The following is a 72,089-nucleotide window of genomic DNA, read 5'->3' on the forward strand; positions in this document are numbered from 1 at the left end:
CTGGTTCAAATCCAGGCGGTATCACATCCGGCTGTGATTGGGAGTCCCATAGGGCAGTGCACAATTGGCCCAGCGTTGTCCGGGGTAGGCAGTCATTGTAAATAATAATTTGTTCTTAACTGACTTGCCTAGTTAAATAAGTTAAATAAGGTTAAATAAATAAACATTTTATGTTTCCATGTGGAATTTCTTACGCAATTTCAATGTACACATAGTTCTGATGATTATGTCGAAATGAGATTGATGTAACAACCTGTTAGTCAGGTTAAGTCAATATATATATATATATATTTACCTTTATTTAACTATGCAAGTCAGTTAAAAACAAATTCTTATTTACAATGACAGCCTACCCTGGCCAAACCCAGACGACGCTTGGCCGATTGTGCGCTGCCCAATCACGGCCGGATGTGATACAGCCTGGATTCGAACCAGGGACTGTGGTGACACCTCTTGCACTGAGATGCAGTGCCTTAGACCATGTTTACAATACTGGTTGAAATGAGATGAAAACAGTACTGGTTGATTACTTTTTTCAAATCAAATGTATTTCCCACGTTGATTCCATGTCACAATACGTTGACAAATTACGTTAAAAACAACATTGATTCAACCAGTGTATGCCCAATGGGATGTGTCAATGCCCATAAAAATCCTCCAGGCATATTTTTTCTCAGCTTTAAGGAATGGGCCCCAGAAATTGATTATTCAATATAAAAGCATATGGAATCTCAACTTTACAGGCTTTAAAACTATTATAGTCATTCTTTCGAGAGGCCATCATAAATGCATGAAAAATAGCCATCTCAGAGAAATATAAGTCAGATAAAAATGACAGCATTCAGTGCCTTGATTTACAATTTTACATCAGAAATAAGCAATCGGAAGGGAATACATACTCACCCATTTGTCCACATATCCACCTTCCTTATCCAACAAAACACAAACAAAGAGCTAGAAGCATGTAATATCTTAGCCTATCTTGTTCCTGTCATTTCAATCTAGTTGCTACAAGAGGCTGTCCTATCTGCTTCCAAACAATAATCCTCTTTCAAACACATTTGAATATCTGCAAGAAAAAAGAACGGAAAATGTTAATAGGTTCAAAATAGTGATTTTCAAAGACATGCAGAAAGAAAGACCTGCCGGGTATGAAGGAAGAGCAGATGTAGCAGATGACTCAGCCATATTTATTCTGACAAGTGTAAAATACTTAAAACATCAAAAAACATAAACATTTAACAAAATACAAAATCTATGGGCTCCGGAGTCTGTTGTCTTGTATCCAATAACATCTTATACCGTAGGTATGGTTTTTACACTGCTCTCCTTGTCCAATTACTGTAGGTACACATCCTCACCACAAGGCCGTACAGCCATCCAGGCAGCCTGAGACAGTACCAGTCAAAAGTTTGGACACACCTACTCATTCCAGGGTGTTTCTTGATTATTACTATTTTCTACAATGTAGAATAATAGTGAATACATCAAAACTATGAAATAACACATATGGAATCATGTAGTAACCAAAACATAAGTGTAATCAAAATATATTTTATATTTGAGATTCTTCAAAGTAGCCACCCTTTGCCTTGATGACAGCTTTGTACACTCTTGGCATTCTCTAAACCAGCATCATGAGGTAGTTACCTGGAATGCATTTCAATTAACAGGTGTGCCTTGTTAAAAGTTAATTTGTGGAATTTCTTTCTTTCTTAATGAGTTTGAGCCAATCAGTTGTGTTGTGACAAGGTAGGGGTGGTACAGTATACAGAAGATAGCTCTATTTGGTTAAAGACCAAGTCCATATTATGGCAAGAACAGCTCAAATTAGCAAAGAGAAACGACAGTCCATTGTTACTTTAAGATATGAAGGTCAGTCAATCCGGAAAATTTCAAGAACTTTGAAAGTTTTTTCAAGTTCAGTCACAAAAAACATCAAATGCTGTGATGAAACTGGCTCTCATGAAGACTGCCACAGGAAAGGAAGAAGCAGAGTTACCTCTGCTGAAGAGGATACGTTCATTAGAGTTAACTGCACCTCAGATTGCAACCCAAATAAATGCTTCACAGAGTTCAAGTAACAGACACATCTCAACATAAACTATTCCGAGGAGACTGCGTGAATCAGGCCTTCATGGTCGAATTGCTGCAAAGAAACCACTACTAAAGGACAGCAATATGAAGAAAAGACTTGCTTGGGCCAAGAAACATGAGCAATGGAGATTAGACCGGTGGAAATCTGTCCTTCGGTCTGATGAGTCAAAATGTGTGATTTTTGGTTCTAACCGCCATGTCTTTGTGAGACACAGAGTAGGTGAATGGATGATCTCCGCATGTGTGGTTCCCACCGTGAAGCATAGAGGAGGAGGTGTGATGGTGTGGGGGTGCTTTGCTGGTGACACAGTCTGTCATTTATTTAGAATTCAAGGCTCTCTTAACCAGCATGTGATACGCCATCCCATCTGGTTTGTGCTTAGTGGGACTATCATTTGTTTTTCAACAGGACAATGAACCAACACACCTCCAGGCTGTGTAAGGGCTATTTGACCAAGAAGGACATTGATGGAGTGCTGCATCAGATGACCTGGCCTTTACAATATCCCGGCCTTAACACAATTGAGATGGTTTGGGATGTGTTGGACCTCAGAGTGAAGGAAAATCAGCCAATAAGTGCTCAGCATATGTGGGAACTCCTTCAAGACTGTATGAATCGTGAATCCTGAATGAATCGTGAATAATGAGTGAGAAAAACTCTCAAAAGACGCCCAAATATCGTACCCCCACTCATCATTATTCACTACAAAAGTGCAGTAATGTCTAAACGGTTCACCCGATATGGAAGAAAATACCCTCAAATTAAAGCTGACAGTCTGCACTTTAACCTCATAGTCATTGTATCATTTCACATCCACAGTGCTGGAGCACAGAGCCAAATCAACAAAACATGTGTCACTGTCCCAATACTTTGGGAGCTCACTGTAGATTCAGACTTTTGACCTCTCCCCTCTCTTTGTCTCACCCTCTCTTTTCACACTGTATCCATGCCGACAACAGGATGAGTTGAACCAACAAACAAGGCATTCATAACAGTGCATCTCTGATAAGTGGCAGTCCATTTCCTTTCACATTAGGGCCAAAGGGAAAACATTTTCCGCCTCTCATCGCACACAAAAGCATGCCCATCTTTAATCTGGCCTAGCGACGAAATCAATTATGCATGCAAGCTGAGCCTGTCTTTCTGACTCAAGTACATTAGAGCATCATCGCTGGAGCGGTGACGCCTGCAGTTTGGATGTGATGGATGTATATCTTTATCTTGCATCTCCCTTGCGCCCATCAGTCTGCAATCTCAGGAACCACAGCTGGGTTCATTGGTGCTGAATCTGAACAAAAACAAACTTGAGCGCAATGAGCTGATGAGATCATGTTGCCTTTGCATGTCTCTCCATCTCTCTGTTTGCAAGGTGTCATGTTGCCATGGAGAGAGGCACTTTTTACTTATCCAACTGGTGATTTGGGTAGACAGCCGTACAGTAATTTGTGAGGATGTGCGGAAGAGGGTAATTAGATCAGTGAGATAGTAGATGTTCCCCTGCAGCTCTCAGTTTTCAAGCATTACCTCCAAATTATGTCACATATTCCCTTACGCAACAGTAATTTGTTGACCACTTATTAAAGTAGGTCTATTTTATGTGTTGTTGATATATTCAACATTATAGTGATTACTTTTTTATGTTCATTTGGAAGGACATACAAAGTTCAAGTGTATTCTGGTAAATAGGGCACTGTAATAGGGTACAGTTGCTGCCTTGTGGTTGTGAGGCCAATGTAACAATGCCAAGACTATGCTACGATGTTCATTAGCGGGGAAGTCCTCTAAGGTTCTAAGAAATCTGCTTGAGCTGGCAAATATGAAAATGAACAGACCAAGACCAAGTAAAGAGTAATTTATTTTCTCTTTACATACAAGGAAGTGTTTACTGTAGGTGCGCTCAGTTAGCTTGAACGTTTGCTATGTTGTGGTACGGTTTACTGAACGACACGTTTCCCCCAAAATGTTCTTAAACGGACTTTGAGGTACGTTTGGTCCCCTTTGGTGGGTGTGGCTTGAAGTAATAAGTGACGTATTTAAAGGGAAGTGGCTGACAGCGTGCTGACAGCATTCCACAACCCAACCCCTCCCCGTTTTCAACTGGTCGTTCAGTACAGCACTATTTCTGTTCAATTTAACTTTCCAGAATGTAAAAATGTAATGAACGCAGCCCTGGTGTCCACTCCATGGAGCTCCTTCCTCTGGGCGACCACACCCAAATCCTTATCAGCAAATGAGAGGAGCCCAGTAATTAGACAGCCTTCAATTGGTTGCAAATAGCGTGCAATGGAAAGCAGTGCAGACAGGCTTTGTCACATGTGTGGTCTTAACACTCTGGCAGGAGATGTTCCCTCTGATGCTTTGAAAGTTTGAATGCTCAGTGCACCACAACATCAGGTTCTGGTTATACCTATTTCCTTTACAGGAAGAAGTGCTGTAAAGCGGTTTGTTGGATTACTGCCACGGCAAGATGGAATTCCTTTTGTGCCGTCAACACTATTTATATTTGACATCTGAGTGATTGTCTGGCAGACAGAAGGGGTCTTCTTTCTCCTTACTCTAAAGCTAATGCACTTTCAATTCATTACTGTCCAACTTTTATGAAGTTACTCTTCAGTGAAGTGCCCTCACAGTAAATCAAAGATATATATTGCTAAAAGACAAATGAACAATGAACTACCCTATTGGAAAAGAACAGAGATTTGCTCAAGAGGAATGAAGTCAGAGGTGGCCATTCTCTGCTCATCTCTTTCTCCTCTTTAATCAGCAGAGATCCTCTCATGTTGAGGTTGTCAGGCTGCTGTCAGCCACAGTTTTCAGCTGGCTGTATAAATAGTATTTAAACATATACATTTTTGTTAGTAATCCTGTTTTACTTACTACTGCTTGAGGCAGAAGATCTATTAAATTAACGGAATACTTAAAGCTGAAATCGGCATAAAGGAAACAGTGCCACTGTTCGCCCGAGCACTTTTTGTTTTTGTTTTGTTAATGGAACCGAGGAGCATCCAGCATCGTGGTAAATGTGTGCAATGAAGTCAGAAGGGAAAAAAACATTGTTCGTTGTTTGAAGTAACTTCTCTGTCGTTGCAATATCGCAAACGGACATGGCAGTTTCACCATTAGGGATTCCTGCTTTAAAATAACCTAATTAAATCATTTTAATTAGAATCCATTCTAATTAAATTCACACTTTCATAGGATGAAATGCGACGCAATCATGCTAATTGTCAAGACTAGATATGTGTTCCTCTGCAGCTATGCATTTAATCTCAGCAGGTTTTTTTAATATACTTATGAAAGTAGCACGTTTTCAGTCAACTTTTTGTCTTAAGTCTGTAAACTCAACAAAACATTTTTTTTTTTCTGCTTTAAAAAAAAATATCTACCAAATGCCTATGGATTTATTGTATCATGCAACAGTCTGCAACTGTAATGACGAAGAGTTTCTTTCACTCTCATCATCCAGACACAAAAATAAATACGAAAAATGCTTCAACACTATGGATGGTTTGTAGAATAATCATGACAAATTTCCAGATGAAGCATTACTGTACACAGTTTGATAATCTGTTATTGTAAGCTGCTAATTGCATTTCTTCAGATGGTTCATTGCTAGTCAAGTTAATGCTTCCTTTCTGACAGTGTACATTTTAGAGAGGAAGCATTAACTTGATTTACATTGTACAAACACAACCCCCCATCCTCTCTCTCTCTCGCTCTCTCGCTCTCTCTCTCGTAGAGATGTGGCAGATACTCTCCCCGATGCCCCATTTCTGAAAACCGTAGGTTTCATTGGTTCTAAGGGCTATGCGATGTACACACAGCTGGTCATTTATATTTTTGTCATTTAGCAGACACTCCTGTCCAGAGTGACTTACAGTAGTGGGTGCATACTTTTTTTTTGCACTAGTCCCCTGTGGGAATTGTATCAAACCCACAACCCTGGCGTTGCATGCACCATGCTCTACCAACTGAGCCACACGGGACCCAAGAGTCATGACCCAAAAGACTGTGTAAATAGAAAAATAAGTAATTGATTGCCTCAACAAAACATAAAACATGAATCCCCTTTGCACAGCATTCTCCAGGGGGGAATTAGACCCTCCAGCTGATCTGTTCTATTGCATTTAGATTTCTTCTCTTTTTCCGCCCATATTTTCGACAGGTCGGTGTACATATCACATTTATCTGCATTTAAGATACTTTTTTTTTTTTTTCAACTTGGCAAGCTACACATCATAGTGTCCAGGTTTTGAAATGGTGTTTGGTCAATTTTTTTTTTTTTTATCAGGGGAGATTAAATGATATAAATCTCCTGCTGTGCTCACCAGCGTTACAGCCTGTCCTCTGTACTCCAGCTGTGCCATAAATAGGCAGAAACCTGTGACACATTTAATTAAATTCATTGCTCAAGGCTGTCAGCGGTTCTGCCTGGCCGTCTCACTGGTCCTAATGGATGTTTTGTGGTCCATAATGACTGTTTGGCAGGTCCACACTGTTGGCCCAGCTTACTAGACTACTGATGCGCCGTCACCTAGCCTTAAAGGCCAACTCCGACACTTTTCAACCTCATATTCATTATCTCCAGCACCAAACCAGTGTCTGTGAAAATAACGCTATCTGTGAAAAATGCTTCTGTGACATCACACGATAGGATTAAAAGTAAGAAAAACAGTGATTTTCAAAACCTGCAATGAGTTTATAGCCAGAGGGATGCTATTTTCTTGCTCTGTGATTTTCAGTGTTTGAAACCACTGTTTTTAAAATGTAACTTTTGATGTCATTGGGTAGAACTTTTTAAAATGTTTTCTACCAAACTTAAAAATGTGCAGTTTTCACATGTAGACACTGGTTTTCATGAATATGAGGTTGAAAAGTGGCGGAGTTGCCCTTTAAGGTATAAGCTGTAAAATGCAAGGGTCCAAACCTCAAGATTGAACTGTTCCTACCCAAGAGGAGACAAGCACCACTCCGCAGGGTTTCTTCCGTCGTATGTGAATTATTGACTTGGTTCCTTCAGAGGCCAAAAAGCATTACAATCGACTGCTCAGCAGGAGGCACCATCGATAGATTTCATCTAGCAAACTCAACCAGTCAATTATTTGTTTAATACATTAGTGTTGGTATCTATGCATTGTGTAAGATAACTGGTCCTAACCCTGACCCTATAGACTCTACAAGAAGCAAAATCTCTTATCATCCCTAATATTAGTCAAGTTATGTTGCTTGATTGTGAATGCTAAGCCACAGACTAATTTACCAGTCCTAGGATCCTTGGCTCTGACCAGTGCTTGTGTGCTTAAAGCAATGTAGTGATGTCTCTGTCACTCAGCATAGGGGCGCAACAGGGTTGCGTGCCCCCCCCCACTCACTCTACGCGTCTGTCAAGCTACTCAAATTTGCAGATGACACCACCTTGATTTCCCTTATCTCCAACGGTGATGAGTCTATGTACTGGAGAGAGGTTGGCCAGATTGTTTCCTGGTGCAGTTACAGTAGTATAATATATGCTTTCATCCAAGGCAACTTAGTCAGGCATGCATACATTTTATGTATGGGTGGCCCCAGGAATTAAACCCACTATCCTGGCATTGCAAGTGCCATGCTCTACCAACTGAGCTACAGAGGACCAGCTCAATAACCTGGAGCTGAACATGATCAAAACCGTGGAAATGGTGATTGTCTTCAGGAAGCATATTGATACATGTTTGATTGTGTATGTAATATTTGCTATTTAATTTTGTGTTTTTAAATTGTGTATAATTTTCTTTTCTGCATTGTTGCAAATGAGACCTAGATCTCAATGCCTTTTCCCTGGTTAAATAATACATTAAAATAATCTATGGCTCAGCTGTAAGTATGGTTGAATCATTCAGATTCCTGGGGACCATCATCTCCCTCAAGTAGCAGGACAACATTACAGCAGTCACAAAGGCACACCCGATTATGTACTTCTTGCACCAGCTGAAGAAATTCAGACTCTCCCAGACGATACTGATCTGGTTCTACAAAGCCATCCTTGAGTCCATTCTCACCTCTTCGATCAATGTCTGGTTTGGGAATGCGTGTGCCTGGTCCAAGGGCAAACTGCAACGTATTGTCCGGTCTGCTGAGAGGGTTATCGGTTGCACCTGCACTCCATCGAGGTCCTGCCCTTCAGGAAAAGGAAGCTTGCAGGAAAGATCCTCGCCGACCTCTTTCACTCCAAGCCCTCCCTCTTCAGAAGACTCCCCTCTGGCAAACGGTTCAGGTCAATCACGACGAAAACCTCCCGCCACCTTAACAGTTTTCCCCCCGCGCCGTGAACCTTACTAACCGGCCATCTGGTCCACTTTGATCTTCCCACTTATAGGCTTTTCACTATTCATGCACAAACGATGCACCATGCACTTTCATCCTGGACTGCACATTGCTCTCTGCACTGCCTTTTGCGCTATGCCACAGACTGACTCCAACATATACACTACACCTGTGTTTCCCAACCCTGGTCCTCCAGTACCCTCAATAGTACACATTTTATTGTAACCCTGGACAAGCACACCTGATTCAACTTGTTAACTAATCATCATGCCCTCAATGAGTTGAATGAGGTGTGTTTTGTACAGGGCTACAATGAACATGTGCACTGTTGGTACTGGAGGACCAGGGTTGGGAAACACTGCAGTACGTGGCCAACAATATGTGGACACCTGCTTGTCAAACATCTCATTCCAAAATCATGGACATTAAAATGGAGTTGCTACCCTCTTTGCTGCTATAACATCCTCCATTCTTCTGGGATGGCTTTCCACTAGATGTTGGAACATTGATGCAGGGACTTGCTTCCATTCAGCCACAAGAGCATTAGTGAGGTTGGGCACTGATGTTGGCCAATTAGGCCTGGCTCGCAGTCAGCATTCGATGGGGTTGAGGTCAGGGCTCTGTGCAGGCCAGTAATGTTCTTCCACACCGATCTCGACAAACCATTTCTGTATGGACCTTGCTTTGTGCATGGGGGCAAAGTCATGCTGAAACAGGAAAGGGCCTTGCCACAATGTTGGAAGAGCAGAATAGTCTAGAATGTCATTTTATGCTGTAGCGTTAAGATTTCCCTTCACTGGAACTAAGAGGCCTAGCCCGAACCATGAAAAACAGCCCAAGACCATTATTTCTCATCCACCAAATTTTACAGTTGGCACTATGCATTCGGGCAGGTAGCGTTCTCCTTGTATCCGCCAAACCCAGATTAGTCTGTCAGACTGCCAAATGGTGAAACGTGATTCCTCACTCTATGGAACACATTTCCACTGCACCCGCGTCCAATGGCGACGAGCTTTACATCACTCCAGCCGACGCTTGGCATTGCGCAAGGTGTTCTTAGGCTTGTGTGCGGCTGCTTGGCCATGAAAACCCATTCCATTAAGCTCCTGATGAACAGCTCTTGTGCTGACGTTGCTTCGAGGCAGTTTGGAACTTGGCATTGAATGTTGCAACCGAGAACAGATGATTTTATGCGCTACACGCTTCAGTCCTCGGCGGTCCCGTTCTGTGAGCTTGTGTGACCTCCCACTTTGCGACTGAGCCGTTGTTGCTCCTAGATGTTTCCTCTTCACAATAACAGCACTTACAGTTGACCGGGGCAGCTCTAGCAGGGCAAGAATGTGAAGAACTGACTTGTTGGAAAGGTGGCATCCTATGACGGTGCTAAGTTGAAAGCCACTGAGCTCTTCAGAAATACCATTCTACTGCCAATGTTTGTCTTTGGAGTTTGCATAGGCTCTGTGTTTGATTTTATACACCTGTCAGCAACGGGTGTGGCTGAAATGGCTTAATCTACTAAATTGAAGGGGGGTCCACATACGTGTGTGTGTGTATATATATATATATATACCCCATTGCACATCATCCTGTTAAATAGTTTTTCTTAGATTTTATATACAGTCGGAAGTTTACGTACACCTTAGCCAAATACATTTAAACTCTTTTTCACAATTCCTGACATTTAATCCTAGTAAAAATTCCATGTCTTAAGTTAGTTAGGATCACCACTTCATTTTAAGAATGTGAAATGTCAGAATAGTAGTAGATAGAAGGATTTATTTCAGCTTTTATTTATTTCATCACATTCCCAGTGGGTCAGAAGTTTACATACACTCAATTAGTACTTGGTAGCATTGCCTTTAAATTGTTTGACCCAAGTTAAACATTTCGGGTAGCCTTCCACAAGCTTCCCAGAATAAGTTGGGTGAATTTTGGCCCATTCCTCCTGACAGAGCTGGTGTAACTGAATCAGGTTGAAGGCCTCCTTGCTCGCTTTCTCAGTTCTGCCCACAAATTTTCTATAGGATTGAGGTCAGGGCTTTGTGATGGCCACTCCAATACCTTGACTTTGTTGTCCTTAAGCCATTTTGCCACAACTTTGGAAGTATGCTTGGGGTCATTGTCCATTTGGAAGACCCATTTGCGACCCAGCATTAACTTCCTGACTGATGTCTTGAGATGTTGCTTCAATATATCCACATAATTGTCCTCCCTCATGATGCCATCTATTTTGTGAAGTGCACCAGTCCCTCCTGCAGCAAAGCACCCCCACAACATGATGCTGCCACCCCCGTGCTTCACGGTTGGGATGGTGTTCTTCGGCTTGCAAGCATCCTCCTTTTTCCTCCAAACATAACGATGGTCATTATGGCCAAACAGTTCTATTTTTGTTTCATCAGACCAGAGGACATTTCTCCAAAAGGTACGATCTTTGTCCCCATGTGCAGTTGCAAACCTTAGTCTGGCTTTTTTATGGCGGTTTTGGAGCAGTGGCTTCTTCCTTGCTGAGCGGCCTTTCAGGTTATGTCGATTTATAGGACTTGTTTTACTGTGGATATAGATACTTTTGTACCTGTTACCTCCAGCATCTTCACAAAGTCCTTTGCTGTTGTTCTGGGATTGATTTGCACTTTTCGCACCAAGGTACGTTCATCTCTAGGAGACAGAACGCGTCTCCTTCTTGAGTGGTATGACGGCTGTGTGGTCCCATGGTGTTTATACTTGTGTACTATTGTTTGTACAGATGAACGTGGTACCTTCAGGTGTTTGGAATTTGCTCCCAAGGATGAACCAGACTTGTGGAGGTCTACAATTTGTTTTCTGGAGTCTTGGCTGATTTCTTTAGATTTTTTCCCCCATGATGTCAAGCAAAGAGGCACTGAGTTTGAAGGTAGGCCTTGAAATACTTCCACAGGTACACCTCCAATTACCTCAAATGATGTCAATTGGCCTATCAGAAACTTCTAAAGCCATGACATAATTTTCTGGAATTTCCCAAGCTGTTTAAAGGGACAGTCAATTTAGTGTATGTAAACTTCTGACCCACTGGAATTGTGATACAGTGAAATAATCTGTCTGTAAACAATTGTTGGAAAAATGACTTGTGTCATGCACACAGTAGATGTCCTAACCGACTTGCCAAAACTATAGTTTGTTAACAAGAAATGTGTGGAGTGGTTGTAAAACGAGTTTTAATGACTCCAACCTAAGTGTATGTAAACTTCCAACTTCAACTGTATATTAGTTACAATGTAGCTTAAAGTATAGTCTGTAGTTTTTAGCTTCAGTGCCTTTAGTGTGAAAACATGTGATTCTGACACCTGAATGAAGGAGACTATTGCCTGTAGTAGTCTCGATCGCGTTTCAGCATTAGGACCCTAATCCAATTACCATTACATTCTATTATGTCTGGTAAGGTGGTGTAACCAGCTGTTTCTATCTCCCAGGTTTATGAAGGAAGGGCCTATAAGGACAGTTGCACAGTGCCAATCGAGACATGACACTTTGCAAGAGCAACAATTCACAAATTGGAGTAATTCTAAATCAGTTGTTTTAGTTGCTCGGCTACAGTCCTGGCATCAACATACACCACTATACTTTTACAACCGCCTCCTATTCATGTTTAAATCAAATTTGTATATGTCACATGCGCCGACTATAACAGGTGTAGGTAGACCTTACAGTGAAATGCTTACTTACAAGCCCTTAACCAACAATGCAGTTAAGAAATTTTCCTTTTTTTAAAAACTTTAGTTTATTTAGTAAATATTAACACAATACAGTAACATAGGGATGCACGGATATGTTTTCTTAAGTTTCTATTTTAAATCCTATCAAACCATGAAGGACCGTTTTAACCCAGTTTAGAAAGGAGGCTAAATGGTATCTCACGGAATGACACACTCCAGGGTCAGTCATATGTAGGTCGTTGATTATTTTTTGAGGGGTGTAAACCCATAGGGTTCTATCTCTTTGTGTAAACCCCTACACTACTAGAATATTCTATAAAAGAGAAAGACCAACCGCCAAGGTTGGGAGTTTCCCTACAGTGAAGCATTGCACTTAAAGTATTGTACTGTACAGCCTCCGGTTACATGATTGAATCATGTTAGACTAAATAGGTTTGACAGCACCACGTCAGTTCTAAACTCACTTTTCCTCCTATACTGTCTGCTCACTCTGTTATTGAGTTTTGATGGTCCTCTGATGGGGACTGCGTTGAACTGAAGAGAAAAAAGAAAATCCCCATATTCTCTGAAAAACAAAGTTTTGGTTAATATTTAAATCATGACTCACAATGATCTGGAACAATCTCCTTGCGGCAGCACATTTGGCCTCTAAACATTCCTTTTTGAAGTCTCTGACAGGCACTGTTTGGCAGTGTGAGCTGATTTGATGAAGAGTACACTGTGAAAGAACCCTGATAGGTAACGTTGTCTCAGCTGTCTTGGACAAAATACAGACACAGTATAACTGCACTTGGAAGGAGAGGCTGTGGGCATATCAGTAATTGTAATGCAACAGTCCAGCTTGAACAAAAAGGGAATTAAAGATGATCAATCTGGAGACACTGAAATATTTTTATGACCTTTGTAAATCTCCAATTTAAAACATTTGACATGGATTAGAAATGAGAGAATGGATACAACTTGGATAATAGTCAGCTCTCTTTTGTGCTCTCTAAATCTTTTTTTTTTTTTGTGTGCATGGTATACAACAGATGAAAGCTTTGATTTGCCCTTTGATTAATTAATGTTTTGGGGTTGTTTGATAAAACAGATCATTGAATTAAATTTTTATTTTATTAATCATCTTTTGAACAGAGCGAGAGCGTGGATGTGCTTTTCATTATGTTGGTTTGAATCCTGAGCAGTCAATCATTCAGGAAATTCCATCTACAGTGACAAGGTCACAAGGATCGCAGATGGCAAGGACACTGAAGAATGAAAGGCCTTGTAAAGGTTCATACTTGAGTTGAGGGTCTGTATAAGAAAAGGACAAAGGAAGCAAGCATATCACTCACTCACATCAATCTTGGCTCAACCATAAGGCAATGCAACAATTACCATATCTTTGGAGGGTACGGGTGCGAACGAAAGGGGATAGGAGACTGTGACACCCTGTCTCTGGTATGGTGCTGGGGCATTTGTTCATTAGGGTGCATGAAAAGCAGCCAAGGCTATTCTCCTAAATCCAGCCAAATGAATGCTAATGGAAATGCTATTTCATTGTGGATGAACTGCTAATGATCTGTTCCATTGCACCATCCCAGCCGGTCAGTGTAAAGGAAACTAGTCATTTAAAGGGTATTAATGTCAAAAGCTGTTAGTATTTGGTCCCATATTCCTTGCCCGCAATGACTACATCAAGCTTGTGACTCTACAAACTCATTGGATGCATTTGCAGTTTGTTTTGTGTTATGTTTTGCCCAATAGTAACTGAATAATGACCTTAAGTAATTTAATTTTAAGTGAGTAGATAAGATGTTTATGAACAATTTATAAATTCATCCTGATAATGCCATGATTTAAAATGAATCATGAATAATGATGATAAAGGTTAGAGGCTTCACCAAAACATGCTAACTAACCTCTTTCCAATAACAGGGGAGCTTAGTATTTTCTTTGGGGGGGGGGGGTGTATGATCTTTGTGCCTCTGTAAATTCACTCATCATTATTCATGATTATGCATAATCATGGTAGCATCCACATAAATGTAGGAGTGTTCAGAATCATCTTCTATTCTTACTTATGACAAAAGCGACTCCAAAATGGTACAATATTTTTTCAACATTCAGTTCCTTTTGGGCTAAAGATAATCCAAAACAAACTGCAAATGCATCCAACAAAACGCATCTCAAATCTAAAATGTTGGAATATAGAGCCAGATTAAAAAAGGTTGCTTCCCTGTCCAAATACATATGGAGGGGAGTGTATGTAGAAAGGGCAATCTTAGTGAAGTGATGTGCTCAGAAACTGAGGGCTTTTAAAGTCATGTGGTCAGAAGTTGTGTTCAGGCACAAGGACTACAATTTATGATACTCATTTGAATTTATTCTTTGTTCAAATGTGCAACTGAATATGTCAAAATATAATTTCCAATGAATTTGGAAGATGCCTGAACTTCAATGTGGTATTTATTAGGATCCCCCATTAGCAGCTTCATAAGCACCAGCTACTCTTCCTGAGGGCCACATGAAACATGACATAATACATAGTACAGAACATATTAGTCAAGGACTGAAATACATACATTTTAAAACATCACACAGCCTACATGTCAGCATATACACACAATATCTAGGTCTAATACATTGTAAATATATTTATATATATGTATATGGCTGTGTCTCTCCAGGCCCCTTTGTGCAGTAAAGTGTTATTTTATCTGTGTTTTTTAAACTGGTTTTATTGCTAGCTTGAGTTACCAGGGGTGGCAGAGTTCCATGTAGAGTTTCCCAGCCTCTGTTCTGGACCTGGGGACTGTGAAGAGTCCTTTGGTTGCATGTCTTGTGCTGTACCGATGAGTATCCGAACTGTGTGTCAACAGATAGTTCTATAGGCTTCCATTAGATCTCCAGATTGCATCATGTTGTTTTGAGTTGATGATATTGATCCGTGAGTGAGGGCTGTGAAAGCCTCCACATTCCATTTACATGACGTTCTCAACCTTTCTGGGAGGTTATTGGCTATAAGTGTATCCTGGCACAAACTTCATATTTTTTTTTTGAACTGGTCCCGGCCAATCAAGAAGGTAGATTTAGTAGCCTACAAGTTATCTAGCTCCTCGATGCTTTCGATTGACTTGCAAGGCGTGTTGTTAGTGTGGGTGTGATTAGTGCATAGCGCTCCATGGTTCTTCATTCTGTCTGTAACTGTGCTGTGCGTACGGCTGCATTTTCAAGGGCGCGTTCCTCTTGGCGGAGCTGCACTGTCGCTCTCCACACGTGCAAGTGGCAAGACAAACATTTCAGCACTGGAGCTGTCCACGTCAGCGTTTTGACGGACTCTTGTCACTCTTATCGCGGATAGGTAATTCGTGTCACATTTGCAGTATATATTTGTGAAATCCAGGCTATTTTGAGTAGGCTAAACGCGTACTTTTCATTCAATCGAAGCCTTGCAATGCTGGGTAGCTGTTCGTGAGACACAAGGAAAAAAAGTCCCAAATCGCGGTGGAGAGTTGTCCGATTTTATCTCAGGTAAATTCCATTTATTTTCAATATGACATACAGACCAACAGCAAAATTGTTGCATAACACATTTCAGAGTTGCATTTAATTAATGCATGACGAAAAGGCATCTCGGGTGATTTGCAGGAGCTAGGCTATAGCATTTTTCTTCATCTGCCAATGATTGATGGCTGTGTTTTTAAACTAAACATTCATAGGCTGGATATAGTGACCTGGTGTCAGCAAGGCCTTCGCAACGCTATGTGTGTGCTATAGGGGTGAACCCACAGATATCCTATTCAATTACTAGAGTGGCTATGGCCCCAATTTCCAAAATGATATGAAAATGGCAGCCATTGTGGTCAGGGAGAAATCCAAACCAGTCTAATTTGAATGAATGGTAGTTGTGTCATAGGTGATGCAATTCTTGCTTTTTCTTATGCAGGAAATTGAAAGTAAGGCATCTGATGTATATCAGAGATTGTGTAATATAATTACTGTCAACCTAAAATATTGTCATGTATTTATAATCATTTACACTAGTTTTATACCAATATAAATAGCCTCTAAAATATATGTAAACAAACCATAAATGTCTCAATGTTTGTTTTCTAGGAAAACTGAGTGTTATGATAAAATATCAGTACTTGTTGCGTTAAGTCCTGTCATCAACTAATTTCAGCTACTGTATGGCTGTTGATTGACTGCATTGTTTGTATGGAATGTTGGCATACTCACAGTTAATTTGAAAAATGATTGGAATCGTTCCACTTATACTGGCTGGAATACAGCACGTTTCGCAGCCGATTTAGGTCAGCACTCAGCCGGGGGGTAGATCCTAGCCACGTTTGATCATTTTGTGCATCATAACCTCTCTTTGGGCAGTGTAGGATGGCTCACTTCAATTAATGCTGAATCATGTCCCACTAAGTAGGCTACCTGCAACAGAGCAGAACAGAGCAACAGAGTTCAATACTACCCCAGGTAGTATGTCCCATCCTGTGGTAATCCTGGGGTCAACATAGGTCCTGTACCTAGGGAGTTCTGGAGCCCTGGACTGAGTCCTGCTCAACAGCCTGCGACAGATCCCTGCAGCTTGTGCATGTTCCTCTGCCGTTCTCACGGTGGCCATTGTCCGCTTCTCTCAGCCTCAGTGTATTGACTGGCACAGCCTTTCTGCTTGCCTGGCAGCCTGTCAATGCCAACATAGGAGCTACTCTCTAAGGATGCATTTAGATTTAAATTCCTCTACTTCCAGGCGCCTCTGTCTGTGCACCATGGACAGCACACAAACAGAATTTTAACTCACCATATGTTGTTTTTGGGACCAACCAGACAGTTGTCAGCCCCCTGGGTGTCTTTGTTGGGTTCTGGGACAGAGAAGAGAAGAGGTGTTCTCGGGGGTACCAGAGATGAGGAGTCCCAGCAGGGCAAGGAGATTTTGTCTCAGTCATTCTCTACATGCACAGAGAACTATGGCAGTATGCCTCAAACAGATGTGATTATACAGCTTCTGCCTGATGGTCTGTGTTTCCAAAAATAAACCGTTGTCTCTGCCATTTTTGTGTATTCTTACCAGTGTGTGTGTTTGTGTACGTTTTGTAAACTACTCTGCTCATTGGCGAACTTGTTAGTGTAATTATTTCCAGGTCTTTGCTCTGTGGGTCTGTGGATGAGATCTTTGGCTAAATGGGAACGCTTTGTGCCCCCCCCCCCACTGTGATCCCAGCATGAAAAGGAGGACTGGTTGGGATTCTAATCAGCACATATCCAGAATGGACCTGTGAAGAAAAACATGTCACATGTACAGTCAACTCTGTAGTCAGACCTAGAACCTCAAGCCTTACTGTGAAACTGGATTCATTGAACTAATCTTTTAAATCCACCAGTTTGTATAATGCAGGAAGAAAAAAAATCATGTAGGCGCTAAACTTGGATGACATTCCACAGTAGCTAGGTTTCCATCCAATTTGACAGATTTTCATGTGAATATTATATAAAATCTGCATGGGGGGGGGGGAGGTTTGTTTCGATCAACCTGACTTGTTGCGAATAAAAGGCTGTGTGACAACAGTGCACATAAAAACCACTCTTGATAAGTTCTCATGTACCAAATAAAAACACAAATTCAATGTTTCCATTGGAAAATGCAATCTATTGATGGTTTTGTCACAAACTATTGCAATAAATGGCAAACTTACCCAATCAGGTTTTTGCGCATGCTCTCAAGGCAAAAGTTCACTCCAATCTCCAATTTCTCAAGCTAACAGCAAAATGACCTCTATTAAATAACAGATTAAACAACATCTCATGGAATGGCAGGGACTGTGAGGACACACACACAGAGACAGATGATGTCATTGCATACAAATTATGACCCTAGATATTTATTGGTAAGGAGCATCAAGCTCATCACCATACACTTTCACCACCCTGTGAAGTTCATTCTAACTTTCATCTGTAGCCTAATAAACTGTGCATGCTTTTTCAAATTGTAGTGGGCACACACTGGTTGAATCAACATTGTTTCCACGTCATTTCAATTAAATTATTATTTCAATTCAAATTATTTGAATTGATGTCTGTGCCTAGTGGGATGACCGCAAATTTGCCTTTACATTATGGTTATTCTATCAACAATTGAGCAAGAAATCGTTTCCACTTTAATTTTTTAGCATAAATAATTTTACAGGCACAAAAAGATCCCACTGTGTCAAACGAACAAATTGTCTATCGACATTTATAAAACTGTACCGACCCTTCCTGTTTCCATCACAGATGTCATGATTTATTTTTGTTATACGGTATGACTTTACTCACATAAAACGTGTTTAGAGACCTGTGCAGAGGAGGTGTCTGACTGAATACTAATGGAGAACCAAGGTGTCCTGATCTGCCCCTGATACACGGCTCACAGGATTCAACCCATTCTAATTCCAGTCCACGATTAATTTCCTGTTTGGGATATGCTCTACCTTTGCCAAAATGTCATCTCTGCGGGACAAAACTAGATTCTATATAACACCCAAGAACTTCCATCAGAGCTGCCAGACATGGTCTCGTTCTGATAGATCATGTCTGACCAGTGGAGTGTAGACAGCCTACAAACAGGATTACTGGGAGTGAGCGCTAGATCAGAGGGATTTTAAAGAGCACCATGGTGCTCTTATCTTCCTCCAAAATTATCAATATTTAACTACACCAAGACGGTGCAGTGAGCGTCATCCATCTTGTTCACCACCATTTAGGTGCCTTGCTTCTACAGAGCGCAAACCCAGTTTGAGGTCTTAGTTAAAATTAGCAAGCTAATCAAACTGATTCAGAAGTTTCTGTAGGCAACAATCCACACTTGGATCCACACATTGAGTAAGTAGTAGTGTAAGACAGTGTGTGTTGACCACTCATTAAAAAAATTACATTCAGAGATGGTCACTGCATGTGAAAGTGCTCCTCTTTTAGCTTGAGCAAATTCACTATGCTGTTGCTCTGCCAAAAACACTGCACACTCGTTATTCTTGCTTTATTACAGTAATACCCAGTTCTCCATAGGTATTACGGGTCTTGTTAAACGGAAAAATATGAAAGATACAAGTGCCAATAAAAGGGCCTAGAATGAAACCCATATCTCAAGACCTAGTGGAAGAATATTCAGGCTGTCGCAGTGCAGCTCATTCAGACTGGGATTCTCTCTCTGCCATGCATGTATGTCAGGTCCGGCCCCAAGGAGTGCCCATGTTTTCCGCTTCATCCACATCCCCCCCAAATTATCCAGGGGCATTTAAATCATTCAGAGTAGTCTGACCCAGCTGCTCCTGTAGGAAACGAGTGAAAAGCCAGCCTGACGGAACCACAGCACTCCTCCCCTACATATTTCTCTGGATTTAGCCTGAGTTGTAGTATGTGGGCCAAAAGATAAAGGTTGTTGCCATCTTAGACATATTGAGTCTTTATCCCCTTTTGTGAATAAATGCAGTTTTCACTGGAGTAAATTCTGGATCATAGGCTACACATTCTGAGTGTCTCATGAGGTAAGATTCATGTAAAACATTCTTACTAAAACACCAGCCAAGTGTGAGGGGAAGTATATTATTTTGTGACAGTTACTTGGCAAAAGCTAGACAACCAGTGGCATATTTCTCAATTCCATTTATGGTACAAAGCACTGACCAACTTGTCAGCTTCAACTTGCCTCCACAAGAAAAATAAGTCAAAACCCCCATGCAGTCTTTGTTATTAATTTAAGTAATCACTGTCTAAACCACTGTTTAATAATTTATTTCCCTGAGCCTCTTTTGGCCCTTGAAATGCTCAGTGATCGTGCAGGCATTAGGAAACAAATGGGATGATATTTACATACATTGTTACGTCTACTCCTGCTCGCCCTCTCTGGCGCTCATTGTTGCCAGTTTACTTATTATTACGCACACCTGCCACCATCGTTATGCACACCTGCGCCTCATCAGACTCACCTGGACTCAATCACCTGCCTGATTACCTTCCCTATGTCACTCCCTTTGGCTCTTTCCTTAGGCATTATTGTTTCATGTCTGTATGCTACCCGTGTTCCTTGGTTTGTTCCATGTTCATTTATTTATTAAATTATTCACTCACTGTACTTGCTTCCCGACTCCCAGTGTACATGCTACAGAATAACGCCTCACCAAAGGGGAGCATCGGAGTGTTTTGTGTTTTTTTGTTTGTTAGTGTAGGTGATGTCGGGTCCAGGTACCGGAGAAACCGGGGATGCCTCAGCTGGCTCATCAGGTTTACAAGACCCGGTTGCCCCGTCAAGCGTCCGTTGCCGTGTCTACCGAGGATGCCTCAGCTAGCTCGTCAGGCTCCCATACCTCCACTTGCGCGACAAGCTCCCCATGCCTCAGCTGGGCTCTCCATGCCTCAGCCAGCTTGTCAGGCCCCTGCGCCTCAGCAGAAGCTATCAACTCGCTCCTGGTCTCCGGGATCGGACCTCTGGTCGGCGGCTGGAGCTGCGCGTCAGGGAGGGGGTACTGTCACGTATACTCCTTCTCTGGCGCTCAAGGTCGTCAGGCTGCTCATTATTATGCACACCTGTCACCATCGTTACGCGCCTCATCACTCACCTGGACTCAATCACCTGCCTGATTACCTTCCCTATAACTGTCACTCCCTTTGGTTCATTCCCTAGGCGTTATTGACTCTGTGTTCATGTCTGTACGCTGCTCATGTTTCTTGTTTTGTCCATGTTCGTCTATTTATTATTAAATTCACTCCCTGTACTTGCTTCCCGACTCCCAGCGTACACGTTACACACAGCCTTGATTGGCTGATAGGATGGTCTAGAGCCCACTCCCTTACCCAGATGAACAGTCATTGGTCTATTATAATCAGATCACATTGACATCATGATGTGGGCCAAAAATTCCATCCCACCTGAAAAGGCCGAAATTGTTTTATTTTTCTTCTCCAAACGGCTTACACAAAGGGCATTTTATGTAATCTTCACAATTTCAGAGTGTTATTTCGACCACATAGTGTGGAAAAAACAACAACATTTAAACGGAAAATCATGTTTATAATTGCACTGCCCCTTTAACCTCAAAACGGCGAGGACTGCTACACTGCTCAGTCTCTCTACGAGCAGCTCCAGTGGAAGATGTTTAGTAATGAGGCGGATTATTTATTATATCTATCAGGGGGTGCCAGGCCCTGTAGTCAGGATGGTAGTGTGTGTGTGTGTGCCAGGTCTGGTCAGCCAGCGATGGCCTCCAGTGGAGCCTGACTGTAGCCTCCCTGTGGTTTTCCTCAGATGCCCTGTGAGCTCTATAGACTCTTCCCACAACCGGGTGCCATGAGTATTGCAGCAATATGTGAGCTCCAACTCCCAGATACAGTCAGACTTCCCATCATAGAAGATATCTGACATGATCAAAGGAGATTATTATTTTAACCTGCTCATGTTTTTATATGATCCTCTGCATGGTCTTTCCTCTCCTTATTCACAGTGCAAGCTCTCCACTTTCATTTCACTTAGTTCTAGTGTCTAGAAACACCTTTTACACTAGCTAACATTTTATATTATTTCCTCTTTCCATTGATATGTAATACTGCATTGTTGGGAAAGAGCTTGCAAGTAAGAATTTTCGCTGTACTGTTTTACACCTGTTATGTCCTGTGCACGTGACAAATCGTATGTTTCCTCAGTACATTTAGAGTAGATTCAACAAAGATGACCACCCTGGACCATGCCATTACTCCTGATTTCAATACTATCTAATATGAGACAGTACCCAGACAGACCACTCCGCAGACACATCCTGGCTCCTAAACATCATCACTGCGTCTCTGTATCACCCGTCCCCCATCACCTCAACACTCTGAGCTAAGGGAGGAAGGACACATCACTGGGTGAGGTTAATTACACCAGCATAATTATCACCTCCTGTCACTCAGGCCTTTGAGCTTGTGTTCACATTCTGTCTCTGTCTGCTAGTTAGTGGAGGTCCACAGAAGGAGGCTGTATCAGTAAAGGGCTATGGGTGTGTGGAGAGACTGTCCTCCAAATCCTGTCATTGAGCAGGAGGGAATAGTACACCAAAATCCCTAAGAACTGAAGCCTAAAGCCCTTCAACTGGAGAATGACAGGAGAGGACAGAGTCACGTAAGAACAACGGAAGGACTCCTGTTGTACTCTGGATGAATGGGATTGGATTTCAGATCACAACATGTGTCCTCTAAGTACCGTGTAATCAACTTGAATCCAACTGCCCCATTTTCAATAATGGAATTCATGGTCACTTATGAGCCGACTGGAATGAGCACAAGTAGTTAGTTACATATGTTGTGTTTGTTGTCTGGAGATTACTGGGTTTTGTTCTACGATTCCCATCCATTTCATTTGTTGATTTATGTTTACTGCTCCATTTCATCCCCCTGTGCACATACTGGTTGAATCAACGTTGTTTCTACGTGTTTCTATTTCAATGAAATTATGTTGAACCAAGTGGAATAGATGTTGAATTGACATCTGTGCCCAGTGGGATGTGATTGAGCTCAGCCGCTTCTGCTCATCAATCTGATGATAGATCATGTCACTAGGCCTGAGAATGGAACCATTAAGAGCAAGGCATGTGATGCAAGCACACAAACATCACACAAAGTTGTTTAGTATATCAGTTTGATAGTAACTCTTGATAAAATGGCAAGTCTAATTAACCATATCGCTCAACCGATACTTATGCCATGCACGCAGTAATGAACACCTCTCTCGCCCCCCCCCCCCCATCTCTTTCTCTCTCACTCTCTATCTATAGTAATGGGAGTGCTCATGTCTAAGAAGCAGCAGGTGCAGAAATGCACCTCGGTCGTCTCTGCCTTTCAGCAGGGCATGAAGGAACGCGCTCCATCCACAACAAACCAGGGGGAAAGATCTGGAGAGGGGCCGGCTGAATCCTTGCCACCACCAAATCCAAAGGAGGGGGAGCACGGGGAGGCAGACAGCAAAGTGGGACCCTCGGGGACCTCCCAGCAAGCTGCTGCTCCAGGTCCGGCTCCCACCAGGGACGAGTGTAAGGTCAACCAGGAGGCCTGGAATAGGTTACGGGATGGGAAGGGGGTGGAGCCTGAGGATCTGGACAAGACCGGCCATCAGCTCACCCCACCTGCATTTGTACGTCCCAAGAGAGATGCCAATGATGACCAGCCTGTAGAAATAGCACTGGGACAGAGAGAGCAGGTAGGGTATTGTACAATAAAGGGTTTACTTTGACTAAATCCACACTTTGTTCTTTAAATCCCCGGATCTTCGGATTTTAAAGATGCGTGTGAGATTTTAAAGGAATTACCATGGCAACAGTCTTATCTCCCATGCACTCCAGTTGAGTTGATGTTCTGACTGAAAAGAGACCTAAACAACTTAAGTATGGAGAGTCTATCATTTTCTCCCATAGGTGAAATAATCATTTATAGATGAGCAAGGAAGCATTTTGTTGGACGGTGTATACCATGTCTATCCCGTACATATGACTAATTAAACACACCAGCTATTTCCACTCCACTATATAATTTTTGTCTAAGTGCTCTTCATAGAGCGCGTGCTGTGGGCGGGTACTCGGGCTGTCTGAGAGGAGGCCTTGGCCCTGCCTCACTACCCAGGGCCACCATAACTAATTGGGATCCTGAGGTGGTCAGGGATGGGGGCTGGGTTCAGGAGTGTACCAGATGACCAATCAGCTGGTTGGGTCTATTAGGAAGAGCACATTGTTATAATAGGACTCTTAAAGAGGATTGTTATGCTTTCTATCACTAATGGTGCTCATCAGATATAACAAATTGAATAGAGAGTGGACTACTTGCAGTAATTAACAATGATATGTTACAATAATACGAGCTCCAGGGTCAGACTGGAGAGGAAAAGATAAAACATTAACATCTGACTGAAATGGATGGCCATAGCAGCAACAAAATGCTGAATGGCATATATTATTATAGCACTTACAGATCAGATCTAAATTACACTGTTTTTATTTGGAGCTGTAGGATACTTGGCATAAGAGTAAAAAAAAAAAAATCCTAATTAGTCATCAAGGAGTTACAAAACATCTGCTATAATTGTGATATTGGAAAGCAGTTTCAGCCTCCTTCATGGTTGGGTAGAACCAATAGTCATTTCACCTTTCCTATCAGCCTCTTCAGAATAATAAGAATCCTCCCACATAATGAGAAGACAAGCTAGTTGGAAACTACTGTTGAGTTACATCCGTTTCATAATGTGATGAGAGTGTAGACCACACTGTCTGTGGGATATAATTCATAGGTTTGAGTACTGAGCATGGAGGAGGTATGGTTCCTTCTGGCTATGGTCACCTGTCAGGGACCAGGTTTGACAAGGTCAGTCCAGATGACCATGATAGGATAAAAACTACGGTTAAAAAGGTAAATACACAGACAGTGAATTGAATCTAACTTATTATTCTAATAATAATAACTGCCTGTGCTATGGTCAAACTTCCCACTATAATCATTTTCACTGTGTTGACAGTCAAGTGTGTACCTCCTGTAAATACAGTCCTGAGGGACAGACCTGAAATCAGAGGAGACCAAGACTAAACTGATACTTCTAAAATGTCACTCCATACTTATTAAATTACTACGAAAGAAAACATTGCTGTCTAAGCTGTGAATCCAAACTTAAATAAAATATTTGAGTATGTGGCATAATCAGCAGACAATGGCATAATTATTTGTATTCGCTGTTTAATCAAGCCAATACCCAGTCAAGACTGTAACTTCAAGGAGAGGACCGCTAGCCTTCATGGTGCCATCTGATTCAAAGCTGCTCTGTCTGAGAGTCTGTGTGTGAGTGACTTAAACACTGTCTGTGTGTAAGTGACACCTAGTTGATTTGAAATACAACTCGCAGTCCTCCTACGTAGGCATCAAACCCAAATGAGTTTTATGAATTGAGTATAACCCTTTAACCTAGTGACCTTAATTGCCTTTTCCTCCAGCCGGTCAATGATGAGATGTGCGAGGTGTGTGAGGTGTGGACGGCCAACGACCTCTTCCCCTGCAGGACCTGCACACGAGTCTTCCATGATGGCTGTCTGAGGGAGTTGGGCTACCTGCGCACCGAACTCCTGCAGGAGATGAGGGAGACAGCCCACACTTCAACAGGCTGGAGCTGCTACTACTGCGTGAGTCACTCAATCTGAACCTCCCATTGGCTATTCACATGGACCAACCACGCTCCACAAAGTTGTTTTACATTTTTTTTTTTTTTTTTTCCCCTTGAGTCATACTGTTAAAAAAGAAAAGAAAAAAACTTTTATTGTCACATACACCGGATTGGTGCTGTGACATGTTATTTTACAGGGCAGCCATAGTAGTACAAATTAAGGTTAAGTGCCTTGCTCAAGGGCACAAACATATTTTTCACCTTGTCGGCTCGGGTATTTGTACCAGCAACCTTTCGGTTACTGGTGTAACCGATGTGAAATGGCTAGCTAGTTAGCGGTGGTGCGCGCTAATAGCGTTTCAATCGGTGACGTCACTCGCGTTGAGACCTTGAAGTGGCTTTTGTGGAGCGATGGGTAACGATGCTTCGTGGGTGACTGTTGTTGTTGATGTGTGCAGAGGGTCCCTGGTTCGCGCCCGGATCGGGGCGAGGGGACGGACTAAAGTTTAACTGTTACACTGGCCCAACGCTCTGACCACTAACTGTTAACAGCACACACTTTATGAACCTGAACACACCATGTCCCCAAATACTATGCAGCACAATTCTGCCAATTGACTTCTTCCTATCTGGCCCAAGATCAGTGTTTTTTATTTGTATTTTATTTCACCTTTTATTTAACCAGGTAGGCTAGTTAAGAACAAGTTCTCATATGCAACTGCGACCTGGCCAAGATAAAGCATAGCAGTTTGACATATACAACAACACAGTTACACATGGAATAAACAAAACATACAGTCAATAATACAGTAGAAAAACAAGAAAACAAAGTCTATATACAGTGAGTGCAAATGGTAAGATAAGGGAGTTAAGGCAATAAATAGGCCAGGGTGGCGAAGTAATTACAATATAGCAATTAAACACTGTAATGGTAGATGTGCAGAAGATGAATGTGCAAGTAGAGATACTGGGGTGCAAAGGAGCAAGATAAATAAATACAGTATGGGGATGAGGTAGTTGGATGGGCTGTTTACAGATTGGCTATGTGCAGTGATCTGTGAGCTGCTCTGACAGCTGGTGCTTAAAGCTAGTGAGGGAGATATGAGTCTCCAGCTTCAGTGATTTTTGCAGTTCGTTCCAGTCATTGGCAGCAGAGAACTGGAAGGAAAGGCGGCCGAAGGATGAATTGGCTTTGGGGGTGACCAGTGAGATATACCTGCTGGAGCGTGTGCTATGAGTGGGTGCTGCTATGGTGACCAGTGAGCTGAGATAAGGCGGGGCTTTACCTAGCAGAGGCTTGTAGATGACCTGGAGCCAGTGGGTTTGGTGACGAGAGTGAAGCGAGGGCCAGCCAACGAGAGAGTACAGGTCGCAGTGGTGGGTAGTATATGGGGCTTTGGTGACAAAACGGATGGCACTGTGATAGACTGCATCCAATTTGTTGAGTGTTGGAGGCTATTTTGTAAATGACATCACCGAAGTCGAGGATCGGTAGGATGGTCAGTTTTACAAGGGTATGTTTGGCAGCATGAGTGAAGGATGCTTTGTTGCGAAACAGGAAGCCGATTCTAGATTTAATTTTGGATTGGAGATGCTTAATGTGAGTCGAAGGAGAGTTTACAGTCTAACCAGACACCTAGGTATTTATAGTTATCCACATATTCTAAGTCAGAGCCGTCCAGAGTAGTGATGCTGGACGGGCGGGCAGGTGCGGGCACTGATCGGTTGAAGAGCATGTATTTAGTATGGGTGAGAGGGAGAAAGTGAAGAGATGAAGAGTGATAGTAGAAGAGGGTGACAGTGAGAAAAAGACACCTTTTCATCTCAGAAGAGTTCAGCTCTACACTCAATGTGCTATCTAGAAGCTAAAAGTGGTTTTCGGCTGTCCTCATCGGAGAACCCTTTGAAGAACCCTTTTTGGTTCCAGGTAGAACCCTTTCCACAGAGGGTTCTACATGGAACCCCAAAGAGTTCTACCTGGAACCAAAAAAGGTTTTCCAATGGGGACAGCCAAAGAACCTTCATCGACGCTGCAGAAATAAATACTATTTATTTTATCGCTTAGTACAGTCATCCAAAATGTCTAGCTGTGTCCCCATTTGACATTTTAATTTCACAGCTTTGGTGTTGTGCCATTATCACCTCTCTTCTCATCCACAGGCTTGGGGCTTTGACTGAAGTGGTTAGAGCTGGTGCTGCTGTCACTTCTGACTAGACTTTTCCACTGTCAAGGGGACCAGAAAGTCACAGCAACATTGTCCCTAAATGTTATTGTTATTGCTTAAGGGTCTTTGTAACATAAAAGGAATTACTTTTAATATGTTATAATTTGATTCGGTGCACAAATCCCCAAAGTGCTCACGATAGAGTAACCTATTTAAACTTGTTTGGATTGTGGATTAACACATACATAAAAAAAAACTCCAGGTGTTACTCGGGAGATGACAATATCATCAGAAATATCTAGGGCAGGTCATCCAATTTATTACTGTTGTTGTACTATATATACAAAAGTATGTGGACACCCTTTCAAATGAGTGGATTCGGTTATATCAGCCACACTCGTTCATGACGTGTATACAATCGAGCACACAGCCATGCAATCTCCATAGACAAACATTGGCAGTAGAATGGCCGTACTGAAGAGCTCTGTGAATTTCAATGTGGCACAGTCATAGGATGTCACCTTTCGAAAGAATAAGTTTGTTAAATTTCTTCCTGCTAGAGCTGCTCCGGTCAACAGTAAGTGCTGTTCTTGTGATGTGGAAACATCTAGGAGCAACAACAGCTCAGCCGCAAAGTGGTAGGCCACACAATCTCACAGAATGGGACCGCTGAGTGCTGAAGTGTTTAAAAATCATCTGTCCTCGGTTGCAACACTCACTACCGAGTTCCAAACTGCCTCTGGATCAACGTCAGCACAATAACTGTTTGTTGGGAGCTTCATAACATGGGTTTCCATGGCCGAGCAGCCGCACACAAGCCTAAGATCACCATGCGCAATACCAAGCGTCGGCTGGAGTGGTCATTGGACTCTGGAGCAGTGGAAACCACGTTCTGGAGTGATGAATCACGCTTCACCATCTGGCAGTCCGACGGATGAATCTGGGTTTGGCGGATGCCAGTAGAGCGCTACCTGCCCGAATGCATAGTGCCAACTGTTAAATTTGGTGGAGGAGGAATAATGGTCTGGGGCTGTTTTTCATGGTTTGGGCTAAACCCCTTAGTTCCAGTGAAGGGAAATCTTAACGCTACAGCATACAATGACATTCTAGACGATTCTTTTCTTCAAACTTTGTGGCAACAGTTTGGGGGAAGGCCATTCCTGTTTCAGCATGACAATGCCCCCATACGCAAAGCAAGGTCCATACAGAAATTGTTTGTTGATATCGGTGTGGAAGAACTTGACTGGCCTGCACACAGCCCTGACCTCAACCCCATCGAACACCTTTGGGATGAATTGTAATGCTGACTGCGAGCCAGGCCTAATCGTCCAACATCAGTGCCCGACTTCACTAATGCTCTTGTGGCTGAATGGAAGCAAGTCCCTGCAGCAATGTTCAAACATCTAATGGAAAGTCTTCCCAGAATAATGGAGGCTGTTACAGCAGCAAAGGGGGCACCAACTCCATATTAATGCCCATGATTTTGGAATGAGATGTTCGACAAGCAGGTGTCCACATACTTTTTCTCATGTAGTGTATGTTTACTATAGCTCCCTGAGGATTTCAAATGGGATTATTTTCACCATGAACTGATCTTGAGAAATAGTTTAACAAACCTGCCAGAGACTACACATACATACAGTAGCCAAGAAAGTGGGTTGTGGTGTTTTAATTATACACCAAGTTCAACACATCCCACTATGTACAGATACAGAACAGATTTCGCTCTTTCAAACATGAAGTCAGCAGTCTCCCGGTGCTGAGGTGATTTGAGCATGATGGATATTGAGTGAGAGTGAGTATGTTACACTGCCAGGCCCAGGAAACTGCTTCCCCATGCAGGCTAATCAATGCACTCACAATTATGGGATTATTTGTTGACTCGTATTGAATGCAGTGTGTTTACGCAATCCTCAGAAATACAAAAGTACTAATGTTACCCAGCAGGCTCTCTAGCAGCCCCCAGATTTGATTCACCACCTCTTCATCCCCTCCTCTTCTGACGTTCTCTTGTTCGGACACCCCCTGTTATGATATCTGGCAAGCAGAGTTTGGACTACTTAGCATACGTGTGATAAATGAACTCTCTAAAGCAGGTCTTCCCAAACTGGGGTACGCGCAATGCCGTCGGGGTAATTCCAAATAAAAAATATTGGCCTTTCACATTTTCAAACAGTACATTTTTATATTTTCCAACGTGGCTGTACATTTGGGTGAGTTTTTTTTTTCTTCTCTCGCCTGAGTAGCCTCGTTTCACTGCCATAAATAAAATTGAACCATCTAGTGTTCAGCGAAATAACAAACAAATGTCAAATACAGGTAGCCTAGTCAAATAATTAACATCCAATCACATTAACCGTTACACTCTTGTGGGAATTCCACTAACAGTCCGTATGTAGCCAAACGTAGCTGCTGCTCATTCCGTTTGCTCAAATTGATAAATGGTTCAAATAAAATAAGGCCCACATATGTGTCTATATGGACCAGCTCTACTGGTAGTACTGCTACTACCAGCAGTACTACATCTGCACCTGTCGACGACACAAGTTGTTCTGTTTCCACGAGCACATCCAATGCTAGCATCAGTAATTCTACATTTGTTGTTAGCCCAGCTAGCATGGACACTGACAGTTGTGAATCTGATGCAGCTGAAGAGCTACTGCCCCCTTACCCGGGAAAGCACCGAACGACAGACAGGGACGTTGGACCGAACAACAGACAGGGACGTTGGGGAGCTACTGCCCTCTTACCCGGGAAAGCACCGAACAACAGACATTGGACCATCAAAGAGGCGCAAATATGATGAACTACATTGATTTGGGGTTCACTTATATTGGGAGTAGTACCTTTCCTCAGCCATAGTGTGTTATATGTGCAAAAGTACTATCTCACAACTCAATGAAACCTTCACTCTTGCGCAGACATTTAGAAACAAAACATGCCAATTCGAAAAATAAGCCACATTCGTTTTTTGAGCGAGAGTTAAGACGACTTTTGAGTAGTAAGACGTATTAAAGCAACAGATACCATTAATAAGAAGGGGCTAGAAGCATCTTATATGGTGAGCTACTGAGTGGCTAGGACAGGCAAACCCCATACTATTGTGGAGGACTTAATTATTCCTGCTGCTGCAGATATGGCTGGGGGGAAAAGGCCCATGCCTTCATCAAACACTGGTTCATGACGCATCAGTGACATGGCAGGAGATGTTTTGAAACAATTACTGCTTTGCATACAAGCCAGTGAATTCTATGTGTTACAGCTGGATGAGTCAACAGACGTGGCGGGCCTGACACAGCTCCTGGTATATGTCCTTTATGTTTATGGGGGGTCAATTAAGGAAGATATCCTCTTCTGCAAACCACTGGAAACCAGGAAAACGGGAGAGGATATTTTTAAAGTACTGGACAGCTTTGTGACATCAAATTAACTTTGGTGGTCAAGATGTGTTGGCTTTTGCGCCATCAGTACAGATACCATGACAGGGAGACACAGTGGAGTGGTAACGCGCATGCAAGCAGTTGCTCCCGACACCACTTGGGTTCACTGCAGCATCCACAGAGAGGCTCTTGCTGCCAAAGGAATGCCTGGCAGTTTGAAAGACATTTTGGACACTACAGTGAAAATGGTTAACTTTGTTCAAGCAAGGCCCCTGAATTATTGTGTATTTTCTGCACTATGCAATGAAATGTGCAGCAACCATGTAACGATTTTACAACATAGAGAAGTGTGCTGTTTATCAAGGGGCAAAGTATTGACACTTAAAAAAAAAAACATTTTTACTGACCATAATCTTCACTTGTCTGACCACTTCCATGATGATGAGTTTCTCACACGACTGGCCTATCTGGGTGAAAAAAAAAAAAATCTGAATCTAGGATTACAGGGACTCTCCGCAACTATATTCAATGTGCGGGACAGAATTGAGGCTATGATTTAAGAAGTTGGAGCTCTTCTCTGTCTGCATTAAGGACAACACACACGTCTTTTCATCATTGTATGATTTTTTTTTTTGTGCGCAAATGAACTCAAGCTTACGGACAATATAAAATGTGATATAGCGAAGCACCTGAGTGAGTTGGGTACGCAATTACGCAGGTACTTTCCCGAAACGGATGACACAAACTGGATTCGTTATCCCTTTCATGCCATGTCTCCAGTCCACTTACCGATATCTGAACAAGAGAGCCTCATCAAATTGCAACAAGCGGTTCTGTGAAAATTGAATTTCTGGATTGGGCTGCGTTCAGAGTATTCTGCATTGGCAAATCACGCTGTTAAGACACTGATGTCCTTTGCAACCACGTATCTATGTAAGAGTGGATTCTCGGCCCTCACTAGCATGAAAACTAAATACAGGCACAGACTGTGTGGAAGATTATTTAAGACTGAGACTCTCTCTAATACAACCCAACATTGCAGTTATGTCCATCCTTTCAAGCACACCCTTCTCATTAACCTGTTGTTCTGAATTTTTGATGAACAAATAAGGTTTTATATGTAAGATGGTTAAATAAAGAGCAAAATTATTATTATTTGTGCCCTGGTCCTATAAGAGCTCTTTGTCACAAACTGCCTCGTGAGAGGTGACACTCATTCTTATGTTTAATACATGTATTGTGTGTGTGTGCGTGGCAGGCTTACAATGATGGCAAAAAACATTTGAGTGCGCTGACCCTGGTGCTAGAGGGGGTACGCAGCTGGAGGTTGAATGTTTTGAAGGGGTACGGGACTATAAAACGTTTGGGAACCACTGCTCTAAAGAATACTCCTATCTTTCCTGAAGCTACTGTTTATTTGATTCCTTAAAGGGTTTAGTGAAAGCCCAAAGAGCACTGGACTCCATATCCTGTTTTCAAGCTCCATATTAGTGCGTAAAGCTTTAATCTAAATATATTTCGGTGGGCGACGCTACTGGAAATCAAATGGTTTGATATTCATGTGATCTCATAACCCTGGGCTACCCAGAGATTTCACCCATCATGGCCAATTATCCAACCCAATTATTACCTTCTGTCCTCCAACTCCCTCCTCTCAACCTGCTCATCAGGGTTGAGGGCCTTCGCATCCACCACACACCTGCAGATAATTAACTTAATTGAAGTTTTAATGTGTTCGACCTGAACTGCTCCCTCGCCAAGTTTTCAGCGTGAACAGCATGGTAGACAGAATCAGGTAGACATATAGTGCACATTCAGACTCATCACCTTTCTGGAGTGTAGTAAAATGGCTGCTAGGCTTATATTTTCCTATTACCGTGGTTGTTTATTTCAGGACAGTTTCTAAGAAGCGATACTGTAAAACCATCTAGCAGCCATTTTACGACAGCGCATGCACTTGACATACTTGATAATAGTAGCTTCAGAGAAACTGCATAATAACCACACCAAGGCTTTCTGGAACATGTATGACGCATGTTGAACTTAATGTGTTCAGACACACTACACATTAATCCATTAGAGCACACACCATATATAATCTACTACAGAACACTTCAAATAATTATGGTACACGCCATTATAGCGCATGCAGTGGGTCATACTTTGTGCTAGGGCTGGGCGGTATCCAGATTTTCATATCGTCCTACCGTCCTTCTCTCATCCTGGGATTTATGTTATTACTGGCTTAGTACACAATGGGGCACCAAAAACAACCCACAAAATCCCATTGGGTGTCTATTACCAAATTTGCAGAAGTAATAGTGAATTTCCATGGAGGCTGCTAGCTAAATATTCTAACGAGCGCAAACGAAAATAAGTGAATTGCAAAGGTCAAAGTTTTATACCTATAGGTAGGAGCTACCGAATTTAGAGTTTGGACATTTACAAGCTAATGTGAACGAGATTTATTGTGCAAATGAACAAAGTTGACGCATGCTTGTCTTTTTAGGAAGAACAGTACTGGCCCCGGAGCAGTGTACATGCTCTGCTTGGAGAAGAGGGACAAGAACAGAGAGGAGGAAAAAATGCAAGGAAATCATAGCAGTGGCAGCTGTACAGACTTCTCAAACACAGCAGAAAGCGAACACTATATGATGCCCCATCTCCTCATTAATTCAGCCACTTACTTAGTTAACTAGCAAGTTAAACTTAGGGGAAGCGTTAATGCAAAATTATGATATTTGTTTTTCACAATGAAAAAAATATAAAACCCGTAAGGAATGGATCGAAATTTACAGAATTAGTACCTGGAGTAAAATTGGAGGGTGAAGGGTCATTCTTTTTCAATTTCAGTCAAGAGGAGGGTTTTTTTTTTTTTTTTTGTTAAAAACAAAATGTAGTCCATGGGAGGGTCATGTAATCAAGCAATTAAATTTTTAGAATGAGCTTTGTTTTAATTACTATCTTGGGTATAGCGGGGGGTCTCTTTTTCTTCTCTAACTTTTAGGGAGGGTTTAGGTCATATATATTTTGGTCAAGGGAGGGCCGTTTTCATTTCAGAGATGTCCAATTTTCTCCATGTAACCCTTATTATAGCATTCAATCCCTAAGATATCTTGCTGCATTTTGTAAACATAGATCTAAAATGCTTCTTATTGAAATTTTTGCTAGGCATCAGACACATTTTGTGCTTCAGTTGCCTACTTTTTTGTTGTGTAGCCTACTTTTCTCTGGTAAAATGCAAGATTAACTTTAACTTCTACTTCATCACAATCCCGGATCCGGGAGCACCCCCATCAGTAAAAAAGCTGACTAGCATAGCCTAGCATAGCGTCACAAGTAAATACTAGCATCTAAATATCATTAAATCACAAGTCCAAGACACCAGATGAAAGATACACATCTTGTGAATCCAGCCATCATTTCTGATTTTTAAAATGTTTTACAGGGAAGACACAATATGTATTTCTATTAGCTAACCACGATAGCAAAAGACACAACTTTTTTTCCCCACCATTTTTTTCCTGCATAGGTAGCTATCACAATTTCGACCAAATAAAGATATAAATAGTCACTAACCAAGAAACAACTTCATCAGATGACAGTCTGATAACATATTTATTGTATAGCATATGTTTTGTTAGAAAAATTTGCATATTTCAGGTATAAATCATAGTTTTACATTGCAGCCACCATCACAACTCTCACCAAAGCAACTAGAATAACTACAGAGACCAACGTGAATTACCTAAATACTCATCATAAAACATTTATGAAAAATACACAGCGTACAGCAAATGAAAGACAAAGATCTTGTGAATCCAGCCAATATTTCAGATTTTGTAAGTGTTTTACAGCGAAAACACAATATAGCATTATATTAGCTTACTACAATAGCCAACCACACAACAGCATTGATTCAAGCCAACAATAGCGATAACGAATAAACCAGCAAAATATATTAATTTTTTCACTAACCTTCTCAAACTTCTTCAGATGACAGTCCTTTAACATCATATTACACAATACATATAGAGTTTGTTCGAAAATGTGCATATTTAGCGGCACAAATCGTGGTTATACAATGAGAATAGTAGCCAAGCTGCCAACAAAATGTCGGGAGAAATCTTGGGAGAGGCACCTAATCTAATCATTAACTAATCATAAACTTGACTAAAAAATACAGGTTGGACAGCAAATGAAAGATACATTAGTTCTTAATGCAACCGCTGTGTTAGATTTTTAAAATTAACGTTACTACGACATACAGCGTGCGTTAAAGGGAGACCGCACCGAAATTAATGGCGGAATAGGAGTTTTACATTTTTCAACAGAACAACGATTTAACATCATAAATAGTTCTTACTTTTTGATGAGCTTTCATCAGAATCTTGGGCAAGTTGTCCTTTGTCCAAAAGAATCGTTGCTCGGTTGTAGATTGTCGTCTTCAACTTTGGAATTAGCAGTAAACATTAGCCATGTGGCCCAGACGTGCCCAACTCACTATAACGCAGCACAAATAAATATCCGAAAATCGCAATATACTGATATAAACTGATATAACTCGGTTTAAAATAACAACATTATGATGTCTTTAACACCTATATCGAATAAAATCAGAGCCGGATATATCTAAGGCCTATAACGGGAGCTTCCCAGAACGCCATCCTGAGGTCTGTCTTGCGTCATGGCGAATGATGAAAAGAGTGCACCCCACGTTCCCAGACCCTTTATATGGCCTCAGATCTGCCTAGCAACTCCATTCCAATTCTCACTATTTGCTGACATCTAGGGGAAGGCGTATGCAGTGCATCTCGACCAATAGAAGACATGCAAATTAATAAACTGACCCCAGAACAGCCTGCCTGATTTCAGATTTCTCACTTCCTCACAGGAAGTTTGCTCCAACTTGAGTTCTGTTTTACTCACAGATATAATTCAAACGGTTTTAGAAACTAGAGAGTGTTTTCTATCCAATAGTAATAATAATATGCATATTGTACGAGCAAGAATTGAGTACGAGGCAGTTTAATTTGGGAACTAAATTTTTACAAAGTGAAAACGGCACCCCCTATTGAGAAAAGGTTTTAAGCAAAACATTAGGAAATGTAGCTGGCTACATTATTTCTATGATAAACATTAGAAATATGATGGCCATGTGTCGTTTTTGCAAAAAAGACCTTGCTTTTTCATTGTAAGCTAATTTACTTGTGTGGGCTGCCAACCAAATAGCGTTGCGCTTCTGTTGTCATCTGATGAAAATTAAGCTATTTTCTGCCGAATGTGTTGCACTAATGTATTTTCTGTGAAGGAAAACTGTAGCTGCACGCTACTAATCACTCTATTGAAGCAAAAACAACAGCCTTTCAATATAAAACGCAACCCATGTCAATACACTGCTGGACTCACCTGCTCCCGCTTTCTCCAGTTGTGCTATTTTCAAACAAACACATGACTGGCTCAACTGTTATGGGGAACTTTGGTAAGTTTCATGTGAAATGAAGACCGTGATCTGCTTTACTTCCTATCGTATTGCACAAGTTGACTGCAGGTATTTACTTAAAGAAGCTACAAATATAAAAATGTATTGAACAAAAAAAAAGTCTCAAATTTCTGATGGTATTGAAAAAAAACATCCTGAGGCTATTTCCAAATACCTCAGTATACGGTATCCCGCCCAAGCTAACTTTGTACTGCTTTCCAGTACCTTCTACTTGACTTTACTACAGATGCCAGTTTGTATCAGATCTCTCCCCATTTAACTGTGACCTTTCCCTCCCACAGGACAATGTGAACCTGCTTCTGACTGAAGAGGAGATGTACAGCCTAATGGAAACATTCAAGCAGTGCAAGATCATCCCTGGTCAGTCATACTGCTGCAGCTCTAGAGAACAATACATTTCATAGCTGACAGATCTCCATAAGCCGGGACAAGTATGCTTTATTTGGTACAGCACAGTTGACAGATTAATAGATCAGTACATGCATACAGGGCTGTTCTCATACAGCTCTTCAAGTATCTCTGAACCAACCCTCTGAGCGCATTGAGTTACTGAGTACAGAAAGGTGCCAAAAGCTCTGTTTTTGTAATGGCACATGCTCATAATAACTAAAAAATGTCTATATAGGAATTATTGGTAACTACCTGTTAATGTATATATTTGGTAGCAATTGTCTGTTTACAGGTAGCTATAAAACTGCACACTATTACAGCCTTGTTTCCTACTGTGTGAAGGGAAATCAACAAGAGGCATTTCACCTTTTGTAAAATGAATAATAATCATAAACTATTTGTATTTTGGATCACTGCTTGTGGAGATTAATTTTGGTTCAATTGCTCTTGCTGTGTAGAGTCGTGCCTGGTGTCAGATGAGCTGCTGCAGTACCGCCACTTTGTGTCCAAGCAACTGTTTGAGAAGGACCTGTCTGATGAGCAGGAAGAGGAGGTACTGGCTCAGTTCGCTGCCCTGGACCCAGAGAAGAGGGGCCAGATTGAGTGGTCTGACTTCCTATACCATGAGTCCCTGGGAGTGCTCAGGAAGTTCCGCACCGAGGTACCAAAACCCATCAAACACACTCACATACTCCGGATTCCCTTGTTCCAGTGTTAATTTCGTCAACAAAAATAGTGACTCAAATATAAGTCAAACACCTATTTTTCAGTGGCAATTGACAAGACCATAACTGTCTAAATAGACCCAGAAACTATAACTAAACGAACATTATTTTAATTTCAGATGTCTAAAACGAGACGAGACAAAATTATATCTAACTTCTAAGTGGACTGGATGAGTTTTTGGAGAGTGAGAGCTTTTCAGTGATAAGCACAATTAATATTAGAAGCGCAGTGCAGTTCTGTTCAGCAATGGGATGTACAGTGGGGCAAAAAAGTATTTAGTCAGCCACCAATTGTGCAAGTTCTCCCACTTAAAAAGATGAGAGAGGCCTGTAATTTTCATCATAGGTACACTTCAACTATGACAGACAAAATGAGGAAAAAAAATCCAGAAAATCACATTGTAGGATTTTTAATGAATTTATTTGCAAATTATGGTGGAAAATAAGTATTTGGTCACCTACAAACAAGCAAGATTTCTGGCTCTCACATACCTGTAACTTCTTCTTTAAGAGGCTCCTCTGTCCTCCACTCGTTACCTGTATTAATGGCATCTGTTAAAACTTGTTATCAGTATAAAAGACACCTGTCCACAACCTCAAACAGTCACACTCCAAACTCCACTATGGCCAAGACCAAAGAGCTGTCAAAGGACACCAGAAACAAAATTGTAGACCTGCACCAGGCTGGGAAGACTGAATCTGCAATAGGTAAGCAGCTTGGTTTGAAGAAATCAACTGTGGGAGCAATTATTAGGAAATGGAAGACATACAAGACCACTAATAATCTCCCTCAATCTGGGGCTCCACGCAAGATTTCACCCCGTGGGGTCAAAATGATCACAAGAACGGTGAGGAAAAATCCCAGAACCACACTGGGGGACCTAGTGAATGACCTGCAGAGAGCTGGGACCAAAGTAACAAAGCCTACCATCAGTAACACACTACGCCGCCAGGGACTCAAATCCTGCAGTGCCAGACGTGTCCCCCTGCTTAAGCCAGTACATGTCCAGGCCCGTCTGAAGTTTGCTAGAGAGCATTTGGATGATCCAGAAGAAGATTGGGAGAATGTCATATGGTCAGATGAAACCAAAATATAACTTTTTGGTAAAAACTCAACTCGTCGTGTTTGGAGGACAAAGAATGCTGAGTTGCATCCAAAGAACACCATACCTACTGTGAAGCATGGGGGTGGAAACATCATGCTTTGGGGCTTTTTTCTGCAAAGGGACCAGGACGACTGATCTGTGTAAAGGAAAGAATGAATGGGGCCATGTATCGTGAGATTTTGAGTGAAAACCTCCTTCCATTAGCAAGGGCATTGAAGATGAAACGTGGCTGGGTCTTTCAGCATGACAATGATCCCAAACACACCGCCCGGGCAACGAAGGAGTGGCTTCGTAAGAAGCATTTCAAGGTCCTGGAGTGGCCTAGCCAGTCTCCAGATCTCAACCCCATAGAAAATCTTTGGAGGGAGTTGAAAGTCCGTGTTGCCCAGCAACAGCCCCAAAACATCACTGCTCTAGAGGAGATCTGCATGGAGGAATGGGCCAAAATACCAGCAACAGTGTGTGAAAACCTTGTGAAGACTTACAGAAAACATTTGACCTCTGTCATTGCCAACAAAGGGTATATAACAAATGATTGAGAAACTTTTGTTATTGACCAAATACTTATTTTCCACCATAATTTGCAAATAAATTCATTAAAAATCCTACAATGTGATTTTCTGGATTTTTTTTCCTCATTTTGTCTGTCATAGTTGAAGTGTACCTATGATGAAAATTACAGGCCTCTCTCATCTTTTTAAGTGGGAGAACTTGCACAATTGGTGGCTGACTAAATACTTTTTTGCCCCACTGTACATGCCACACCTGGCACACAGCCTGCATCAGCCGGTGAGCTGCAGGGGAGAAAGCGATGTGTGGGCATACAGGCTCTGGCTCCGCTCCAGGGAGTGTGGGCAGACAGGCTCCGCTCCAGGGAGTGTGGGCATACAGGCTCCGCTCCGGCTCTACTCCAGGGAGTGTGGGCATACAGGCTCCGCTCCAGGGAGTGTGGGCATACAGGCTCCGCTCCAGGGAGTGTGGGCATACAGGCTCCGCTCCAGGGAGTGTGGGCATACAGGCTCCGCTCCAGGGAGTGTGGGCATACAGGCTCCGCTCCAGGGAGTGTGGGCATACACGCTCCGCTACAGGGAGTGTGGGCAGACAGGCTCCGCTCCAGGGAGTGTGGGCAGACAGGCTCCGCTCCAGGGAGTGTGGGCATACAGGCTCCGCTCCAGGGAGTGTGGGCAGACAGGCTCCGCTCCAGGGAGTGTGGGCAGACAGGCTCCGCTCCAGGGAGTGTGGGCAGACAGGCTCCGCTCCAGGGAGTGTGGGCAGACAGGCTCCGCTCCAGGGAGTGTGGGCAGACAGGCTCCGCTCCAGGGAGTGTGGGCAGACAGGCTCCGCTCCAGGGAGTGTGGGCAGACAGGCTCCGCTCCAGGGAGTGTGGGCAGACAGGCTCTGCTCCAGCTCCGCCGCACTCTCTTGCTTCCTTGTAGCTAACCAGTCACCACCAGCCTTCTAGTTAGCTACCCTTTGCCTGGTTAAGAAACACAAGTTGCTTTACGAAATTAAAAACAATAACCGCATTGTTTAATAGCAAAACAACAGTCTAGCTATGCCTTTATCTCCCTTGAGTGTAGAAAAGTAGAATGTCTTTGAAGTTGTAGTCTCACTCAACCTTCCCACATTCCCCACTGCATTTCATTTACATTCATAGAGCATATAGTAGGCCATTCTAAACCGGACCGTTAACTGAACAAGGTGTAGCCTAAAATGGTTACGTTACCTCATTAGCTAGCTATAGCTAACATGGGGCGTGTTCAGCAGGATGGAACATTTTGGAACATTCAGATATAGAAACATGATCTGTAAAACAAACATGCCTCGCTGACGTGTTGCATAGGAACAACGTCGTCTCTATTCATGGAATTTCTACCAGCAACATTCAACAACATTTTGCAACTGGTAACATTACCAGAAATATTTGGTGGCACAGAAGAAAAGGGATAGCAAACAATTTATTGACCAATTTCCTTTTTCCACTACACTGACTTGGTAAATATTGTTATTTTGAGTTAATGTGGACCCAGTGACTCAGACTTGAGCAATTGGACCAGGACTTGAGCACTGGGACTCAGACTTCAGCCATAGGGACTTGTGACTCGACCATTGGTGAATCGGACTTTGTCTGGGACTCGAGTACAGGGGACTTGGGACTCCCGATTTGGACATGCGGTTTAGTGACTCAACTACATCACTGGGCGAAACCCCAATTGTGGCCGATTCATCTGTGGAACATTGACAACAATGGCAATGATGCAAGGTGCAACCCATACTACTTTGCCAATACTTTGCGGCACCATCTGGTGATTGTGCTTCTCTCTGTCTCTCTCTGTTTTTTTTAATGTAATGAGTAATATCTATGTAGGCTGAATTAGGAATTTACATGGCCAGCTAATTCTTATAAACTCATCAAAATAAGAAACTTCCTCTCATTGCCAACTGCTTTTATTTTCAGCAAACTTAACATTGTGTTATTGACTGTACACTTGTTTATTCCATGTGTAACTCTGTGTTGTTGTTTCTGTCGCACTGCTTTGCTTTATCTCGGCCAGGTTCTCAACTAGCTTACCTGGTTAAATAAAGGTGGAAAAAATAACATGAACATAACAAGATTCAACAACTGAGACATAAACTGAACAGGTTCCACAGACATGTGACTAACAGAAATGGAATAATGTGTCCCTGAACAAAGGTGGGGTCAAAAGTAACAGTCAGTATCTGGTGTGGCCACCAGCTGCATTAAGAACTGCAGTGCATCTCCTCCTCATGGACTGCACAATGATTTGCCAGTTCTTGCTGTGAGATGTTACCCCACTCTTCCACCAAGGCACCTGCAAGTTCCCGGACATTTCTGGGGGGAATGGCCCGAGCCCTCACCCTCCGATCCAACAGGTCCCAGACGTGCTTAATGGCCATGGCAGAACACTGACATTCCTGTCTTGCAAGAAGTCACACACAGAACGAGCAGTATGGCTGGTGGCATTGTCATGCTGGACGGTCATGTCAGGATGAGCCTGCAGGAAGGGTACCACATGAGAGAGGGGGATGTCTTCCCTGTAACGCACAGTGTTGAAATTGCCTGCAATGACAGCAAGCTCAGTCCGATGATGCTGTGACACACTGCCCCAGACCATGACGATCCCGCTCCGGAGTACAGGTCTCAGTGTAACGCTCATTCCTTTGACGATAAACGCAAATTCAACCATCACCCCTGGTGAGACAAAACTGTGACTCGTCAGTGAAGAGCACTTTTTGCCAGTCCTGTCTGGTCCAGCGGCGGTGGATTTGTGCCCATAGGTGACGTCGTTGCGGGTGATGTCTGGTGAGGCCTACAATCCCTCATGGAGGGATTGTGCGTTCCTGGTGTAACTCGGGCAGTTGTTGTCATCTTGTACCTGTCCCGCAAGTGTGATTTTAGGATGTACCGATCCTGTGCAGGTGTTGTTACACGTAGGACGGACAGCTGATCGTCTTCGCAGTGGCAGACTGTCTCCCTGTAGCGCTGTCTTAGGCATTTCACAGTACGGACATTGCAATTTTTTCCCCTGGCCACATCTGCAGTCCTCATGCCTCCTTGCAGCATGCCTAAGGCACCTCCACGCAGATGAGCAGGGACCCTGGTCATCTTTCTTTTGGTGTTTTTCAGAGTCGGTAGAAAGGCCTCTTCAGTGTCCGAAGTTTTCATAACTGTAACCTTAATTGCCTACCGTCTGTAAGCTGTTAGTGTCTTAATGACCATTCCACAGATGCATGTTCATTAATTGTTTATGATTCATTGAACAAGCATGGGAAACAGTGTTTAAACCCTTTACAAAGAAGATCTGTGAAGTTATTTGGATTTTTACGAATGTAACGGGCGTCTAGTTCCTCCTCCTCCTCAGACGAGGAGAGAAGGATCGGAGGACCAAAATGCAGCGGGTTGTGAATACATACTGAATTTATTGGAAGACGAAAACACGAAAAAACACTTGAATAAACTACAAAACAAATAACGACGTAGACTGACCTAAAACATGAGAACTTACATATAACATGAAGAACGCACGAACAGGTACAGACTACAACTAACGAACGAACAAACCGAAACAGTCCCGTGTGGTGCGCAGACACAGACACGGAAGACAATCACCCACAAACAAACAGTGTGAACAGCCAACCTATATATGGTTCTCAATCAGAGGAAAACGTCAAACACCTGTCTCTGATTGAGAACCATATAAGGCTAATTACAAGTGACCTAAACATAGAAACACAAAACATAGAATGCCCACCCCAACTCATGCCCTGACCAACTAAACACATACAAAAATAACATAAAACAGGTCAGGAACGTGACAGAACCCCCCCCTCAAGGTGCGAACTCCGGACGCACCACCAAAAGTCTAGGGGAGGGTCTGGGTGGGCATCTGTCCACGGTGGTGGCTCAGGCTCTGGGCGTGGTTCCCATCCCACCATAATACATCCCCGCTTCTTTATCCCCCTCACAATGCCCACCCTCCAAATAACCCCACCTAAATTAAGGGGCATCACCGGAATGAGGGGCAACACCAGAATGAGGGGCAACACCAGAATGAGGGGCAACACCAGAATGAGGGGCAACACCAGAATGAGGGGCAACACCAGAATGAGGGACAACACCAGAATGAGGGGCAGATCCTGGCTGGCTGGCTCTGGCGGATCCTGGCTGGCTGGCTCTGGCGGATCCTGGCTGGCTGGCTCTGGCGGATCCTGGCTGGCTGGCTCTGGCGGATCCTGGCTGGATGATGGCTTAATGCTGGATGACGGCTCTGGCTGGTCATGGCTGGATGACGGCTCTGGCTGGTCATGGCTGGATGACGGCTCTGGCTGGTCATGGCTGGATGACGGCTCATGGCTGGATGACGGCTCATGGCTGGATGACGGCTCTGGCTGGTCATGGCTGGATGACGGCTCATGGCTGGATGACGGCTCTGGCTGGTCATGGCTGGATGACGGCTCTGGCTGGTCATGGCTGGATGACGGCTCTGGCTGGTCATGGCTCGCTGACGGCTCTGGCTGGTCATGGCTCGCTGACGGCTCTGGCTGGTCATGGCTCGCTGACGGCTCTGGCTGGTCATGGCTCGCGGAAGGCTCTGGCTGGTCATGGCTCGCGGAAGGCTCTGGCTGATCCTGTCTGGCGGAAGGCTCTGGCTGATCCTGTCTGGCGGAAGGCTTTGGCTGCTCCTGTCTGGCGGAAGGCTTTGGCTGCTCCTGTCTGGCGGAAGGCTCTAGCGGCTCCTGTCGGGCGGAAGGCTCTAGCGGCTCCTGTCTGGCGGAAGGCTCTAGCGGCTCCTGTCTGGCGGACGGCTCTGTAGGCTCATGGCAGACGGGCGGCTTTGCAGGCTCATGGCAGACGGGCGGCTTTGAAGGCTCAGTACCGACGGGCGGCTTTGAAGGCTCAATACAGACGGGCAGTTCATGCGGCGCTTGGCAGACGGACAGTTCAGACGCCGTTGGGCAGACGGGCAGTTCAGGTGCCGCTGGGCAGACGGGCAGTTCAGGCGCCGCTGGGCAGACGGCAGACTCTGGCCGGCTGAGACGCACTGTAGGCCTGGTGCGTGGTACCGGAACTGGAGGTACCGGGCTAAGGACACGCACCTTCAGGCTAGTGCGGGGAACAACAACAGGGCACACTGGACTCTCAAGGCGTACTATAGGCCTGGTGCGTGGTACCGGCACTGGTGGTACCGGGCTGAGGGCACGCACATCAGGGCGAGTATGGGGAGAAGGAACAGTGCGTACAGGGCTCTGGAGACGCCCTGGAAGCCTGGTGCGTGGTGCCGGAACTGGAGGTACCGGGCTAAGGACACGCACCTTCAGGCTAGTGCGGGGAACAACAACAGGGCACACTGGACTCTCGATGCGCACTATAGGCCTGGTGCGTGGTACCGGAACTGGAGGTACCGGGCTGAGGGCACGCACATCAGGGCGAGTGCGGGGAGAAGGAACAGTGCGCACAGGGCTCTGGAGACGCACAGGAGGCTTGGTGCGTGGCGCCGGGACTGGAGGCACTGGGCTGGATACACACACCACAGGGAGAGTGCGTGGAGGAGGAACAGGGCTCTGGAGACGCACTGGAAACCTGGTGCGTGGTGTAGGCACTGGTGGTACTGGCCTGGAGCGGGGAGCTGGCGCTGGAAATACCTGACCATGCAGGCGTACTGGCTCCCTTGAGCACTGAGCCTGCCCAACCTTACCTGGTTGTATGCTCCCCGTCGCCCGACCAGTGCGGGGAGGTGGAATAACCCGCACCGGGCTATGTAGGCGAACTGGGGACACCATGCGTAAGGCTGGTGCCATGTAAGCCGGCCCGAGGAGACGCACTGGTGGCCAGATGTGTAGAGCCGGCTTCATGACATCCGGCTCAACGCTCAATCTAGCCCGGCAGATACGTGGAGCTGGAATGTACCGAACCAGGCTATGCACACGTACAGGAGACACCATGCGCTCTACTGCGTAACAGGTGTCTGCCCGAACTCTCGCTCTCCACGGTAAGTACAGGGAGTGGGCGCAGGTCTCCTACCTGACTTCGCCACTCTCCCTTCTAGCCCCCCCCCAATACATTTTTGGGGTTTACTCACAGGCTTCCAGCCACGTCTCCTTGCTGCCTCCTCATACCACCGCTCCTGGGCTTTAGCTGCCTCCCTCTCTTCCCGAGAGCGGCGATTCTCTCCTGTCTGAGCCCAGGGTCCTTTTCCAGCCAATATTTCCTCCCATGTCCATGAGTCCTGGTTTCGCTGTTGCGCTCTCCCCCGTCGCTTGGTCCTAGGGGGGTGGGTGATTCTGTAACGGGAGTCTAGTTCCTCCTCCTCCTCAGACGAGGAGAGGAGAGAAGGATCGGAGGACCAAAATGCAGCGGGTTGTGAATACATACTGAATTTATTGGAAGACAAAAACACGAAAAAACACTTGAATAAACTACAAAACAAATAACGACGTAGACTGACCTAAAACATGAGAACTTACATATAACATGAAGAACGCACGAACAGGTACAGACTACAACTAACGAACGAACAAACCGAAACAGTCCCGTGTGGTGCGCAGACACAGACACGGAAGACAATCACCCACAAACAAACAGTGTGAACAGCCAACCTATATATGGTTCTCAATCAGAGGAAAACGTCAAACACCTGTCTCTGATTGAGAACCATATAAGGCTAATTACAAGTGACCTAAACATAGAAACACAAAACATAGAATGCCCACCCCAACTCACGCCCTGACCAACTAAACACATACAAAAATAACATAAAACAGGTCAGGAACGTGACAACGAATTATCTTTTGAAAGAGAGGGTCCTGAAAAAAGGACGTTTCTTTTTTTGCTGAGTTTATGTTTGTCATATTTCTGCTGTTGGGAAGAATAGGATGTTATGCATTAAAATATGTTGGTAGGACAAGGTTATGTATGTTTGTGCACATGGTCACTGATTATGTTAACTATAGGTTAATGAGGCAATAAAAATGTGATTAAAATGAAAGGGCATTTATTTGACTAAAATGGCCCACTGTTTTCATCATTTTGACAATTAAACTAAATCATTAATCAAATGACAAATGTGATTAAGACTTAATGATATGTTAGTCAAAATGAGACTGGACTAAATCTAAAAAAAGAGAGCCAAAATGAACACTGCCTTGTTCCCAGAACTCGTTGGTGCGTCTGTTGAGCGCTAAGGAGAGAGACCACGTGCGGTCAGTGTTCGTGGGTTTGGACCTGGATAAAGATGGTGTGGTCACGGGAGCAGAGACCCGCTGGGCCCAGCAGTCCTGGTTTCAGAAGTCCAGCAAGGAGTCCCAGTCCTGCAACGTGAGGTGAGCATAACGCTGGTGAGACTGAGCTCAGGACCATCCATCTACAGGAGATGAGGTTGAAAAGTTAATTCAATGTCTGTCACAGACTCGCAGTCAGGCGCTCCAACTCAATGTGACCCATTTCTCCTCTTCTATCCGCCTCATACTCTACAACAGGGAACATCAACTAAATTCAGCTGCGGGATGATATTTTCATAATTACAAATATTTTGTAGACTGCAAATTGACTGCAAGAAGCCCAAACGGATATAATTTTGTACTAAAACATAATACTTTTAAACCTTGCTTAAATTTGTATACAATCACATACAGTATATCTCTATTATGCGTGGGAATACTTGGGAACAGATTTCCAAAGCTCCCTTGGAGCTGATTTTACTGGTGTTTTCAGTCTTTTATGTCCAACAATAAAAATAAAAAAATCTACGAAATCGCAGGCCGCCAGTTGGGGAACCCTGCTCTACAAACGAAGAACTAATATTCGTTTTATGGTGTGAGATGCAGCAAATTGACTGTGCCTGTGAGAGCTGTGAACTAAAGCTGACTGCTGGGGTTTCATCTGAATTTTCTCACATTGCTGTAGATGCCTCAACTTTTAATCATATTTCAGTGCCAACAGCACAGTCTGCATTGCTGACAAATGCCCATCCTGTCTTTGAAGAACACTCAGTGGGGTCCATTTTTGTTGCTGGCTGTGGTTGCCATTTCACTTTGCAAGAATGTTCAAGCCACAATAAACTCCACTGGTTCAGTTTTGGTTAGATGCAACAAGTTGTCAGTTGCTATTGACTGGGGTAACAGAGGTACAGGTGCTTGTTGTGATGTTACCCTTGTGCTGCTGGTGATAGGCCCTGGCTCTTCTCCATCTCAGTGGTCGGGCCTGCTGCAGGCTCATCAGTGAGCTTGGGATCGCTCTCGACATGGTCCTCTTTTTATTTTTTTGTGCTCTTGGCAGTGCCCAGCCATTTTTGGATGTCCATGCTGATAAACGCTTAGCCAACCACCTATAATTATTCAGCTTGTCGCTACCAAAACATAACAAAGCTAGTATCTACTAGCTAGGTTATTATTAGCTGTCTGCAAAAGTGAACAACTTTCCCCCCCTCCCTGTGAGGAAAGAAACCCCACCCTGGGATCCGATGAGCTTCCTTAACAAGGTAAAGATGGTCCCTTATGACATAACCATGCCCGGCTTTTCTACCTCGTAGAGTTGGCCCTGTTCAGGGCTGCTCTGAGCTGTATGAAATAATTTACATAAGCTAGCTTTATTTCTATAACTCACCTCTCTTCATCTGTGTTGGTCTCACTGTGATCTAGACCTTCTCTCTGATACCAATTAATTCACAATAAGTGTGTGCATGCACTAACTTGTTACCCTCCTTCATTGTTATATGTCATGTAATGCCATTCCATCCTTCACAGACTCTTTGGATTGTGTTCTCCTGTGAATTGTGGGTAAGTGACACAGCACGGCATGGGTTATATGTATTTTTCTTCAATTCGGCACATCCAAGCCCTCAATCCACAAGTAATCTCACACAACCTATTCCCTGTTGACATTCCACCCATCATTTCACTCCCCCACCCACCAAGGCCAGGATAAAGTCCACCTGAGGAATAAGGAAATTACAGATATAAAGTTGAAAGAACAAATTGAGATGTCTAGCCTGTACTCCAAGAGTCCTTCCTATGATGATTCCCTGTTGGTTTGATAAGATCGATCCAGTCCTCTCATTAGAAAGATCAAAAGATAGGCTTTCGTTTTTCTGTGAGAAGCTCTAGGAGGCTTCACTCATCAGCTTTGAGGACACAGGGGGCTAAGTTGACGTGAGAGGGTCTACGCCCAGAACTGAGAATGCATTCTAATTCACCTCTTAGGTCAGAAGCTGCTGTTTTTTTTATTTATTTTTTACAGCTTTTGCATAGAGCTTACTTATAGTATATGATATACATCATTTTAAGCCGGAGAATGTATAATGTAAACATAATATTAAGCCAGAGAGTGCGAGAAGATTGAGGATGTAACAGAAAGTGTTCACAAAGCAGACCTTGAACCTTTCTCTGTCTTTAATAAATCATGAGTTTGGCTGTGGCCTGGAAGAACGCCGTTTGGTCTCAATAACCCACTGAGACATTTTCAGTGGGAATGTGGTTTTGCACTATATTTGCACCTGACCTCTTCACAGCTGAAACAAAACACTTTTTGAAAGAAAAAGGTGTCTTGTCCTTGGCAGACATGTTGGAAACTCAATGCCACCAATTGTAGTGTATAGTGATACAATATTTCTGTCGTGTGTTTCCTGAGGCAGTATTAGCCACGTTGGCCCCATATCTGAGAGCAGTCCAGCCAGCTCCAGCAGTGAGAGAAGCAGTCAGAAAGATGACAACAGGTATGTACTAAATATAATATTTAGTGTGTTTGCAGTAAGCAAGCCTCAGTTTAGAGGAGTTGGCTCCCTAACCTCTCTGTTCCCCTCACCAGACCAGTGAGCTGGGAAGACTTCCTGAGGGAGAGTGCCATCTACATCCTGGCTGCACGGCCCAACAGCTTGGCCATGCACATCCGCCTACCACTATAGCCCAAGAGACCTCACCCTGCCTGGGAGAGCATATACCATGGCAGTATAGGGGACAAACCTGAGCCCAATAGAGGAATACTGCACCACTAAGAGACTGGACAGAACAAGCCATCTACAGATCTCCTGCTTCACACCACCGATCAACGACCCACTGACACCACCGATCAACGACCCACTGACACCACCGATCAACGACCCACTGACACCACCGATCAACGACCCACTGACACCACCAATCAACGACCCACTGAAAACAACCGATCAACGACCCACTGAAAACAACATTCAATGACCTACAAGTACTTACTGACAGTAAAATGACAACACAAGCAGACAGCCCACTTGTTATAGACAATCATGAAAACACTAAGGATAAAAAGGCAACAGCCCATTTTCACACACAAGCCAACAATTCAGTGGTGCTTTGAAGGCTCGGGGTATCCTGGGAGGCTCACTTTCCCCTAAATCAGTGCTTCCCAACTCCGGTTCTTGATTACCCCCAACGGCACACATTTTGTTGTTGCCCCGGACAAATTAAATGAGATGTTTTTGTCAAGGGCTTCATGATTAGTTGACAAGTAAAATCAGGTGTGTTTGTCTGGGGCCACAACACACATATGCACCTTTTGGTGTCCTTGAGGACCGGAGTTGGGGAAACGCTGCCCTAAGTGATTACTTTATACATTCCATTTGTCATGTTACAGTCTAAGACACCTTTTGTGTGATCGATTTTGAATTGGATAAGAATTACATTGATAGGCTGTCTTATGCTATCACATAACCTGCTATTGGTTCAAGCATCTTATTTGGATCATCTTCTGTATTGTATCATAATTGTTGAAAGTAAAGTAGTATCTGTCATTGAGGGAGATTGAAGCCCCTTTAAATCTTGGTTGATGAAGGGATAGACTTCTGTGTTAAGACTGACAGTGCAACTGCTCCTGATCAGCACATGTACCAAACAGGAATGAAAGCTATGTGCATACATAATATTATATATCGAGACATATGCCATATAAGTATAATGACATATATTATTATGCATTTAAAAAGCTGTATTTATTCTACCCTCCATTTTTCCACTCACTTGTTTAAGATCCATTTATGTTATCTTTAAGCGAAGACTATGATGAAGGTTGTGAATTTGTTGTTGTATTGGACACTAATCCAGTAGCTGGCCTGTTCATTCATCCATAAGTATATTTGCTCCTGTAGTAGCCTTCTACAACCACTGCACATGACAAAGTGGAATAATCTGCTGCTGCCATTCTAATATTTTATTTGAACACAGAAATGTAGAATTGTACAGCTTTTGAGGGTTATTTCTTGGAATTGAAATCATGCATTTAAAAGGATCTCCGTAGGATGAGTAAGATTGGAGCCTACACATTCGGCCTTCATGATACTTGCAGTAGCATTGCGTCGGACTCGACTTGTACATTAACTGTGAAATGTATTGGCTTTATGGAGTGGCATTACAGTTTGGGTTAGTTAGGGGAACATGTTAATACATTTTCCCAGGTGCTACAGTATATCATGTTTATGCTCATGTAATGAAGGTCTAATGTCTGGTACTTGAATGCTAAGATGGTAAAGGCTGGGGAATATGTGACAGTGATGAAATAAATGCATGGCATTAACCCTCCTAATGGACTCTATGTACTATGTGTTTCTTTGCTAAGTGTCCAATGCTCAGGGAACAAACGTTAGTGTCTTTACTAGATTACATTTGCTCTATCAAGATAAATGTAAACGTGTAAAACTGTAAATAAATGCCAAGAGTACTATATAGATAGTGACTAACCATTGTATCCTAAGCAGCTCACTGGAGTGTTGTTGAGTGGAGTGGCTCATTGAAACCCCTCAGATGTTCATGTGGCGCCAGTAAGCGTGAAAGGCACAGAGTGATCCACATTCTCCCTGGCTGGGTGGTTTTCTAAGAAGCCCTACCTTGCGGTGGTGGGCGTAAAATGGTTACTGCGAGTGGCTACTGCCACCAACACCACTGAACACTATCCCCAGGGCAGTTTGTCAAGACTGTTCTTCTGAAAAATAAAAGATTGGATCCATCTCTAAATGGAGTTTTAAGCTTGGGGATATTTTCTTAGATGAGTGTTTATAACACTTTCATAACAGATTAAGTGATGATATTCTGTTTATTGGCAGCTCTGAAGAAACTCAACTAATCGATGTGAGAATGTTGTTCATTGACTACAGCTCACCATAGTGCCCTCCAAGCTCATCACTAAATTAAGGACCCTGGGATTAAATGGCTCCCTCTGCAACTGGATCCTGGACTTCCAGGCGGGCCGCCCCCAAGTGGTAAGGGTAGGCAACAACACAACCACCATGCTGAACCTCAACACTGGGGCCCCTCAGGGGTGCATGCTTAGTCCCCTCTTGTACCCCCTGCTCACCAACGACTGCGTGGCCGCGCATGACTCCAACAACACCGTTAAGTTTGGCGACAACACAATGGTAGTAGGCCTGACCACCGACGACAATGAGACCTACAGGGAGAAGGTCAGAGACCCATCAACATCGACAGGGCTGTAGTGGAGCAGGTTGAGAGATTCAAGTTCATCTGTGTCCATATCACTAAGGGATTATCATGCTCCATACAGACCAACACAGTCGTGAAGAGGTGCATTCTCCCCTCAGGAGAATGAAAAGATTCAGCATGGGCCCTCAGATCCTCAAAAAGTTGTAAAGCTGCACCATTGAGAGCATCTTGACTAGCTACATTACCGCTTGGTATGGCAACTTGCATCACTGGGGGCGAGCTCACTGCCATCCAGGACAGGACCTCTATACCAAGCGGTGTCAGAGCAAGGCCATAGTAATTGTCAGACTCCAGCCACCCAATTCACACTGTTCTCTCTGCTACCGCACGGCAAGCGGTACCGATGTACCAAGTCTGGAACCAACAGGACCATGAACAGCTTCTACCCCCAAGCCATAAGACTGCTAAATAGTTAGCCCAGGTAACTCTTTTCCACTAACTCTTTTTACTCATCACGCTGTTGTTATTGTTTATCCTGATGGTTAGTCACTTTATCCCTACCTATATGTACATACAGTTGAAGTCGGAAGTTTACATACACTTAGGTTGGAGTCATTAAAACTCATTTTTCAACCACTCCACAAATTTATTGTTAACAAACTATAGTTTTGGCAAGTCGGTTTGGACATCTACTTTGTGCATAACACAAGTAATTTTTCCAACAATTGTTTACAGACAGATTATTTGACTTATAATTCACTGTATCACAATTTCAGTGGGTCAGAAGTTTACATACACTAAGATGACTGTGCCGTTAAACAGCTTGGAAAATTCCAGAAAATGATGTCATGGCTTTAGAAGCTTCTGATAGGCTAATTGACATAATTTGAGTCAATTGGAGGTGTACCTGTGGATGGATTTCAAGGCCTACCTTCAAACTCAGTGCCTCTTTGCTTGACATCATGGGAAAATCAAAAGAAATCAGCCAAGACCTCAGAAAAAAATGTGTAGACCTCCACAAGTCTGGTTCATCCTTGGGAGCAATTTCCAAACGCCTGAAGGTACCACGTTCATCTGTACAAACAATAGTATGCAAGTATAACACCATGGGACCACGCAGCCGTCATACTGCTCAGGAAGGAGACGCTTTCTGTCTCCTAGAGATGAACGTACTTTGGTGCGAAAAGTGCAAATCAATCCCAGAACAACAGCAAAGGACCTTGTGAAGATGCTGGTGGAAACAGGTACAAACGTATCTATATCCACAGTAAAACGAGTCCTATATCGACATAATCTGAAAGGCCGCTCAGCAAGGAAGAAGCCACTGCTCCAAAACCGCAGTAAAAAAGCCAGACTACAGTTTGCAACTGCACATGGGGACAAAGATCGTACTTTTTGGAGAAATGTCCTCTGGTCTGATGAAACAGAAATCGAACTGTTTGGCCATAATGACCATAGTTATGTTTGGAGGAAAAAGGGGGATGCTTGCAAGCCGAAGAACACCATCCCAACCGTGAAGTATGGGGGGGCAGCATCATGTTGTGGGGGTGCTTTGCTGCAGGAGGGATTGGTGCACTTCACAAAATAGATGGCATCACGAGGGAGGAAAATGATGTGGATATATTGAAGCAACATCTCAAGACATCAGTCAGGAAGTTAAAGCTTGGTCGCAAATGGGTCTTCCAAACGGACAATGACCCCAAGCATACTTCCAAAGTTGTGGCAAAATGGCTTAAGGACAACAAAGTCAAGGTATTGGAGTGGCCATCACAAAGCCCTGACCTCAATCCTATAGAAAATTTGTGGGCAAAACTGAAAAAGCATGTGCGAGCAAGGAGGCCTTCAACCTGACTCAGTTACACCAGCTCTGTCAGGAGGAATGGGCCAAAATTCACCCGACTTATTCTGGGAAGCTTGTGGAAGGCTACCCGAAATGTTTAACTTGGGTCAAACAATTTAAAGGCAATGCTACCAAGTACTAATTGAGTGTATGTAAACTTCTGACCCACTGGGAATGTGATGAAAGAAATAAAAGCTGAAATAAATCACTCTATCTACTATTATTCTGACATTTCACATTCTTAAAATAAGGTGGTGATCCTAACTGACCTCAGACAGAATTATTACTAGGATTAAATGTCAGGAATTGTGAAAAACTGAGTTTAAATGTATTTGGCTAAGGTGTACGTAAACTTCAGACTTCAACTGTGTCTACCTTAATTACCTCATACCTCTGCACATCGACTTGGTACTGGTACCCTGTGTATATAGCCACGTTATCGTTACTCATTATGCATTCCTCATGTTATTATTTTTCTATTATTTCTAAAAACAATATCTTGGCATTGTTGGGAAAGGCTGGTAAGTAAGCATTTCAACTGTTTTTTTTACAAAGTGTGACAAATACAATTTCATTTGAAGTTGAATTTGATTTAGCCTTTGTCTCAAAAATAGCTCACAGCACGGCTATTCTTTACCACAGCAATGATCCACTCAGTGACAGCAGGGTCAGGGCCCATTCAAGCCAGAGTGTGTCTATGCAGAGTCTCTTGTGTGACTGAATGAAGGTCAGTGTAAATCAATGTAAAGGGTAACAAACGTCCCACTGCGCTCAGAGGAAGGACTGCTGACTGGCCTGGCCTCTAGGGGCATGCTGTGCCGTGTGATTGACAGACAGGGCACCACAGGGATGCTGGACCATCAGCACCATCCTGCTCCCAGCTAGAAAGTAATGCTCATTATTTGAGTAAAAGGCATTCGGGTGAAGGAAGATTGGATTTTAAACATGGGGCCATGTTACTATAATATAATGATTATGTTTTTAGATAGCTTGGTAACAATTAGCCTCCTACTGTCTGTGAGCATCACAACCCAGCATCCCTTTGAACAGCACTTTGATCCGAGACCTCATTATGAGCCACAGCAAAGGGCACAGGCTCCCTGTGCGGTAGCAAGCAAAACTGGAGGGTATGCGTATGTTTGTGAGGATGCCTTATGTATATGTGTACCTGACCTATGCATGAGAGAGAGAGAGAGAGAGAGAGAGTGTACGTGTCTATGTCTTGAAAAGTGCGTTTTTTTTTTCTTCCCACCTTTATTTAACCAGGTAGGCCAGTTGAGAACAAGTTCTCATTTACAACTGCGACCTGGCCAAGATAAAGCAAAGCAGTGGGACAAAAACAACAACACAGAGTTCCCCATAAACAAAGGTACAGTCAATAACACAAAATAAAAGAAAAATCTATGTACAGTGTGTGCAAATGTAGAAGAGTGGGGAGGTAGGCAATAAATAGGCCCTAGAGGTGAAAATAAATACAATTTAGCATTAATACTGGATGTGCAGATGATGATGTGCAAGTAGAGACACTGGGGTGCAAAAGAGCAAGAGGGTAAGTAATAATATGGGGATGAGGTAGTTGGGTGTGCTATTTACAGATTGGCTGTGTACAGGTACAGTGATTGGTAAGCTGATGCTTAAAGTTAGAGAGGGAGATATAAGACTCCAGCTTCAGAAATATGTGCAACTGTGTATAATGAGTGTGTCTGTTTATGAGTGGATGAGTGTGTGTATCACAGGTGGCTGATGGCACCTTAATTGGGAATGATGGGCTCATAGTAATGACTGGAACGGAATACTATGGAGTGGCATCAAACATGGTTTCCATGCATTTGATACCATTCCATTCTCTCCATTTCAGGTATCATTATGAGACATTCTCTTCTCACTAGCCTTCTGTTTGTGTATTATGGAGGGAGGCTGGTAAGGGAGTAATTGGTACTGGCATATAGGACATTCAGAAGGTGAGGATGAAACAGGGACAGAATCATCTGCAGTCTCCTCTGTAGCTCTCCTCACACCCAGACCGACTGAATATAGGGAGCCACCAGACAGTGCAGCCAGAGCCAGCCACTCAGGGCTATTTCACAAGCTGCTGAGAGATGTAGCGTGTTGGAAAAACCATATCAGAAGTTTATAAGCAAGTGACCATTCTTGTTTGTTTGACTGCCCGTCATCATGATTGTAAAGTTGACTTGAAAGACCTGCATGAAAAACACAAGGACTACTAGTTTGACTTTCAGCACAGGGATTATACATTGTTATGTGACTGTAGATATACACAAGGAAAATGTTTGAAATAATGTCTAAATAATGCTTAAATAATGAGTGTTTAGATGGGATGGTCTATAACTTTTATGTCCTAGAAATCTAGCTTTCCCTGCTGGACTGAGCCTTGATAGCCCATTAAAGGTCGACACTTCCACCTGGTGGTAAGAAAGTGAAACTGCATGCGCTATCTGACAGTTAAGAAAGAAAGGAGGCGGAGCCCTCTGGAATGATGAGGAAGGTTGTGTTGTCAACAACAGAACGTGGGAAAATTGTAAAATAAAAGACGAGCATTTTAGTGGTGTAAACTGACATCAATTCTAAGGTATGGTTTTCAATATTCATATTTCCTACTCAGTTTGTGGTTCTTGTCAACGTTAAATCAGATATAGCCACAGAGGGAGCTAGCTGTTTACTTTAGCTAGCTAGCTAGTAACTATAGCATCCAATAATCCATCGGTTGCAGCAGCTCGAAAAGAGCTTGCCCGATTGCCTACACAGCACGCATCTATTATCTGTTCCCGGTAAAACATTTAATATCCGACCATGTGGAAAAGTTTGACCCCAGGGAAGCACACACAAATTATTTGACATAGCTACTAAACATTGCTTGGTAACGTAAAGCGAACGTTAGCTAATGTTTTTAGCTAGCTACGTTAACACAGCACCCTAACCAGGGATACTAAACTGTCCGGTGTTTCTAGATGTCTAGTATGAAATATAACCTATAATTAATTACAATATGAGTTAAATCGTTTTCCTTCCAAAAAACAAATTGCAATTATGTAGCGTATCCGGGCCCTGTTGCGGATGTATTTTCGTTGTTTAAAATAGTAGAATATAAAGAGTGTTTAAATTATCCCAAAACAATTTATCCATTCACCTGCAAGTAATGGTTATAAAAAGCGCCATTCCCGTATTGTTTACTGCGTTTCCCGGAATTGGAAGTTGATCCATTTATCAAAAAAATGTCAGCCTGTTTTAAAGGTGAACTATGCAGAAACAAACAGGACTCGGCAAAGCGAGGCTCCACTTGATGGAAAATCTGTCTCCCTCAAGCAGTTGGTGTTTTGTCGCCCACCAAGCAAGGAGTTTTTGTATAGAGATCAATGAGATTGTTGAATTTGATCAACAACAAAAAACAAATGGCTTATTTGCTATTTATATCGGAGTTGTCTCACAAGGCTATGCATATTCATGGGATGAGGCTGTTTGGGGGGAGAGAAGTATCTTGTCAGTATATCCATCATTTTTTGGCAGAAATCGCTCTGCCATTTCCTGTGTTGCTAAATTTCTAATAGTTTGCCTGATTTCGGTATATGTGACAAAACAAGCATAGAGAGTGTAGAGAATCATTGTACCATCTAAACCATTGTGAAATATATTTTCAATAACTGAAAATATAGTATTTAGAACGGGAAGCATAGACATAGTTCACATAGGACATATCCACCACTTCTTAGACTGTCTTTCAAGGGAATGAGAGGCCTATAAACTCACATTTTCTATTTGAATTTGGTAGGGTTGCCTAAAAAGTTAGATATTGCAGCTTAAAGTAACTGTCCAGTGAAAACATTGTAACACTACAAAATGTGGAAAAAGTCAAGGGGTGTGAATATTTTTTGAAGGCTCTGTAGCTAGCTAACATGGAGTAAATCCATTTTAATTCAAAGCTGCCCAGTTGACCTATTTTGCATACCCCACCATACCATTATACATCCATGTCTTAATCACTGCAAAAATCACATTTGAGATTTATATAATTTAAAAGCTTACAAACGGGGTTGTCAAACTATTTATTTGTCTGTGTGTGTATATTATATATATATATATATATATATATATATATATATATATATATATATACACACACACAGTACCAGTCAAAAGTTTGGACACACCTACTCATTCCAGGGTTTTCTTTATTTTTACTATTTTCTACATTGTAGAATAATAGTGAAGACATCAAAACTATGAAATAACACATATGGAATCATGTGGTAACCACAAAATAAGTGTTAAACACATCAAAATACAGCTTTGCACACTCTTGGCATTCTCTCAACCAGCTTCATGAGGTAGTCGCCTGAATGCATTTCAATTAACAGGTGTGCCTTGTTAAAACTTAATTTGTGGAGTTTTTTTCCTTCTTAAAGTGTTTGAGCCAATCAGTTGTGTTGTGACAAGGTAGGGGTGGTATACAGAAGATAGCCCTAGTTGGTGAAAGACCAAGTCCATATTGGGCTCCCGAGTGGCGCAGCGGTCTAAGGCACTGCATCTCAGTGCTAGAGGCGTCACTACAGACACCCTGGTTCAAATCCAGGCTGTATCATAACCGTCCGTTATTGGGAGTCCCATAGGGCGGCACACAATTGGCCCAGCGTCGTCTGGGTTTGGCTGGTGTAGGCCGTCATTGTAAATAAGAATTTGTTCTTAACTGAATAAAATGTATTTATTACCTCAAATAAGCAAAGAGAAACTTCAGTGCATCATTACTTTAAGACATGAAGGTTGCTGCAAAGAAACCACTACTTAAGGACACAAATAATAATAAGAGACTTGCTTGGGCCAAGAAACAGGAGCAATGGACATTAGACCTGTATAAATCTGTCCTTTACACGGAACCCAAACCTGCTGCGCGAGTGCGCTATCGTGCATACATTTATTTTGTCCACCCACACCAAACGCGATCACGACACGCAGGTTAAAATATCAAAACAAACTCTGAACTAATGACATTAATTTGGGGACAGGTCGAAAAGCATTAAACATGTATGGCAATTTAGCTAGTTAGCTTGCACTTGCTAGCCAATGTTAATTTGTCCTATTTAGCTAGCTTGCTGTTGCTAGCTAATTTGTCCTGGGATATAAACATTGAGTTGTTATTTTACCTGAAATACACAAGGACCTCTACTCCGACAATTAATCCACACATAAAACGGCCAACCGAATCGTTTCTAGTCATCTCTCCTCCTTCCAGGCTTTTTCATCTTTGAACTTATATGGTGATCTCATCTAAACTTTCATAGTATTACCACGACAACCTGCAACAAAGTTCGTCTTTCAATCACCCACGTGGGTATAACCAATGAGGAGATGGCATGTGGGTACCTGTTTCTATAAACCAATGAGGAGATGGGAGAGGCAGGACTTTCAGCGCGATCTGTGTCAGAAATAGGAATGACTTCTATTAGACGCTCATTGGCGCAATAATTGAATAACATGGATTTCTAAATTTGGTCAGCATGTTAGTCTGATGAGTCCAAATTTGAGAGTTTTGGTTTCAACAGGTGAACGGATGATCTTCGCATGGGTAGTTCCCAGCTTGAAGCATGGAGGAGGAGGTGTGATTGTCAGGGTGTCCTTTGCTGGTGACACTCAGTGATTTATTTCGAATTCAAGGCACACTTAACCAGCATGGCTACCGCAGCATTCTGCAGCGATACGCCATCCATCTGGTTTGCGCTTAGTGGGACTATAATTTGTTTTTCAACAGGACAATGACCCAACACACCTCCAGACTATTTGATCAAGAAGGAGAATGATGGAGTGCTGCATCAGATGACCTGGCCTCCACAATCCCCTGACCTCAACCCAATTGAGATGGTTTGGGATGATTTGGACCGCAGAGTGAAGGAAAAGCAGCCAACAAGTTCTCAGCATACGTCGGATCTCCTTCAAGACTGTTGGAAAAGCATTCCAGGTGAAGAGGTTTGAGAGAATGCCAAGAGTGTGCAAAGCTGTCATCAAGGCAAAGGGTGGCTACTTTGAAGAATCTAAAATCTATTTGGATTTTTTAAAACACTTATTTGGCTACTACATGATTCCATATGTGTTATTTCATAGTTTTGATGTCTTCACTATTATTCTGCAATGTAGAAAATAGTAAAACAACTGTTGGAGAAGAAAGTAAAAGTGCAATATGTGCCATGTAAAAAAGCTAACGTTTAAATTCCTTGCTCAGAACATGAGAACATATGAAAGCTGGTGGTTCCTTTTAACACGAGTCTTCAATATTCCCAGGTAAGAAGTTTTAGGTTGTAGTTAGTTATTATAGGAATTATAGGACTATTTCTCTCTATACGATTTGTATTTCATATACCTTTGACTATTGGATGTTCTTATAGGCACTTTACTATTGCCAGTGTAACAGTATAGCTTCCGTCCCTCTCCTCGCTCCTACCTGGGCTCGAACCAGGAACACATCGACAACAGCCACCTTCGAAGCAGCGTTACCCATGCAGAGCAAGGGGAACAACTACTCCAAGTCTCAGAGCGAGTGACGTTTGAAACGCTATTAGCGCGCACCCCGCTAACTAGCTAGCCATTTCACATCGGTTATACCAGCCTAATCTCGGGAGTTGATAGGCTTGAAGTCATAAACAGCCGAAGAGCTGCTGGCAAACGCACGAAAGTGCTGTTTGAATGAATGCTTACGAGCCTGCTGGTGCCTACCATCGCTCAGTCAGACTGCTCTATCAAATCATAGACTTAATTATAACATAATAACACACAGAAATACGAGCCTTTGGTCATTAAAATGGTTGAATCCGGAAACTATTATTTCGAAAACAAAACGTTTATTCTTTCAGTGAAATACGGAACCGTTCCGTATTTTATCTAACGGATGGCATCCCTAAGTCGAAATATTGCTGTTACATTGTACAACCTTCAATGTTATGTCAAGTATTATGTACAATTCTGGCAAATTAATTACGGCCTTTGTTAGGAATAAATGGACTTCACACAGTTCGCAATTAGCCAGGCGGCCCAAACTGCTGCATATACCCTGACTGCTTGCACGGAACGCAAGAGAAGTGACACAATTTGCCTAGTTATAAGAAATTCATGTTAGCAGGCAATATTAACTAAATATGCAGGTTTAAAAATATATACTTGTGTATAGATTTTAAAGAAAGGCATTGATGTTTATGGTTAGGTACATTGGTGCAACGACAGTGCTTTTTTCGCAAATGCGCTTGTTAAATCATCACCCGTTTGTCGAAGTAGGCTGTGATTCAATGAGAAATTAACAGGCGAGGCATCGATTATATGCAACGCAGGACACGCTAGATAAACTAGTAATATCATCAACCATGTCCAGTTAACTAGTGATTATGTTAAGATTGATAATTTTTTTATAAGATAAGTTTAATGCTAGCTAGCAACTTACCTTGGCTTCTTGCTGCCCTCGTGTAACAGGTAGTCAGCCTGCCATGCAGGCTCCTCGTGGAGTGCAATGTAAGGCCGGTGGTTAGAGCGTTGGACTAGTAACCGGAAGGTTGCAAAAACGAATCCCCGAGCTGACAAGGTAAAAATCTGTCGTTCTGCCCCTGAACAAGGCAGTTAACCCACCGTTCCTAGGCCGTCATTGAAAATAAGAATGTGTTCTTAACTGAGTTGTCTAGTTAAATAAAGGTGTAAAAAAAAAAATCTGGCAAATTGGTGTCCAAAAATACCGATTGTTATGAAAACTTGAAATCGGCCCTAATTAATTGGCCATTCTGATTAATCGGTCGACCTCTAAAATATATATAAAAAAGAAATAACAGAATAGTTTGACAACACTGTAAGATTTTCAATTATATAAAACTCAACCGTTTATCTTTTCCAGTGCTGAAGACATGGATGTCTCATGGTATGGTGGGGTATGCAAAATGGGTCAATTTGAGCACCTTTATCTCCTGAATGTTTTGGCATTCATGTCCAAAAACAATCTTTCTGACCACTTCTTCCATGGGAAAACATGTATGCAAAGTTTTGTTTAAATTAAAAGGGATGCTGTGAAAAAGTGATTAAATTCAAATGCATTTACCCTACGCATAGTCTTTGGATGTGCCCACATTCTCTGTCCATGATGTCCCTTATTGATTTGATTTTTTTTACTGTTGTCCCATTAGTTTAAGCAATTTTCCAACCTTTGTCCACAGTGATTTTGGCTTATTGACACAGAGGGGACCATGGGGAACACTAACACCGGTATGGGTACGGGACACAGGCGGGACAGCCGCGCCAAGGAGGGCGACAGGCCTAAAATCCTTATGGACAGTCCAGAGGATGCTGATATGTTCCATGGAGAGGACATCAAGGTCAGTTTTACAGGAGTGAACCTCTGTAATTATGTAGGGTGTCCAACCACTCTGCCCCAGAGAAAACGTGCTTTGGTGATAAAATGTAACTTCCTTATGTTTATAAAATACATTTTACCAAGACAAATATGATTATTCATGTTCTGAATCGTTCAAGTGGGGTCGTTCTCTATCATATCATTAACATTCTATCCAAAAAGACAGATTTCGTAACCTAATACATCCGATAATAAGCACCGAGCTCTGTTGACAGTGGTGCAGGTTTCTCGTAACAACTGTTGAGGATTTTACATTTTGTGGTCGTCGTCTTCAAAGTTATTTCAGTGGGTCTTAAAAAGCTAATTTAGCATGACATGAGCTGAATGAAATGTAAAAGGCTTTGAAAATAAAAAGCTGGGTATAAGCTCAGTGCTCTGTTGACATTTCACAGAGAGACGCTTGTTTTTGTGAGAAATATTCGAAAAAGAACGTGAATCTTAAATAAAATACTACATATCATGTGTCCTATCCATCTTACCTCTATTGTTTTATGTTCTGTGGATTGTCAGGTAGACAGTAGCCTTAATTCTTGCACAGAACCCCGCCTAGCTGACTTGATGCCATTTTTCGAGATTTATTACCACTTTTTTTCTCTGTCCTCCATTTAGTCACCCTGTAGGATGCCAAACTAATTCTGTCTGTCCTTCAAGGGTAAAAACTTCAATAACTTTTGAATGGATTATGATGGAGACATTAGGTTTGGACCAGTGGTTTTCTTAGAGGATTATCTACAGTATTAACATAGTATTTTACCCATTGGTCAAAACACACAGAGAGAGACTTGTCTCTCCCTCTTCCCTTGTCTCCTAGGCTCCACTAGAGAAAGAGGAGTACCTTGCATGGCGGCAGGACCTGGAGGCTGATAAAGGGCCCACACTGGACCGCCCCACTGTGTTCCGCTGGACTGGAAGCGGAAAGGAGGTCTTTCTGTCCGGATCCTTCAACAACTGGGCCAACAAGATCCCCCTAACCAGGAGGTGGGTTAGCAGCCATGAGAAGGGCATCATACTTATAACACTATTGTTGACCTGCCTTTGGTGCAATTCACACAGTTTTGTGAGTGAATATACACTGAATGTACAAAACATTAGGAACACCTGCTCTTTCCATGACATCGATTGACCAGGTGAAAGCTATGATCCCTTATTGATGTCATCTGTCAAATCCACTTCAATCAGTGTAGATGAAGACCGGTTATCTTCTTGACGCACGGATCCCTTTAGCGGGATCATTTTCATCAACAACCGCTTAAGAGCGCCAAATTCAAAAAAATTGCAAAAAATATTTATATTCATGAAATCACAAGTGCAATATAGCAAAACACAGCTTAGCTTGTTGTTAATCCACCTGTCGTGTCAGATTTTGAAAATATGCTTTACAGCGAAAGCAATCCGAGTTTATCGATCACTAGACAAAACATTAAGAACACCTAGCAGCCATGTAGATTGGTCACGAAAGCCAGAAAAGCAATAAAATGAATCGCTTACCTTTGATGATATTCGGATGTTTGCACTCACGAGACTTCCAGTTACACAATAAATGTTTATTTTGTTTGATAAAGATTTTTGTTATATAAAAAAAACTCAATTTGTTTGGCGCGTTATGTTCAGTATTCCACAGCCTTAGGCATGTCATCAAGGCTTGACGAAAATTCCATATAGTATGCGTAAAGATCGTAGAAACATGTCAAACGTTTTTAATAATCAATCCTCAGGTTGTTTTTAACATCAATAATTGATAATATTTCAACCGGACTGTAAACTATTCAATACTGGAGAGAAAGAAAATGTCGAGCAACCATTGTCGCGCGCAAGAACTAAGGGAGGGACATCCGTCTATCCACTGACGCGTTTTGATAAATCTCGCTTATTTTTCAAAATAAAAGCTTGAAACTATGTCTAAAGACTTTTCACACCCTGAGGAAGCCACAGGAAAAGGAATCTGGTTGATATCCCTTTAAATGGACGAAAGGCAGGCAATGGAACAGTGATTTTTCAAAATAGAAGTCACTTCCGGGTTGGATTTCCTCAGGTTTTCGCCTGCAAAATCAGTTCTGTTATACTCACAGACAATATTTTGGCAGTTTTGGAAACTTTAGAGTGTTTTCTATCCTACTCTGTCAATTATATGCATATTCTAGCATCTGGACCTGAGAAATAGGCAGCTTACAATGGGAACGTTATTTTTCCAAACATAAAAATTCTGCCCCCTAGCTTCAAGAGGTTATAGAAGGATTTTTAAGGCTTGAGACAATTGAGACATGGATTGTGTATGTGTGCCATTCAGAGGGTGAATGGGCAAGACAAAAGATTTAAGTGCCTTTGAACGCGGTATGTTAGTAGGTGCAAGGCGCACTGGTTTTAGTCTGTCAAGAACTGAAACACTGCTGGGTTTTTCACGCTCAACAGTTTCCTGTGTTAATCAAGAATTGTCCACCACCCAAAGGACATCCAGCCAACTTGACAGAACTGTGGGATGCATTGGAGTCAACATTGGCCAGTACCCCTGTGGAACACTTTCGACACTTTGTAAAAGGGGGTGTAACTCAATATTAGGAAGGTGTTCCTAATGTTTTATACACTCAGTGTATACTGTATGTATGCCCTTACTGTTTATTTTATTTTAAGGGGGTAGATCAGCTTTAAAATTACAGATAGATTGTGGTCAGGTGATTGTGGAGGCCAGTTCATCGTATGCAGCACTGCATCACTCTCCTTCTTGGTCAAATAGCCCTTACACAGCCTGGAGGTGTGTTGGAATATTGTCCTGTTAAAAAACAAATGATAGTCCCACTAAGCGCAAACCAGATGGGATGGTGTATCGCTGCAGAATTCTGTGGTAGCCATGCTGGTTAAGTGTGCCTTGAATTCTAAATAAATCATGACAGTGTCACCAGCAAAGCACCCCCACACCATCACACCTCCTCCATGCTTCACGGTGGGAACCACACATGCGGAGATCATCCATTCACCTACTGTGCAACTCACAAAGACACAGCGGTTGGAACCAGAAATCTCAAATTTGGACTCACCAGACCAAAGGACAGATTTCCACCGGTCTAATGTCCATTGCTCGTGTTTCTTGGCCCAAGAAATTATCTTCTTATTGGTGTCCTTTTAATAGTGGTTTCTTAGCAGCAATTAGACCACGAAGGCCTGATTCACACTGTCTCCTCTGAACAGTTGATGTTGAGATGTGTCTGTTACTTGAACTCTGTGAAGCATTTAATACCTCTGCAGCAGAGGTAACTGTGGGTCTTCCTTTCCTGTGGCAGTCCTCATGAGAGCCAGTTTCATCATAGCGCTTGATGGTTTTTGCGACTGAACTTGCAGGAACTTTAAAATTTCTTTGAATTTTCCAGATTGACTGACCATCATGTCTTAAAGTAATGATGGACTGTCTTCTCTTAGCTTATTTGAGCTGTTCTTTCCATAATATGGACTTGATCTTTTACCAAATAGGGTTATCTTCTGTATACCACCCCTAACTTGTCACAACACAACTTATTGGCTCAAACGCATTAAGAAGGAAAAATATTTCACAAATAAACTTTAACAAGGCACACCTGTTAATTGAAATGCATTTCAGGTGACTACCTCATGAAGCTGGTTGAGAGACAATTTGATTTGAATTCTTCAGCCATACCTGAGACCAAAAACAAGCTACATATGGACAGTACCAAAACATATGATCTGATGATTCTGTCTATTCGTGGCAAAATCTTCAGAGCTGGGATGGTTGTATCCCCCATATATATAACATTATATATGTTGCAAGAGTTTTGTAAAATCATTTAAATTGAATAACTCTTAGGTTTTGAATCCAGCATCCTTTTGTGTATCAGTTCATAAACCATGTGCCATGGAATCGGTACGTCGAAAATCTCTTCCCAACTATTTTGCAATCTATACAACACAGCTGTCAATTCTTTGGTCCTTAAATGAAACTGGTATACATTTTATTTATAGCAGTTTTCTTTAACCAATTATGTTCTTCAGGGCCGACAGACAAGTCCCTTAATTTCTCCCCCTTTCACTTTCCTCCTCCATTTTTGTGGTAATGCTGCAATCAGTTGGTTGTAATTTTGGACAGAGCAGACATTTCCATATTAAAAAAAATATATATATATAAAAAATCAATTACTGTATTTGAGTTTAACTATATTTGTTGTAATATTTGTTCTGTCTTTTCTGGTGGATTAAACTGAAATTGCAACCAACTTTCTATGGCTTGTTCTAAAAATAGTGATATAGTGATACATTTTTAGTAGTGATACATTTTTAAACAAGTGAGAGGTTGTAATCTGAATCAAGGGAAAAAGGCCATTCTTGAACACTGGGTGAGCCATTCTTACCTATCTGCTAGAGAACCAGTTTGGATTTATGTATAGTTTTTGTATGAATGAAGACCTTTAGTGAGAGGTCTAATGCTTTAATATTTAATCATTTCTGCCCCCAAATTCATAACGCTTAATGTTAGTTTGTTCTCTATTTCAGTCAGAACAACTTTGTGGCAATTGTGGATCTGCCTGAAGGGGAGCATCAGTATAAGTTCTATGTGGACGGAACGTGGACCCATGACCCAGCTGAGGTGAGCAGCGTGTTTTTGGGACCAGAACGACCTCTGTTTTACATGTTGTAATGGCTTTATAGGAACAACTGTCTACTCAGCTATTTACACAGGCATACGGGAGTGAATGACTGTAACAGATTTGATGTTTATGAGTTCTCTGTTTGATTGCTGGTTTTGTGGTCCGCCAGCCTGTTGTAACCAACCAGCTAGGCACAGTCAACAATGTCATCCAAGTGAAGAAGACTGACTTTGAGGTGTTTGATGCACTTATGGTGGACTCACAGAAATGCTCTGATATGTCAGGTCAGTGTCAAGGTCAGTATCCATAACGTGTTCATCCATTCAAGTTATGCTACTGTATTGGAAAATGTCTCCATGGTGTTAGAAAGTTAGATTTCAACTTGCAATAGCAAAATATTAACTAGACAAATCTTGGTGTTCGCTCTCCCATTGTATTTATTAACTTGCCCCTCCTCCCATCTGTTTGTGAGTTAGACCTGTCCAGCTCCCCTCCCGGACCGTACCATCAGGACCCTTACATACCCAAGCAGGAAGAAAAGTTCAAGTCTCCGCCCATTCTCCCACCTCACTTGCTACAGGTCATCCTAAACAAGGACACAGGAATCTCTGTGAGTACAAGACGCTAACAACTGAATCCAAACCCTCATGGGAATATCAATGATGAAGACATGAGAGCTATTCAAGTCATTGACAGTAATGTGCATGCACTGGAGTAAGATGTATTCTCTCTCCCTCTTCAGTGTGACCCTGCATTGCTCCCAGAACCCAACCATGTCATGCTCAATCACCTCTACGCCTTGTCCATCAAGGTAAGACCACAGGGAGATCAGAAAGATTAAATCAAAGCCATGGAGCCTTAGTAGATTGATTCAACGTCTGCAAGAGGTAACAGAAGGACTCCCAGAAGAGTTGCTTTTGGAGAGGTGAAGGGAAATGTCAAGTATGTGCTAATGGAGTTGTATATTTCTCTCTCTCTCTCCTCTCAGGATGGTGTGATGGTGCTTAGTGCGACTCATCGCTACAAGAAGAAGTATGTCACCACCCTGCTGTATAAGCCGATCTGACCAGAGGTCTATGGCGTCTCTGCCTTTGCACCGCAGACACCACAGCTTCTCACAGCACAGCCTCCAGCATTACACCTGTACATATCTCAGTTTTGAATTATTTCTATCACCCCAATCCTCCTCAGTCTGCCTTTCCTCTTGTTCAATGACTGCCATCCCATTTGCTGATCGCCAACCTTGCTTTGTTATAGACATAGAGGAGTACTAGGTAGCAGAATAGTTACGCATAGGAAGGATAGAGACGTTTTGGGGGTGGTGGTGAATTCTGACTGATAATACGTAAGGGTTGTGTTGTGGCCTGTGCTTAATGGCAGGAGGTCCCTTCATCAGACAAGAACAGGAAATAGTAGAACAGGAAGTTGTAGGTAAGATGCAGTATCATGGAAAACCATACAGTGTTTGATTTTGGATGGATGCCCCAGTGTTGCTGTACAGTAGTAATAATCATTGATTTTGCCAGTGGAGATTTTTTCCTGCCTTTTTATTGTGATTTTCTCTCCAGCCTCTGTTACTTGCCATTTGGCCAGTGTGCCTGGTCTTTGGATCATTATGCTTCACCAGCTATATCAGTTTGCGTATCAGTGCACATGTTTTATTTAAATAGTAGTAAGTTAAGTAATCATTAGATAGTGCTGTGTATATTTTCTAAATGACTATATATGGTCAAAACACCTCCCCTACATGTGAATCCAAGGGACCAACTCAGTGGGGTGACAGACAAGCAGAGTTGGAGATGGATTAATGAGGCTGAAGCTCCTTTGACATCCTTGTTAATGTAACCCTCTTGGACCATGATGTGTACATTTTTCTCCTTTGTTTCCAGATTTCTATCCCAATAAAGATAATTGATTTTATAGCATTCTTATTGTGTGGTATCTCTGAAATAAAGGGTTTACCAGCATGGATAGGAATACAACTCTTGTAGATGGGCATAGCCCCTTGACTATCAATTTGAGTGTCACATATGGAAGATCTAATCAAAATGTATTCCTCCCCTTTGTTTGATTTGATTTCCACAGTATTCGTTGAACCAAAATATTGTGAATCTATTGAAGTGTTATATTAGTATTCTTTCATGTTCAAGTAATAGGTAACATTTTGTTGGGGCATGGCCCTATTAATCCTAGGAGAAGGAGCCAGATGGCATTCTAAAAGTGTGAAGACGGCAATATGTCTGAAAAAAAAAAAAATCTTCCCCAATGCAATATGAACATTTCTTTCCTGGACATGTTTTGGGGTGAAAAGGATAGAGACCTTGAAGAGAGTGATGGCAGGAGTACACACAGCACCACTTTCCAGACACATATTTCTCACCATGTCTTTCCCCATACAACCACAACATATATGTTTAATCTACATGAGTATAAATGTGTGATTTTGATGTATTGTTGCATCAACTTTAAAAAAAAAACACAAAGCATTTGGTCAACTAGTAATGTAATTCTTTGGTTTGCCCTGAGCTCAATTGCAGTGAAAGTTGTCATATGTTTGGTGGAAATTCAACAACGTTACCTCGTCTTCTTATCTAGTAGTGTGTCCGTTCGTTGTGTCATGCCATGTTATCTCAAAGCTATTCTGGGAACACATCTGCCTGAGTCAGAGTGTCTGGGATACTTTAAATTCACTAAAACTACTGTACTTTATCTCGTACAGTACCTTTCGAATAAATGTATATCAATCCAATCAAACTTGATTGGTCACATACACATATTTAGCAGATGTTATTGCGCGTGTAGCGAAATACTTGTGTTCCTAGCTCCAATAGTGCAGTAATATCTAACAATACACACAAATCTAAAAAGTAAAATAATGGAATTAAGAAATACTAGGATGAGCAATGTCGCAGTCCAGAGTGTGTGTGTATATATATATATATATATATATATATATATATATATATATATACACATACAGTTGAAGTCAGAAGTTTACATACACTTAGGTTGGAGTCATTAAAACTCGTTTTTCAACCACTCCACAAATTTCTTGTTAACAAACTATAGTTTTGGCAAGTCGGTTTGGACATCTACTTTGTGCATGACACAAGTAATTTTTTCAACAATTGTTTACAGACAGATTATTTCACTTATAATTCACTGTATCACAATTCCAGTGGGTGAGAAGTTTACATACACTAAGTTGACTATGCCTTTAAAACAGCTTAGAAAATTCCAGAAAATTATCTCATGGCTTTAGAAGCTTCTGATAGGCTAATTGACATAATTTGAGTCAATTGGAGGTGTACCTGTGGATGTATTTCAAGGCCTACCTTCGAACTCAGTGCCTCTTTGCTTGACATCATGGGAAAATCTAAAGTAATCAACCAAGACCCCAGAAAGAAAATTGTAGACCTCCACAAGTCTGGTTCATCCTTGGGAGCAATTTCCAAACGCCTGAAGGTACCACATTCATCTGTACAAACAATATTAACACCATAGGGCCACGCAGCCATCATACCGCTCAGGAAGGAGACGCGTTCTGTCTCCTAGAGATGAACATACTTTGGTGCGAAAAGTGCAAATCAATCCCAGAGCAACAGCAAAGGACCTTGTGAAAATGCAGGTACAAAAGTATCTATATCCACAGTAAAACGAGTCCTATATCGACATAACCTGAAAGGCCGCTCAGCAAGGAAGAAGCCACTGCTCCAAAACAGCCATAAAAAAGCCAGACTACAGTTTGCAACTGCACATGGGATCGTACTTTTTGGAGAAATGTTCTCTGGTCTGATGAAACAAAAATCGAACTGTTTGGTCATAATGACCATTGTTATGTTTGGAGGAAAAAGGGGGAAGCTTGCAAGCCAAAGAACACCACCCTAACCGTGAAGCACGGGGGTGGCAGCATCATGTTGTGGGGGTGCTTTGCTGCAGGAGGGAGGTGGTGCACTTCACAAAATAGATGGCATCATGAGGGAGGACAATTATGTGGATATATTGAACAAACATCTCAAGACATCAGTCAGGAAGTTAAAGCTTGGTTGCAAATGGGTCTTCCAAATGGACAATGACCCTTAGCATACTTCCAAAGTTGTGGCAAAATGGCTTAAGAACAACAAAGTCAAGGTATTGGAGTGGCCATCACAAAGCCCTGACCTCAATCCTGTAGAAAATTTGTGAGCAGAACTGAAAAAGCGTGTGCGAGTAAGGAGGCCTACAACCTGACTCGGTTACACCAGCTCTGTCAGGAGGTATGGGCCAAAATTCACCCAACTTATTGTGGGAAGCTTGTGGAAGGCTACCCGAAACGTTTGACCCAAGTTAAACAATTTAAAGGCAATGCTACCAAATACTAATTGAGTGTATGTAATAAAAATAAATAAATAAAAGCTGAAATAAATAATTCTCTCTACTATTATTCTGACATTTCACATTCTTAAAATAAAGTGGTGATCCTAACTGACCTAAGACCAGGGGAGTTTTGCTAGGATTAAATGTCAGTAATTGTGAAAAACTGAGTTTAAATGTATTTGGCTAAGGTTATGTAAACTTCCGACTTCAACATTATATACACACTACCATTCAAAAGTTTGGGGTCACTTAGAAATATCCTTGTTTTTGAAACAGATTTTCTGTCCATTAAAATAACATCAAATTGATCAGAAATACAGTGTAGACATTGTTAATGTTGTAAATGACTATTGTAGCTCCTATCTACATAGGAGTACAGAGGCCCATTATCAACAACCATCACTCCAGTGTTCCAATGGCACGTTGTGTTAGCTAATCCAAGTTTATCATTTTAAAAGGGTAACTGATCATTAGAAAACCCTTTTGCAATTATGTTAGCACAGCTGAAAACTGTTGTACTGATTAAAACTTCTTAAGGCTAGGGGGCGGTATTTTCACGTCCAGATGAAAAGCGTGCCCAAAGTAAACTGCCTGCTACTCAGGCCCAGAAGCTAGGATATGCATAGTATTAGTGGATTTGGATAGAAAACACTTTGAAGTTTCTAGAACTGTTTGAATGATGTCTGTGAGTACAACATAACTTATTTGGCAGGCGAAACCCCGAGGACAAACCATCCAGGAAAAAAAAGAATTTGAGGTCACTCTCTTTTCAATGGGTTTTCAATGGAAATCTAGAATTCAGTTGCTTGCAGTTCCTATCGCTTCCACTGGATGTCAACAGTCTTTAGAAATTGGTTGATGTTTTTCCTTTGTGTAATGAAGAAGTAGCCCTGTTCAGAATGAGGGTCGAGTGAAGTGTACTGTTTGATAGAGGCGCGTGACCTAAAAAGCCCCCTCCACTTTGTTTTCCTCCGGTATTGAACGCATTTTATCCCGTCTTAAATGTAATCGATTATTCACGTAAAAAAATACCTGAAGTTGTATTAGGAAAGTTGTTTGAAATGTTTGGACAAAGATTACAGGTAACTTATGAGATATTTTGTATTCATGTTGTGCTTGTTGGAACCAGTGTTTTTCTGGATCAAACGCGCCAAATAAATGGACATTTTGGATATATAATCACGGAATTAATCAAACAAGGACCATTTGTGATGTTTATGGGACATATTGGAGTGCCAACAGAAGAAGCTCGTCAAAGGTAAGGCATGAATTATATCTTTATTTCTGAGTTTCGTGTCACGCCTGGCGGGTTGAATTATGATTGTCTGTCTTTGATGGGGTGCTGTCCTCAGATAATAGCATGGTTTGCTTTCTCCGTAAAGCCTTTTTGAAATCTGACACGTTGGCTGGATTAACAACAAGTGTAGATTTAATTTGGTGTATTGCATGGGTGATTTCATGAAAGTTTAATATTTATAGTAATTTAATTTGGAT

The 72,089-nt window shown here is 42.4% G+C and overlaps 2 protein-coding genes across 4 annotated transcripts; both read left to right on the forward strand.

The window, feature by feature from the left end:
• The first annotated feature begins 22,861 nt into the window (after nucleotides 1-22,861).
• Nucleotides 22,862-48,912, forward strand: phf24 (PHD finger protein 24). The gene is made up of 7 exons (XM_038970150.1): nucleotides 22,862-23,281; nucleotides 25,056-25,241; nucleotides 36,552-36,630; nucleotides 37,119-37,321; nucleotides 46,167-46,333; nucleotides 48,643-48,723; nucleotides 48,816-48,912. Exons 1-7 carry the CDS (start codon nucleotides 22,862-22,864, stop codon nucleotides 48,910-48,912), a joined length of 1,233 nt encoding a protein of 410 aa, XP_038826078.1.
• A 6,819-nt stretch (nucleotides 48,913-55,731) lies between these two features.
• On the forward strand, nucleotides 55,732-68,164 carry prkab1a (protein kinase, AMP-activated, beta 1 non-catalytic subunit, a). Of its 3 annotated transcripts, XM_038970396.1 has the most exons (9): nucleotides 55,733-55,845; nucleotides 59,485-59,543; nucleotides 61,451-61,609; nucleotides 62,459-62,625; nucleotides 66,145-66,238; nucleotides 66,409-66,535; nucleotides 66,716-66,849; nucleotides 66,982-67,050; nucleotides 67,228-68,164. In XM_038970396.1, the coding sequence occupies exons 3-9, from the start codon at nucleotides 61,481-61,483 to the stop codon at nucleotides 67,303-67,305; spliced, it is 798 nt and encodes a 265-aa protein (XP_038826324.1). In that variant the 5' UTR covers nucleotides 55,733-55,845; nucleotides 59,485-59,543; nucleotides 61,451-61,480; the 3' UTR covers nucleotides 67,306-68,164. The 3 variants fall into 3 exon arrangements, with proteins under 3 accessions (XP_038826323.1, XP_038826325.1, XP_038826324.1); XM_038970395.1 differs by lacking the exon at nucleotides 59,485-59,543 and having other exon boundaries at nucleotides 55,732-55,845; XM_038970397.1 differs by lacking the exon at nucleotides 59,485-59,543 and having other exon boundaries at nucleotides 55,732-55,845; nucleotides 66,409-66,523.
• Nucleotides 68,165-72,089: the final 3,925 nt, after the last annotated feature.

Source organism: Salvelinus namaycush, chromosome 31 (genome assembly GCF_016432855.1).
Source record: "Salvelinus namaycush isolate Seneca chromosome 31, SaNama_1.0, whole genome shotgun sequence".
Lineage (NCBI taxonomy): Eukaryota > Metazoa > Chordata > Actinopteri > Salmoniformes > Salmonidae > Salvelinus > Salvelinus namaycush.

Excerpts from the sequence above, each read along its gene's own strand:
- phf24 (XM_038970150.1), top strand. The coding sequence starts at position 22,862 with ATGGGAGTGCTCATGTCTAAGAAGCAGCAGGTGCAGAAATGCACCTCG. Across the intron at positions 36,631-37,118 it reads GCAGTGCAAGATCATCCCTG|AGTCGTGCCTGGTGTCAGAT; the intron begins GTCAGTCATACT and ends CTTGCTGTGTAG. Across the intron at positions 37,322-46,166 it reads TCAGGAAGTTCCGCACCGAG|AACTCGTTGGTGCGTCTGTT; the intron begins GTACCAAAACCC and ends CCTTGTTCCCAG.
- prkab1a (XM_038970395.1), top strand. The coding sequence starts at position 61,481 with ATGGGGAACACTAACACCGGTATGGGTACGGGACACAGGCGGGACAGC. Across the intron at positions 62,626-66,144 it reads AAGATCCCCCTAACCAGGAG|TCAGAACAACTTTGTGGCAA; the intron begins GTGGGTTAGCAG and ends TCTCTATTTCAG. Across the intron at positions 66,850-66,981 it reads ACAAGGACACAGGAATCTCT|TGTGACCCTGCATTGCTCCC; the intron begins GTGAGTACAAGA and ends CTCCCTCTTCAG.